This window comes from Amblyomma americanum, chromosome 5, assembly GCF_052857255.1.
Source record: "Amblyomma americanum isolate KBUSLIRL-KWMA chromosome 5, ASM5285725v1, whole genome shotgun sequence".
Lineage (NCBI taxonomy): Eukaryota > Metazoa > Arthropoda > Arachnida > Ixodida > Ixodidae > Amblyomma > Amblyomma americanum.
In genome coordinates, this window is record NC_135501.1 from 85,876,625 (window position 1) to 85,948,713 (window position 72,089).

Here is a 72,089-nt window from a genome sequence, read left to right on the forward strand (position 1 = left end):
CATGTTCCGAGGCAACAGGTGTGCTCGGCAATGAAATAGAGGATGTCATGGCCTCGCGGGCCAGCTTGTCGTCGTGGATGAGGTGTGTGCTGTGCTCGGGGGCCTCTGTGAGGACGGCGTTTCGCGCTTTCGTGCGCGCCAGGCGGGCCGCATGGTGCCGTGTAAACAACAAGGGCACCGGGATTTTTTCCTGGGTGCCCAACGCCCTCAACATTCCATCTTCCTTTCCGCCGCCGTGCCCCCTCGTTGCCCTCGTGACTGGGCATGGCCGGTTCCCGGCTTATTTACACAGCTTTGGGCTTGCGCCGTCGGCGGAGTGCCCGTGCGGGGCGCCAAATGGCGACGTTCGACATTACGGGCGCAGCGGTGGCCGGGCTGCCCACTCGCGGGGAAGCCGTTTCTTCGGTTGTCTGCCGGCGATAGCGAGATGATCGCGCGCTCTTGTGCGTTACTTTCTCAGGTGGTGGCGGTGGTCAGTGCTGCTCTTCCGAATTATGTTCGGGGGAGCACCTGACGGTCCGGCCACACATTTCCTTTGACCCACCCACCCGACGGGCGGGGGGCCCCTATGTCAGTCGTTGGCCCTCGTGATCGGAACCAGCGTTTCTTGTGTTCGGGGGCGCGTCCGAGAGGCGCCCCCTCATATTTGGCCCTCGCCTTCAGAGCCGGTTTGTCCTCCGTGTTCTTTGGCCTTGTGTTCAGGACCGGCGCGTCCTAGGGGCGCCCTTCTCTTTTTATTTATTTTACTTATTTTTATATCTCTTATTTATTTCATTGATTTTATTTTTAATATTACTTTATTTTGTTTCCTTTCTTCTTTTTCCCATGGCAATTTTTCCCGAGGTGGATATCTTCGACGTTCGCTCCTCTTCGAACCAAATGTCGCGGATTTAGTATGTGTGTATGTGTGAGTGCGTGTAAGTGTGTAGTTTTGTATTTGAAGGGGTGTGTTTGAACTCAGGGGCTATTTTATTTTGTATTATTTCGTTCTCTTCCTTAATTTCAGGACAGGATTTTTCGTGCACAATTCTTTCCTTCCGCGTCTTTTTCTGCTTGTCTTTTTTGATATCATTTCGACCATTCACCTCCTGCCCGTTTCATCCCTGCCTTCAGTTTACACCTTCACTCTCATTGTTTCCTTTCATTTCTGTCCGCGCATGTGTGTTTTTTCCCCTTTTGGGCACCTTCATACAAAATTAAAATCTCTTTCATCATCAATAAACCAGTTCACGCACGGCTTTTTCATTCCTCTGTGCTCGTTGCGCCCTTTGGACACCGTTTCAGTTACCATGGCCACCATTTTATTTTTTCCATTGCCTATGTCTACGAAATTCAATTGTTTCCGAATGGGCCCTGTTCATTTTTTCTTTGATTGGTTTAAGCCTGTTGATGCTTTGCAGGTGCCGGCTACTTCTCACTCCACTTTAATTTTTCCATTGCTTTTCTGATTTTATCCGGGAATGGCACTTCGGTTGGGGCCGTAAGGAGGCACAAGGACCTACGTGTCCTAAACGCCCGTGTTTAAAATAAAGACTTCACCACCACCAGGCCGCAACGCTCATAGGGTGACCAACCTCTCGCAATCAACCACAAATTTAACTGCCGCCTGCCAGGGTGGCAGGGTGGTCACGCTGCCTATCCAGTGTACGGCGCACACTCAACGTTACAGGGACCAAGCCGCGTTTAGTGCCACCAAATGTTCGCTCTGTAACCAGGTTCAGCCCTAGTTAAACCACAGGTAATTTTGATGACGAAGCTGCATACTTCTATAATAATAATTCCAAGATCAAAGCCGAGACAGTTGGCGTCACAGCCGCTGGTGTCGAGGCTGTAGCTGACGTCAGGTGTCGATCTTGACTGCTATAGGTTATACTCATGGTTTGACCTCTATACATTCAAGTTCAAACTTGCGGACCCACTAACGGCTCGAAAAGCTGGCGTATTGAAGCTTTTCGCTTCAAAAACTCAAAACAAGCATCAAATACACATGATGAATGATAAGGCACGTGTCCACAATAGGAACACTGTCCGACGCGTTCTGGTAAGTATTAAGTTTGCAGCTGCTTCGAAAGGGGTTGAAGTCATTCCAAGCGCTCGTGTGAAGTGCAAACCGCACAATGTAAGGTAACGACGCCTATAAACAATGCGAAGCACGTTCCTTCGCCCTCGTATGTTTCCCGGTAAAAATTACGGTTGTGTTTTCTTGTTGTCATAAGCGAAAAAGGCTCGGCTGAAAACTGAACGCAAAAAGCATATCAATTTTGATATCAGGCATACAGCATAGAGCTCAAGTACATTTCTCATATCTCCGGCTTCACTTTTTGTAGAGCCACGTGTGTGCATTTTGAAGTGACGTCGCAATAAGTAACTGGGTGTCGATTTACAGTTTCGCTGTCCAATGACCTTCACACGGTTGATTGGAACTAAAGATTTTTTTAGTATTACCCGTTCTTCTTGTCAATGTGATAAAAGGTAAATTATATCAATTATTAAAATCGAGCTTGTTCAGTGCATTATGCGGCGTTTCTACTCGTGATAAAGCAGTAGACATTTCACGTCATGTCAGCGACAGGAAATTAAAGCGCGTAGGCGTCCTCCTGCGTCCACACTCCACGCCCGGCCTGGCATGCGAGTTATTGTGTAAAGAGTTTATTTTATATTACTCCTCCCCCTAGACTCTCTTCCTGTCGCCTTACCTATTTCAATTCATTTCTTCATTGTGCGTGTTACCCTTTATATCCACTGCCCTAGATGAGGTGCTTCAATATCGATGGAAGATCCCGGGGATAGGAAAAATCTTACCCTTCCTTTTTATTATTACTTTAACAAAGCACTACAAGTACTACTACTACTACTGGCGTGAGAGAGCGCTTTTACCTCGTCTGGCCGAACGCCTAGAAGTGAGCGCCGTGGGATGCGACGCAAACGTGTTCCAGCGGGCACGCGTGATGTTCCTGTTGCAGCTGGCTTGACCAATTGTGCTGTGCCCCTGCGGAACAAAAGCTGAATTCAACGCAGTGAGCCGAGCATTAGGCATGCATTGAACCGGAGGGGAGGGGAGGATTGGTTTTTGGGGAACGAAATGGCGCAGTGTACGTCCCACATACCGGCCGACACCTGAACTGCGCCGCAAGAGAATGGAGGAAGGTGGGACTAAGAGAAGAAACGGAGAAATAGGTGTCGTAGTGGAAATTGGTGCCATAGAGGTCTCCGGAACAATTTCGACCACCTGGGGACCTTTACCGTCCACTGACACCGCACAGCACACGGGCGCCTTAGCGTTTCACCTCCGCCCAAACACTGCCGCCGCGGTCGAGTGTGGACCCGGGAGCTCCGCACCAGTAGCCGAGTGCTCTAACCACTGAGCCACCGCGGCGAGTATGGGAAGATTCCTGTTTGTATTTTGCGCCAATGTAGGCGTCGCCCCGGGAGAGCTCCCGCTGTGCTCGAGGGTATGGACACCGCTCGAGCCGGTAATGCTGGAGGATGTGGACCTATGACTGCCTTGGGGAGTGAGCAGTAAGAGCATTGGGCTCTCGGCGCTTAGGGCATTGAGAGCATCGGCATGAAGACGCGGTTTCAAACCTCGGCCTCCACTACGGAGCCTCTTTCGCTCTTCCTATTTTCACAATCTCCATTCACCGATTCCCTCGCAACGAAACTGAGGTGCGCACCGAGAATCGAGACGATTACTGCGTCCATTAGTTCTTACGGGCCATTTTTAGTTCTATGCAATAACCTGAAGAGCACGTTGAGATGTTTTCGCGGCGTTGTTCCGCTGTCACACTTGATGAGGGGTTTGGAGATTCTGGGGCTAAGATTGTGGGTCGGCTATTGATCGCACAGTGCAGTACACACAGAGTTCCAATCTGCCGCCGATCAAACACAGAGTTGGTAGTGGAGACTTGCGCCACCCATCGGTAAGAAGCGGAACCGTCAGCCAATACAAGCAAGAGTGCCTATGAGAAGGCGTCACACTATGGGTGCCTATAGCCTGGGTGTCTGTGGGGAGCGGTGTGCTACCGTGTTGTCGGACGTAAATAGTGACTAAGTGTCCCCCTTAAGCGTAATTTCTTTCTGCAACTTCCTCCACAAACCACATAAATATCGGGGTTAACGCAAGCGTGAAGCACCACAGTCACCGTACGCACTCGGCTATATCCCACAAACTTCAGCTGGTCGCTGAACGCAGAGTCTGCGGCGCAATACAATAATACGAAGCCGCCGCACGACAGAGCACTTTATTCATCGTGGCCGCCACTGCACCGGCTGCCAAATCAGTACTGCAGCGCCCGGCTCGATACGAACTGATACGCTCAGCTGCTAATGTTATTCTCGGTACATATTTAATGCACGACAAGCAAGAAACACCGCGGTGCAAAGCGAGTCAGGAGCACACCAGTCACCTGGTGAACGTTCGCAACACCGGAAGTTGAAAGCGTCGACATCGAAGCGCGGAGAGCCTCCGTACTTACGTTCAAAGAGGCTTCTAAACGACGAGCTCCGCCAACGCCACTGGGATCAAAAACACATGAGCATTTACTTGTGATCACGCGTCTGATGTCGCTGAGATGCACCGCGTCTCCGGTGGTGAGTACAGACTGCTTCGGGCAACCGCGTCTAGAGCGAGAGCCCAACTTGCAGATGATGGCCACAGCGGGCGGATACACTTCTCGCAATCAGAAATTGATTGACGGGCCGCTTGCTGCATCCTGACACCTGGAACGATGGCTCTGATCATTCCTCTCTGGATGCGCTTCTCGTGGGTAGCAATAAGGAGACAAAGTCATCCACGCTTGCTTTACTGTTAGATGCGGGACAAGAACGCAGTCGCTCTTTCTGGCAGACAATAAAAATGCTCGCTGATCCTCGTTTCATCGCGGCGCCCTGAACGGAATGTGCGGATACTGTAATGCCCCGTCACTGAAACGTTCAGTTGTGCCAGGGCGAATGAACCCACCCGTCCAAAGTCTGAGCTTTAATGCGTGAAGCATTAATGCATGGAGCACTGGTGTTTGTCGTTCCTGGCGCCTCGCTATGGCCCCGTATGCTACTTCCACACTCAAATTGAAGCATTTCGCTACACTGAGAGCGATACCTTTCCTCTCTTTGAGCGCGTCATGAAAGTTTCGGGCCGGCATGGCGCCTCTGGAGCGAAGGTTTGTTTCGGTATTTTTGGGAAATTCCTACGGTTTGATGCCACATCTGCGCCAGTGTTCGCGTCAACAGGTACAACACAGGGCGCTAGCATAGATAGTGACATCGCCGCCTGCTGGTATTCGCAGCATATAACCTATTGTCCCGTAGAGGTGATACTCGAATCAGTAGTGCCCTTTGGTGAACGCAACGCCGTCACTCCCCGTAAACGCACATGGAACAGACAAGCGAGATTAATGAAACGCGTTTTCCCTGTCATCGCCTTTTTATGCGGACTTCAATCAGAAAGGTTCAATTTTCCTTGCCCCTCTTTCGAGAAGTTGCAGTTGCGTCGCACATCACGCACACGCCTCGAAGAAAAGAACTAAAAGAAAAATGTGATGGAAACTCAGAGAGCGTGCTACTCAAAGCGAACTTGTCCGCTCAAAACCTGCCATCTTGCAGCTAGGCGCCAGCAGAAACAAATAGGTTTGTGAAAGCAGCGTTCCTAATGCTGCAGACTTGAGTTAACCATCACCGATTTCACACCTTGCCACGGGTGCTCTGCAAAGCATTCGCTACAAAAGTTTTCTTTTAAGCAGCCCCTATTCCCTGACTACACACAGTCAAATCATAGCGACCCTCGGGTTTCAGGCTGACTTCTGTCTCACTGTGAACAAGCCAAGTGTATGCGGACTTGTAAACTTTAAATCCCATCGGAGCGCTATTGCGCCGAGTACTTAGCACATAAATTGGAGGGTGAGGAGGAATAAACATTTTATTGAAATAGCAGACTGAAGTTCTTACGGTTGAAGCCCCTATTCCAGGGCCCCACTTGCTCTAGCGGATCGTTCGGCTTGGTCCAAGGTTGCGGCCTCCCAGGTCCTGCCGGGCGAGTCGCGCCTCCCATGACCTTTCAAGTTCGTTGCAGGTGAAGAGGGGTGAGTTTCCTTGTGCTGGTCTTTGTTTGCAATGCCAAGTGATGTGTTTGGGGGTTTGTGCGTCGCCGCATCAAGGACAGCAGTCATCATATAACTAGAATGTAAGCGCCGGCAACTCGGAGGAGTTCACCGTAGGCGAGTCACGTCACAATATCAGGCTTTCGCCAAGCTGCGTAAGCATTTGCCACGCAATAACCAGCGGGTCAGCCTGTAAACAAACATTAGCTGAAAGATATGAATAGAGGCAGAAAAGGAAGTAGGAAGAAACTTTGTAGCTGCCTCTGGGTATTATCAAAAGAACGTAACGTTTCTTTCTATTCAGGAAAAGATAGACTAGCAGGAATACTGTTCATATATCATCATTTTGACTACACGATTTGTGTGAGTAAAACGGAAACATAACACACGCAACAAAGCCAACGGTTCGCTCGTTCAGGAGATGAGTAGGCCTGCTCTACGGCTCCATTGTCAAGCGGTTGTCTTGAGGGAACATCAGGGAGCTGTACACAACTTGTAATAGCCAGCCTATATGCGCTTAAAAAAATGCTTCTCGATGTTTTTCGGCAACGTCTTGCAAAACCCTTAATGCTTAAGAATTGCAGAAAATAGAAAACGTAGTGTGAAACAGTCTCTAAAAGAACAGTGTAAATTTATGAAAACGATCACAGCTGGCAATACACATCCTAAAATATCTCTAACATCTTGCATGGAATAACCTTTGACACGCCTATTGGGAAAACGTTCCACAATGCTCACCGCATAAAAAGTTACTACGTTTAGATTTGACATTCTAATAAGCTTAAACTTTTATTTTAGTTTTTACTGATTCTCAAAACTCTTCGTCCATGTTCAATGTCGCAAGGAACTTTTGAAAACCACTCAAACCTAAAACCACAGAAAATAGCAAAAATAGTATGAAACAGTTTCTAATACTCCTGTCACACGGACACTTTCGATCCTCATTGAACTCGATCCACATTGAGATTTTCGAGCACGCTCGAAACATCCGGTGCTACACTGGCATTTTCAATGCTCATTGAGAAGTTTCCCTCATGTGTGTTAGGTGGCGCCAAATGTTCCGCCGACAGTCGTAACATGGCGATGTCCAGCGCACCTGCGCAGTCGGGGGCACGGCTGCCAAATCCTTAGCCAAATCAGTACATCTGCGTGTCTGCCTCAGGTTTCTAAACTTGTGGCGCACCTCTGCTGCTGTGCGATGAAACCTCAGGATCCGCAACGCCTCCGTGATTACGGCATAGACTGCGGCATTTCTCTTCTGGCGCCGCAAATCATTTAAGCGGTCCTGCCCGCAGTCGATGACAGCGGCTGTCTCGCGCTCGCTCCACAGTTTCAGCGCCGGCGAGAAGGAGGACGCCATCTTTGTTTACACTGACGGTGAAGCTTGGAGCGTCGTGTAGAGATTATTTTCAAATGTTTGCAGATATGCAGGTATTGTACCTGAAAATGTTGTTTTACATTTTAATCAGTTACAACAACTATGGTTTTCTTTTGTTAACTTGTGTTTACTTTTATAGCTTCATGACAGCGAGAGTGCTTTCGATTCGGCTCGGAACCTCAAGCACTCTTGAGGAATTGGCATCGAGCCAAGCAGGGTCGAGCTCGATTGCGGTTGAAAGTGGCCGTGTGACAACCGTCGATCTGCATTGAGTTTGATGAGCATTGACTCAATGAGTATCGAAAGTGCCCGTGGGGCAGGGGTATAATAACCACGATAACGTTATGAAAACGAACACTACGGGCATCACACATCCCAAAATATATTTTGCATTCTGCATGAAATCACCTTTTACACGCACAAGAGGAAAACCTTCACAATGCTCAGGGCATGAAAAGTTACTACGTTAAGATCTCACATTCTAATATATTTAAATTTCTATTTTAGTTAACAAAACACGCTGTGGGGCTAGTTGGCGAAACATTGTCTCTCGAAGTTCTTTATAGCGCTACAAAAAACAAGGACACAAGAAGAAGTACACAGGACGGGCGCTGACTCCTACTAACTTTAGTGAGGCTTCCACAACCTGCATTTATACACAACAAAAGACCAGAGCGCATGCGGATGAAAATATGTTGAGGATGTTGAGGATCTATTTTATTCAGTACTACATAATCACCTGTTTACTGGTGTTAGTGATTGCATTGAGAGAAACGGCCTAATTGTCTTTCTGAATGCAGCTGGCCTGAGTGTCGATATTTTTATGTCACCTTTAGAGATTTATATTAATGCCACTTTTATCCAGTTTGACAACCGACGGTTTTTACAACGTCAGGGCATCTGCATAGGATTATGTGTCGCTCCGGTTTTGTGAAATATTTTTCATTCATCAATTGACAACATTTTGGCTGCACATATTGTCGATGGAACGGCCCTAAATATTTTTAGATATGTTGAATAATTTTTATTGATTTTAAAGAGAAGTAATACAGGTGGTTACCAGGAAGTTGCAAATGAGATTTTAGATACGTTCCGACATCACGGCAAAGGGCTCTCTTCCCGATCAAAAAGCACGACAGAAATATCTGTCGTGCGACAGAGAGACCTGTCGTGTAGTCTGTCGCACGACAGTGACTTGTGTCGTAGAACTTTCGCAAGACAAAGGCGCCTGCTGTGGATTCTGTCTCGCGACAGAGGCACCTGTCGTGGGTTTTCTCTCACGACAGAGGCATCTGTCGTGGGTTCTGTCTAGCGACAGGGGCGCCTGTCGTGGGCTCTGTCGCCCGCCAGGTACCTATCATGGACTCTGTCGCACGACAGGTATCTGTCGTGGGTTCTGTCTCGCGGCAGAGGCACCTGTCGTGGGTTTTGTCTCACGACAGAGGTATCTGTCGTGGCTTCTGCCACGCGACAGAAGTACCTGTCGTGGCTATTACCATGCGACGAAGCTGTCTGTCGTGGCTTCTTTCTTGCGACAGACTCCTTGCACACCTTCTGTGAACCAGCAGAACACCGACGGCACGTCACCAGATTTGTGGCCTCGCCTTCGCTCCGGTCCGGTCTAAACATAATTCAGTAAAAAGGTGCACTGCAAAGTCAGCTGCTTAATGAAGGTTTCCACCCATTATTTCTTAAATTTATCCCTCATTCATGGTATAACTTTGGCTTAAAGCGCGATAACATACATCACAACAAAGAGCAGAGTTAGCGACACTAGCGCAACGGGACGACACAGAGCTCAGCAGACGAGGTTCCGTACGTACTGTGTGTCGCAACGTTATGTCGTCTGCTAGTGTCGTCCCATAGCGATGCAAAGGACCCTTATTTTTAAAACGTATTTCCCGAGGACTTTGCTGCTCTCCTCATGCATTTGGCGGCGCAACAGGTAGGCATTGTCATGAAATTAAAAAAGACGAGAATGTCGAAAAGACAAAATGCTAAGTGGAAAACGAGAACTGAAACTGAAAAACCATGCTGAGGCCCGATTTCGTGCACTGTCAAAGGCTGACTTCCGGGACATGCCGCACATCTTTTGGTGGCTTCCCTTTCGGGCATAGAGTTTCTTACTATGAATAGTAAGAAACTCTATGCTTTCTGGCGCCCGATGCGGCATCCTGCCCCATAGTGGAGATCAGTGGTAGTAGACGAAATGTAGCTAAAACCGAAACCGAAAAAATTGTACCAGCAAAAAGTATGCAGAATCTTTGTTTTTGTGAATTAGGTATTTGTTTGAAATGTAATAATTTTCGGAAGGGTGTACCTTCATACTAGCTTTTTTTTGCCGTCATGACCTCTTCAGATGCCACCACTGATGCCAGGCGCGGCATTTTTTTTTTTTTTGTTTTTAGCCTCAAGCCATGCACCGCGTGGGAGGGCAGCAAGGCAGGCAAGTAAGTAAAATCACGTTAAGGCAATTGCGGGGCTCATCACAAATGCACTGTTTTCTTTTTTTAAGCGAAAAAATCCAGAGAAAGAATAACAGAAATCGCACCGAACAATAAACTCGCTCCAGTTGCATGCATTCAGAAATTTTGCTGGACGCAGTAAAACAAGCGAAAAACTACAATAATGATTGTAGTCTTTCGCTTGCTTGAAATTTAAATTTCAAGAAAAATGTATATATAGTTCAGTAGATAGAAGAAAAAGGCTATGGAATGATCTTAGCCGATTTGGAAGTGGAAGTCAACAGTGATTGCATCCTTTCCGGCCACCAGGGCAGTTGGCTGGCGGCAATAAAAGTTGTAGTTCAGTGCTCTGTGTTGAGTATCTTCTTCTCTGTCCCGTTTCTCGTACTGTACATTGTTATGGGTCACTTGGCAGTGGAATTGTTCCAGTCATGTTGAAGCTCTGAAGATTAACCGGCTCAAAAATTTTCTTAACCGGCTTAAAACTGTTTCAAAAGCTTCCATTTCTGGCCAGACGAAACTTCACGTGGAGAAGCGCTAATAACACTCTCTGGTTAGACAATCTATTTCGCACGTCATTTATTATAGTGAAGAGACCTGGCTGAACACTCGTTCCATGGTAGCGTTTGATACGGGTAGCGATAAACAGCGCCAGTTCTGACATCAGTGGAAACGTCAGCTTACCGGCAACATTTTTTTCCAGTTCTCACGTTTACCCAGAATGCATTTATGAGCCAGGTTTCCTTTGCCAGATCGTCGGCTTTCGGTCGGAGCAGGCGACACGCAGATTCTAGAGCAGAAATTGATTAATTTGGTCGCTATATGAGCATGTACCGAAAGCGTGTAACTTTGTAATGAGCTATATATAAGCACAAAATCGAAGAAGTACGGATTTCATGTTTTTCGGTTCGAGAATCTGCCGGTCGCTCAGCATGCATGCTACAGATATGCAGGAATTAAGCCGCTTCAGCTCACTTTCGCTAGCGATAATGAACTTGCGATTCCTTTCCAACATACAACCTTAAGAGATTTGCTTATTGAAGTCTTCTCGAGGCAATCAGAGAAAGAACTCTCATGCCTCATATCCTGACATGTAATATGTTCTGCTCCCATTCCGCATTACAATATATGGCACCGCGTAGCCAGGCATTCCAATTAACTCTTGCAATACGTTTCCACAAAATATATGAACTCATAGATAGGCTTATAGCCTGAAAGGTTTTGGCCTAGCTCGGACTGAAAGGGCATGTTCAAGCTCGAAATCATCGAAGGCTGGGCTTCGAAATCTGACAAAAAGTAAATTTTGCTGCTATGGACACTTCGCCTAATACTCTTGAATCAGCAGTTCCTACCTTTCATTGCTTCAAAGTGGGTTCGAGCGCCGTCCATTAATTTGATTGATCCCAAGGCATGGCGCAATGCTGAGCCACCTTGTCGCACAGCTTATTCGGCCGGACATCGCCTCGGTCGCGCACGTTTCCCGCTACTTTTGCTGCGTTTTCTGGGGAATATATGTGAACCAAGTGCAATTTTCGCGAACAAAGTAGCCAGTGTGGGTGGGTAACAAATCGAACGCCTCGATTACAGGCTAACTGAATGAGATTACACTTTACAGACACAGATCGTGCTTTCTAGCTGTGCCTTAATTCATTTTTATCTGAATGCTGTTCTGCTGCCAACACATGACAATGTCCTCTCTCTCCCGGGGCCATAGAGCTTCCTACTATTAAGTATTAATACTAAGAAACTATATGGTCGGGGCCCACAGATATTTCACTTGAAGTTTGCTGTCCGCTAACACGATTGAGAAAATAGCTCTTCCGCATTTGTACCCAAGGCGGAGAAAGGCTGCAACAAAATCACACAAAATATTCTTTAGAGGGCAGATCGAAATCACTATTTCTATTTTTGTTTTATATGCCGGCAATAGAAGAACAGTTACCCGAAAATAGGCAAACAGCCAAAAGGAAAATTAGGAAGCGAACTCAGACAAAATATCCAACGCAGACCAGATCGTCATGAAATTACATTTTTTCTAACAGCACTGGTGCGCAATACATGCACTCAGACTATGGGTAAAAAATAAAAAAGCATTTGAAGCTACCTTATAAACGTTCTCAATAAATTATACTAATTTTTAAAGCAAGGTTTTCAGTGCACCAAACTGTATTGCAATACAAATGGTTTAAACGTGGTTACATCATTACATGCCGGAACAGAGTGGAAGAGTAAAGACGTAACACCAGTTATTTCTGCTCCAAAAGAAGGTATACATTCTCATTCGCGTGACTACAGTCAACTAGAATATTCGAATATTCTAATTTACTGTGGCGCGAACGTGACCTCTTTGGTCGCGCTCATGGTACAGGTATAGCAGAGAAGTGGCCCGGAGAACAGACTGCCCGTGAGGCATTTACAACAGAAATCCGCTTACTAAACGGCGGCGCTACAAACGCTCACTCCTGAACCCATTAGCAAAGTCAAACAACATAAAAATATTTGTTTTACGTTAGAAAGTTAATGAATAGACGTTCATCTGGGCCAGAAAATGCGTACGTACTCACAGAAAAATGTAAAAACTAAACTGTTCCTTGCGAGGCTAGATGTTTAGCGTTGGCGATTGCAGCGCCGCCGTTGCTGGTGTTTCGCGGAGACGTGCGCCTGCTGCACTATTCATTTCAGTGAATACTGAATAGCAATCTAGGCGACGCCAGCGACGCTGTCAGCACATTTTTTGCCTTCGTGCTTGGTCCAGCGTTTCTAGATTTGTTTCTCGAGCAATAAAACATGTATGTCCTTGTGCGCTACGCTGGAGAAGATAGGAGTTATATTCTTCAACACACGGACGTGCGGGATTTTGTTCCGCACGACATTGAAGACTATGACCCCAAGAAAGTCTACGATATTTTCTGGGGTGGAGACTCGAGTACATGCGGAGGGTACTATGACGGGAAAATCACCCATATGACAGGTAGCTGCTCTTTTTCTCTTTGGGAATTTTTTTGTACGCCCGTAAATTCATAATGTGCACTGGAAACCGCAGATACGGAAGAAGAAATAGAGCAGTGGAGGAAGCGCAAGGAAGCACGCAAATGCGCCCGCAAGACGGACATACCTCCGAGGATAAAGGTGCGAATAGCAATCGCTTTCGAGCGAATTTTCTTAGCCTGTGGTGCTTGGTCATCAGAAACCCCGCCACCAGCAACTTGCATGCATCCTCGCCGCGCCGGCCGCGTTTCAGTGGAAGTGAAATGCATGGAACCCGTCGCGCTGGCTCGGTGCGTAGGGCGCTCGGCTGCTAATCCTGAGTACCCGAGTTCGAACCCGACCCCGGCGGCCGCGTTTCGTTAAAGGTGAAATGCAGAATACTGCCGTGGGCTGTGCGGTGTCAGTGCACGTTAAAGATCCCCAGGTGGTCGAAATATTCCGAGCCCTCCACTACGGCACCTCTTTCTTCCTTTCTTCTCTTAGTCTCTCCTTTATCCTTTCCCCTACGGCGCGGTTCAGATGTCGGCCATATGTGAGACAAATACTGCACCATTTCATTTCCCCCAAAACGAATTTTCAATGCACGACTCCTTTGTACTGTGCAATGTCAGTGCAAGTTAAAGAACTCCATGAGCTCGTAATCAGTCGGGAGCCCTCAATCCTCGTTGCATATGTGAACATGATGTTAGCAAATTTTACGCTAAACAAATAATGTCCAGAAAGTGCGAGTTCCTATGTATCGCATGCAGAGTGGAATGTGAACGTCTGCATGAGTTGAGAGAAGTTCGCGCGTGGTAAAAATAGGAACAGGCTGTGCGTTCACATGTGTTTGCATTGCATTGCAGTAGTTCACCACTCCAGTCATAGTGGCTTAGCAAAATTGTTTTTAAAGTGCTGCTTTCAAGATAGCGTGTGCTGCTAATTGTGGGATAATTTGTTTCATGCCAGTAGTGATTACCTATGACCGGTGCAAGTAACTAGCGATTTTTGTATTATTTCTCGCCTACGTCAACACAGTTTCAGACAAGGATGAATTGTTTTCAGTAAGGCTGGCTGTGTGGGCATGCGAAATGATTATTTGCAAAAGAAATGCACGGCTGACAATAAATACTGTCATTGTTCTTATACTGATTTGTTAATGGGTTATGCCACGAAAAACTTCATGTCTTGAATATCTACAGTGACTGTAGCACTGTCTTCAGTGCTATCAAGTTGAGCACATAAGGGGATGGCGATTTGAGTGTTGCTTCTAGGTGTGAAGCGAGTGGGCCGTTCATTGGAGTGTTTCTTTTTTTCTTTTAAATTAAAATCGAATATTACATTTTCAACAACGTCACGAGATGTCAGAAAAAGTTTGCAGTCGAAGTTATTACACAGAAGTGAAACAAAATTGGCGGTGGTTTAGATTTGGTTAAACCAGGAGTGACGCGATAGCTACAGCTGGCTCAGTAGAACTTGGTCATGTGACCAACCACGTGATCAGCCACGGCGCTGCCACGCTGAAGGCTTGAAATGCTACCGTAATGTAGCTGTCGCTACAAAACTTGTCATATTTGGTAACATCTATATTCCATTACTCACAATTCCAACTGTATTTAATACCTCGTATAAATTCAGGTGACTTCTCCGGCATTGTTGAAACTGGTGTAGCAGAGGAGAAAAAGGGAACAACTTATTTTGGGCTCGAAAATTTTGGTTACGGATGGATGGAGCCCTTTCTTCAGGGCACCGGTGGCTGCTGCAGCGATCCTGGCATGGTCGTTCAGTTTTCGCTGCTCTTTCAGGCTCTTGATGGACAGCACTTCCTCCCATTGCTCTATTATATAATTCTGTATTTTGTTAGTGCCACTTAAATTTTGGGAGCCTAGCCTAGTATGATATAAGGCCTCACGGGCGTAGCTATAGATCCTGTTGCATAGTCCTCCTGGACATTTCGAAATGTCTAGAATGGTTATTATGGCCTGCCTATTGGGGATTGGCCCGTTGACATTAGGTGCAGCTGTGTCAACAACTCTCAGGAGTAAAATTTGAAATGTATCCGGTTTGGTAAGCCGACCTTTACTTGCACTGAGTGTAGTGGCATTTTAAGTTTTTTCAGTTTGTTGAAGTGGCAGTCATGCGAGTGGTGTCTTGCTATAACTCTGTCATTGTTTCCTGCTGAAATGCTGTAAATAAATTTGCCAGTGACATAGGTGAGCTTGCATTTGTTATTGTGTATTTTGATTTGCATTCTGATTTTCTTGTTGTAGGCAAGACTAGAGGAGCAGGCGAAAGGAGCGGCTAAGATAAAAGCTGAGAGGGAATTGCTCAGTAGTCGAGTAGGAAACTCTCCTGAGGAGTCCAATGTGGCCCACCTTGAGTCACTAGTGCGGGACCTAAAGGCAGAGCTGGAGAGATCCAAGGAAGTGATTGGGGATAAGGAGAAAGAAATGAAAATCTTAGAAGCCTCAATGAAAGCCTCCAGAAGGCACTGTGCGCAAACATTCTGCAGAATGGTATGTAAACAACCATACTGTACAGCTTCTTCCATGCGCAGGCCGTTGTCGAAGCTAATCTACTTCGGTGAAGTCGAGTTAGACTTGCTGCTAGCCTTGTTGGTGCATTTTTGGGATAAAGTTAGCACTGTTTAAGAAGGGCGTTAGAAAGAAGTACAGGATATGGTTTTACTAACAGGTGATTTGTGGGCAAAAAAAATAACGCTACAGTATGAAGTCTTACAGACACATCTAACTGGGAAGATGAAAAGAAGCATATGGAAACATTCCATTTGCTTCAGTAGAAGTCTTGAAATACTAAACAGATTTCTGTACAATACTGACACAGCATTGTGTTGCCAAAAGTGCATTTTTGTCACATAGTTCATTTCCTTTAGTTCTCGGGTTACATGGTTACGGTCTCCTTCGGCCATTTGTTCAGACTTTACCTTGGGATGGCAGTCATGACTCAGTACTATTCTTGATAATTCATGATCATGTAACCATTCGTTTACGCACAGCCCTGGATGACCAGCATAATAATACCATAATGTACTGCTGGGCTAGTTTCTGTCATGAGATCCTATGTAAACATTTTATGAATGAAGGCAAGACAAAAGCCAGGGGAACTCTAGTGCATAGACTAGCATCTAGTACAAGGGGGATCAGAAAGTCCTTTCCCCTATTTTGTATCAAGCAAAGTACGGGACATACAGGTAATTACAAATATATGTACTATTTTACCTACCTTGCACTATTCCTCCTCCCGGGCCCCACACAGCTCCAGACATTTGTCCAACCGAAGCACTGAATTTAAGATGCCCTTGTGGTAGCATTTGTCCAGCTGACTGTCGAACCACTGTCGGACTCCTGCCTTGACTTCATCGTTGCATGTGAATCACTTTCCTGCCAGGAACTTCTTCGGCAGTACGAAAATGTGAAAATCACTAGGGCCCAGACTTTATGGTGGATGGTCCAGACATTCCAAGTGAAATGACCGGAGCTTGCCGGCGGTTCTGATCGTCACATGTGGCCTTGCATTGTTATGGAGGATAACCGCATTCTTCACATCAAGAATTCTTGAGCGTTTCCGTCCGATAACAGCCAGCAGATGGCGGGCTTTTCCAAGAAAAGTTCACCGATGAGAATGAATATGTTGACTCCGCATTTACAGCAGTCATTTGGATAAACAAATAGGGGCAAAGACCTTCTGATTCTCCCTCATACTTTATTTTCATGCTTGCATACGCTCTTATAATTATCATTCTGCAAGCAACATAATAATAAAATGTTAGCAGTACTGCGTAGGCACGGTGAGGTGAAAAACCACATTTGGAATTCATCAGTGTCACGTCAGTACCCCAGTAGCACAAACGGGGCTCTGAATTGCGGGCCCTTGTGGGCCCGGCACGGGCTGCCCACAGGGGCCCGACGTGGGATATGTGCGGGATTTGCAACTCGGCATCGGGGGGGACCCACAAGGGCAGCCCAGTGGGCTTACTGCATAGCCCCACGCAGCTCCGCGCTGGATCCCCTTGGGCTAGCCCGTCCCGGGCCCACGCGGGCTAGCCCGTTCCGGGCCCACGCGGGCTAGCCCACTCCGGCCCACGCGGGCTAGCCTACTCCGGGCCCACGCGGGCTAGCCCGTAACGGGCCCACGTGGGCTAGCCCGTCCCGGGCCCACGTGGGCTAGCCCGTCCCAATCCCCCTAGAGCTAGTCTGTTCTGGTCACAGTAGGCTTCTTGGGAGACACTTGCGGGAAGTCAACAAAGGTAACCCATTAGAACCCATAGCCTTTAAGCCCACCGACCCAATTAGACTTAAGGCCCACCTGCCAACCCAGAGAGGCTTTCTTCACTTCAGTATTTCTTGTGTACATATTACTACTGAAATTACATTCCACATATCTGACAATACAATGCAAGTAAGAATTCTTATTTATTTGTTTTTGCGATGCATATGGTGGGCATTAAAAGAATGCCTCAATTACTGGGGTGAAGGGTCCACCCCCTTCATCCGAACCCTCCGACCGCCATCCCGGTCTCTCGCCCCACGCAGAAATGCTGCCACTCTGTTATTGATGCCTTCATTGGTGGCTGTAGGTATTCTGCGCTGCACAGCAGCTGTAAAAGTGAACAAATAAACACACATATCAAACTGATATTCGGTATGGTGGATAAAAATCACTTTGCACAGTATAACAGTCACATCTTCCAGGAAATGCTTCATAACCGTATGCAATGCTACAATGTGCAATGCTTGAAATATCAGCAAATTTCTTTTGCTATTAATATCTGTAACCATAATAAGCATAAATATCCATAGTAAGAATAACCGATAGGTGCATGAGTCATTAAAGGACAATAGACACCTAAATTTATTGCGTGTTTTCTTCTGTCAAACGATGCTTTAGATAAAAAATACATGTATTACCGGGTAGTATTTGCCTACAGCCCCGCTAAATAATTTATAATTGAATTTCTTCTCTTATGCGGTTTTGGCTTCATCGACCGAATGACGACTGTCGTCAAGTTGATGTTTTGGTCACATGATGCAACTAGAAAAACTAATACAATCGCTGATATGTAATTTTAATTCCCCACGACATTTAATCCAGCCTGTTCCGAGACCTGGAAGGACAAAAATTATCTGTCAGCAATAATATAACCGATTTCTTATGCCTCATGTGAATTAAGCACCAACTACACGTCGCAGTCATCGTTCGACTGATGAAACCAAAACAATGTCAAGAAGAAATTCAATTATAAATTATTTAGTGGTCGTACATGTATACGAATGTCTAATGCATCATTTGAAAGAAGAAAACACACAAGCAAAAATTCAGTACCTATAGTCCTTTATATTTGGATGCCTACTCAGTAATCGATAACGGAAGTGTTGAAAGCCACACCAGGTGGATTGAATGTAGCTTTTTCCTGCAATTAGATGGTGTGTTCACAAAATGTCTATAATCTTCAGAAGATTCCCATGTACTCACCAACAATTGCACTGTACAGCCGAAGATTCTTAAAACTTTGTTTTTCACCCCGCCCCTCCAATGTGTACCTGAGGGCCACAGGAGTTTTTACTAAAGTCTTCATGATAAGTTTTGTTGTCTCATCAGTCGTCTCACCCCCGATAAGTGCCAGCTTTCTGATATGAAATAGATTATACACATTATACAAAGCAAACTATATGCCATTAAAACCCTACAATGAATCTTTAATAAAGCTCCCTCTTAGAGAAACCATGTGGAAGTCAACAAAAAATCAGAATCATGTAGAACAGGGTCATACAGAGGACTCAAACAGACTTATGATCACAGTGGTGTGATCTATCAGCCTAACGATAACATAATTCTCTGTTGTCTTCTATACGCCCATCTTTGCATCATCATATGAACTTCCTTTTATTCATGACTCAATGGCATATGCTTCCCAAACAATAAGATAAGGGGGAAAAAGTGAAGCCATTACTTTAAGGCCACCTTGAACCACGACAACATTGTAGCCTGGAGCAACATGAGTGATGTAAGCACATAACAGTCAGCTGCAACTATGCACAGCAAGGCTAACACTTGTGCTAATTTCTTGTAGTAGGCTAGGTATTATCTACAGCAAATCCTCACTCAGCTACATTTGTACAAAATGAAGCTTTCAGGTCTACAAATCCAAATGCAACATGAGGAAATTTATTTCGAAGTCCCAACTTAATCTGAAGTGGGCTCACCATATGTAGAAGGCTCAAATTAAACTACACCTGAACAAAACACTATGCATCAAAATAATATTAAAAGGAATCAATATGTTGCCAGTAGTTCATAGGCACAATTGAAAGAAATGCAATACTAAGGCAAATATTAATTCAGACTACTATTCTATGCTCACGATGCAAATAACTGAATAGTATTGCCCTCTCCGGAAAAAGAACTCGCATATTTGTGCACTTCTATACGACGACCACGGCTCGATTGGCATGCATATAAGTGTGAAGCGTTCGCAATAAAGAATTGTTAGAAGTTCAAAGCTCGTCCTTGTCTGTCTACTCTGCCGTCTTTTGTGCGCTGCTATGCCTGTAATTCACGCTAACCTGCTGCAACAACAGCAGTGATCCACACGTTAGTAAATCAGCAAAGCGCAGCTGCACACTGCTGTGCTGCACATTTTTTCAACACTCAATGGCAAGTCACTCGTTTACTTTTTTTAAGGCACTTAACTATCCGCACCTGCAGGTTACCCTTGCTTCCACATGCATGGTTCAGTCGTTCTCCTACTGTTCCATATCTGTGCATGCACCACATGCCACTCTTCATAGCTTGTGCAATGCACTCTCCTCTCATGCAAAGCTGCCACCAGTATCGTGCCACACTGAGAAAAAGACCATAGAGGCCCTTCCTATTCTGGAATAATTCTGTTTGGAAGCTTTCAAATTTTTGCACATAATGAAGCACTTCACAGAGCTCTGGAAAATCATTGCCGTGTACTTTTCATGTCAAAAGCAGGCAACAATGTTTCAGCTCCTTGCAGAACTTTACAAATTGTTTTCTTAGCTTTTCTCTTTTCTTTCTGGTGTTTCGCACACCGAAATAATGAGCTTTCACTGCATATTTTTTTGCACAGCACCAAGTTTCTCCTAAACCGCATTTCGGCTTATGCTACAAAGATATGATCTGCAGAACAAATCTGCAGAACAACACTGCAAAAGCTCATTAAATCTTTTGATTTTTTTGTTTTATTATAGATACCTCAAGGGCCTTTGGGTGAGGGCTTTACATGAGGGGACTGTAAAGGGACTGTAAAAAAACTCAAATTGTCATATGACCCCCAACAAAACTGCCAAGAACTACTTGCACCAGAGTAAATTTATACATTGGAAGACTGAGCAATGGTTGCCCTCATTTGGGATGAGAACAACATAAAAATGGCTATTTTTCGCATTTCCATCAATATTCTGTGCGCACTGTTACGAGTAAAAGCCGAACTTCTAACTTGTAACGACCTCCCCAGAATCTTTCACGGTGCAATGCTGTAGTGGCGTTGCGTCACGGCTGCGTCTCGTGCGAACAGGCTTCACCACACAACGCACAAAATGACACTTGACGAGTGCACAGTTTGGAATGATGAAGGAACCACACAGATGGAAGCGAGGAAAATGCACAGTGCCGGCAATCAGCGTTTGAAACAGCATTCAGCTGAGCCTGGATAGCTCACTGATGGACGTCTGATAGCTTCTGTTGCCACGGGCTAGCATGAAGCTCATAAATGCAAAACCAAAACTATGAGGGCACCCTATTCTCGGAGATGAGGCCATTCATTTTTTTCATCATGCGTGCTGTTGTGTGCATGTCACAGATGCGTACTGAACTCTGCAGCATGCATTTCAGGTTTAGGGAGGGCCACCTTGATGATTGCTTACCGTGCCGATTATACCTGGATGGAGCTAACCTTTAAGAGCTCGTTCAAATTAACCGTTGCGAGACCCATAGCGTCCAAATTGGCAGGCTTTCAAAGATATGGCCGTTAGCCAGGACCATGCTGGCAGTTCAAATTTTTCGGGTTTATGAATTAATGGGAGTCGAATTAACCAGTAAAAGTTGAAAGTCTCAGATGTTACACGGAAGCAGGCAACTGCTGCCACGGTCGCTGCCCCCTCTGTCCCTGCCCTCTGGCACTTATGGCTGCCGTGCCGGTCATGGCACTCGTTTTTGTCAAACAGTTTTATGGTTCTACCTTCTCTTTGCATTTTAGAAGAAATGTACCCTTGCGATATGACTGACTAGGCCGCTATATCACGGGGACACTTCTCCGGCCCTGTGCCAGGCGCCAGGCTATTCAGGGTGTGGCAGGGAAGAGTTAGAACTAACCATGGCAGAATTTATTCGCGTTCGAATTAAGAGGCTTTATTATTACATATATGCTGCTACGGAGCTTTGCTGCACCAAGTAGTACAGTTCAAATTATCCAAAAATCTGTTTTAATGACCTATGAACTAACGAGCTTTTACTGGAACTACTTCAACACATGCCCCCTATATTTCTAACATCACTTGAAAAGACAAAGGACAGCAAATGTTTTCTTACCAGAAGAGCCCTCTGGTCTTTATCTGCCAAAACCTCTTCAATGTCTGCCAGTTTTTCCAGTGACGTCGCTACCATCACTGTATCGCTTCCAGTTTCCATGTCTAGAGTGGCAGAATAGTTCCCCTTTAACTCCTTGATATCGCTACGAATCTCCAGCAGCAGCTTCACGATGTGATGATTAAAGCCTAGAAAAAAAACACTTGCCTAAATAAGAGTGCATGAATTTAACTGAAAGAATACCTGGACTGAGCAAATACATCAAAAGTGTACATACAGATGACTCAATAATTTTAACTGATCTTATTGAACCTTTCTTGGTACAAACTTCTGGTTTACTCAAGTAGAACCTTTGTTCCCATCGACAAGTGCAATGGTCTTATTAAAACAAAATTTAAAGCAAGAGTTCGGTTGCCTTCAAGTTCAAATTATTAAAGGGACCAACAACGGACCAAAATATGTCATGAGATTATGGTGGAAATGAAATATAATCAACTGCAGAGGGCCCCTACTGAAGGTGTGCAACACGGGCTGCACTGTCATGAAACATCCTGCTCAGCAGGGTCTGAACTAAGCGCTTGGCTATTGGCGCAGAATATTTTTCAGGTGGCGACCACTACCGCTTGCTCATTCTTTTTGGCGCCATCATTGTCATGGCTAAACTGTCAATAAAATCCCGTTGTTTTCTCTTGAACAGCTATTTACTTAGCTCCCACATGTGAAGCATTCTGTATGACCAAATAGCTATAGACACATGCCTTGCAGGCTTTCTTGGCATACAAATGTCTGCTTAGACGACAAGCCTGCAAAAGATTATGAAGTTCCATTTAAATAATTATTAGTAAAGTTACCGGAATCAAGCACATTGGAATCAAGTACCGGAATCAAGCACAGTAAACACCCGCATACAATACGAGGCTTCTTTCCAGAATGTACCATGTCAAACTCTCAGCTCACATCAAATGCAGATCCAAGCAATTTTCAGTTCAAGTTTGTAGATCCAGTTTCATAATATTCACTGCTAACATCATAAGGCTTCCAATGAACGGAGCCCTTATCTAGTAGTATTTTCGGTACCTGGTTTCTACCAATTTAGACGCTTTGATTTTAATGACTTTTAATCACGTTATCGCAAGCATGACGATCGCATCTCTCATGATGTCTGGATCACGAAAGCAGTACATGACTGCTTTTAAAAGAAAAATTTCAGCTGGCGCAAGCAAAGGTAACCCGTCATGCACTACTACATGGTATGAATGAGATAGATTCCATTTCATCAAGCTGACCTCGCGATGCCCATGCTATCAAAATAAACTACCGTATCTCGCACAGTGTCGGGATTGCAAAAGCAGTACTAGGCTCCTTTTAAATGGAGAGAAATTTTAGCTGCTGAAAGTATAGGTGCCGCATGAAGCGCTGCTACATGGACTGGATGAGGTAGGGAAAGCCTGTATAGTTGCTGTCACTGAACAGGAGACACTTGAGTCAGCATTCTCAAGGAGTCTATCAGTTGTGCTTGTGACAAATGTGGGATGTCAAATGTGCTCAATAATGCCAGAGATGAGTTTCTAGCAAAAGATATAATTGATAAGGGACTCTCTGAAGACTACACCTGACGGCCACCACCGCTGAGACACCGAATGCAGAGCAAATAACAAATGCTTTCAGTGAGCTCTTCTTATTCTCATTTTACATGTAAAATTCATTAAAATATAAATTGGTCTACTCACGTTGCTGCTCAGGCGAAATGCCTTCCTGGCCTGCACCTGAAATGTTGACAATTATTGAACCCTTCAGTTTACTCACAAGGACGACAGCGGTGGCTCAGTGGTTACGACACTCTGCTGTTGACCCGAAAAACACGGGTTCGATCCCGGCCGCAGCAGTAGAATTTCGATGGAGGCGATATTCTAGAGGCCTGTATACTGTGTGATGTCAGTGACTCAGTGCATTTTAACCCTAGGTAGCCGAAATCTCCTGAGCCCTTCACTACAGCGTCCCTCATGGCCTGAGTTGCTTTGGGATGTTAATCCCTCAAAAACCACTGTTCATTCACAGCAGGGAAATCAACTTGCCTCGGAATTTGGCCAGCAGCTCAAAATTTCTGGTTGGTTTGTTAGTTTGTGGGATTTGATGTCGCAAAGCGACTCCGGCCATGAGGGACGCTGTAGAGGAGGGCTCTGGATAATTCGACTGCATGGGGTTATTTAGTGTGCACTGACATTGCACAGTACACGGACCTCTAGCATTTCACCTACATCAAAATTCTACTCCCGCGGCCGGGATCAAACCCGTGTTTTTCGGGCCAGCAGCAGAGCACCATAACCACTGAGCCACCGGGCAGCGAATCAAAATCTCTAAATAAGCAAAAAGCAGAAATAACACTCTCACATCAGTTACTGCACAAAAGGTAGCCTGGGCAAGTGTACACAAATAGTAATAAAACTATGTTCAACACAGCTGAAACACCAGAATTTGACACTTGGTTGACAGTATGACAGGATGTCTCAGCATCATAACAAATACTGCAATGGCATCATGCTGTTAGGGTGCCGACGCAAGCAGGTTTATCATGCATACGTTTATCATGCATGGTTCCCTGTGTGTGCAATTCTGCATCAGTATCGTCATCATCAATATGACTGCAACCTCTGCACGGCAAAGGCCTGCCCATGTCTCTCCAATCAACCCTGTCCTTTGCCAGCTGTGCCCAACGTATCCCGCAAACTTCCTAATCTCATCTGGCCACCTCACTTTCTGCCGCCCCCTGCTATGTTTGTCTTCCATAGGAATCCACTCAGTTACCCTTAAAGACCAGCCGTTAGCTTTCCTTCATATTGTGTGCCCTGCCCAAGCCCGTTTCTTCCTCTTGATTTTGACTATTGGCAATTTCATAAATCAGGTGCAATGCTGTCAAAGCTAGCGTTCTTCTTAGCACTGCCTGCAGCCGCAACTAAAAAGTAGTGCGTTCCTTGTTGTGAGCGAAACATATATAGTGAATGCTTTGCCTGCAGGCTTACTACATTACACATTTGTCATGAGCTTAAATGCCCTCTTATTGCTGACGACACGCTGTCACTTTCTCCTGACTCAGACCACTCGGCCACAGAAGTGTGGAGTAACACGTCTCCCTTTATTTTCCTATGCGGACTACTTCCGTACCTTTCACAGCGTTGCACCTGATGTATGAAACGGAGTATAGGATGTCACTAATGTTTGTTCCCTCACCCACTCTTCCCGCTTCCGGTCTCTTAACGTTACACCTATCATTTTTCTTTCCATAGCTCACTGCGCTGTCCTTAAACTGCACTAACATTAAACAAGATAAAGCATAAAAAACAAATCATGGAAAATATGCTAGTGCAATGAATATGGCAGAACTTATGAAGGGTCATTCCTCAATGTAGTGTCCATCCTGGCCTACAAATGGGCATTATGGCAACACTGCAATTGTCAACCCTTTTGTTGCTGCGGGTTTAGTCAGTAACACAGCTGTGATGCAGTCAAAGCACTGTTTGCTAGTTGCTGGTGATGAGTACACTGATGAGAACTTCTTTCTTTAAAGTGTGCATTTCACAGACTACATTGCCAGGTGTGGGTATAGCTGCTACCAGCACATTAACAGAAAATGATACTATTCAACTGTGCTCCCTGTGCCTTGGACAACAGCACCGTACATGAGCAGCAGCCAAAAGTGCCGCATTTCAAAGTGAAAGAAATAAGCAACACAGACTCTGACCATATTGAAGAATTTTGCTTGGAAGTTCCTGGCACTGTGCACAATGAAGCATGACATCTGTAGAAAATAGTGGCAACTGCAGTTTTGATATCAACAGCAGTGACCATTTCTCAGTTTTCCACCAATTAAATTTACTGTAATGCAAATGTGCTTTTCCAGTTTTTTTTTCTTCACTCATTACTAAACCATCTTTTTCTAAACCTTGGAAGTACGAATGAACAAGCTCGCAATAAAGGCTTGTTGATCATTCAATCTACTTACTTCGCTAAACATGCTCCAGAATATTAAATAGTATAGCCGTCTACGTGTTTTATTCTTTGAAATGATGCATAAGGCATTAGCATACATGGATTACCAGGAAGTATTCACCTACAACCGCTAAATATTTTATAATCAAATTTCTCTCTCATGATGATTCAGTTTCAACAGACAAATGATAGCTGTGATGCCAAAGGTGTGTACAGGTCACACGAGGCATGAAGAAAACTGCGACATAATCATTGCTTAATCATTCTGATTCACTGCCAACAAATGCCAGCCTGTCTCAACAGGCAAAATGTCCACGAATGAAAAAGCGGCAATTACATTGCAGTTTTTAGATTGAAAGCTCTATTTCACAACCAAACTTGCAAAAGCCGTTTGATCACTGAAGCCTGACCTTGAATAAATAAGTAAGATAATATTGCCACAACTGGGTTTCGAACCCGTGGCAGCGCGACCAGGTCAGTTTTGCTGGCCTGTGCATAAGAGTGCTATGCCATTACTGCAGCCGATCAGGCCTCGTGTTAAAATGCAACACACTCTTGCGCTATGCACTGCATGTCGTCATCATCACCTAATATTACTGTCGAAATAATATTGTGGTCCCATGCATTTGACTGTAACAGTGCCCAGTTGGCAATAACGAGCCCAGGTGTGGCTACTTTGGGTTCCACTCATGTGGTAGGGCATGATGAGAACACATTCTAGTGCATACTGATTAGAACCATTTTCCGCTCCTTTGAGTTCACATCACCGAGCTTTTTCTTGTTTTTTAAGCATAGCGAGTGCAAGGCTGCCTTCAATGGCCATTATCTTGGTGTATTCCCATTGAGTGTATGTCAGCAGACACTGGTAGTTGCTATGTGGCACTGGCTGATTCCCATTGAGTGCAATATGTTTCGTGTGATGGTAGTATCAGAAGATGCCATGAGAAGAGAATTCACTTCATTAGCTTATCCCAAATTACACAAGAATGTCAACAGCAAACCAAGATTATTTTCTGATCATCTGTAGCATTCATCAAGACATATGCGATCATCAGGCCCACTGGGCAGACAATCATGCTCTGGTAGGTACGTTTAAGAAATGCTGCAAGCCAGAAAAAAAAACCTTACGCAGTTCACTCTTGATATTGAAGCACATTTTGCCAGTTCTGCACAGTTCTAAATAATCAAGAACTTTTAAACACTTGCTGTTGACAGGTATAAAGCATCAGTTTGAATTAAACAAGTTTACATTAACGAGAGTCCACTGTAACAATGACTAATAATCACAAATAATCCTACAAAAAAAATAAAACAACATTATTCCATCCACTGCACTGACCTCCAACTCCAAGTGCATGCTGCGAAGAGAGAAAGCCAGAGGCTCCCATCGGAGTGCGAGTCCTGATAATGGGAATGCCATCTAGAGCATGTTCATCTGCGTGGTGGTGAGGAGCTGCAGGGATGTGTGAAAATATGAGACACAGTAGCATGCGTGTTGAGAAGCAGCACATTTAATGCTGTGCACGTGGCACCTTGAAGCCTACCAAGGATACATGGGGTGACCACAATATCATAACATTACTGCAGTGCCAGCTGCCACATTACACCTGCAGTATTTTTCTAAAACATCAAATAAGGTGGTTTGTCACAAAACCAATTTTCAGGGCTCTATCTCCTACTTCAGGCAGCAGATGCATCTGCCATATACTACTGTACTGCTCCCTTTTGCACACAACCTCCCCAGCAGCTTGCAATAGCTTCCTTACAATGCTGTGCAATTTTAGAAGGCCATCCAACAAGGACTGGCAACTAGGTCCATGACACACACACTATTGTACTCAATGTGCTCAGTATTTTTTACCGTAATACCTCAATTTAATATTATTTCTCTATTCACATGTAACCCAACTATGGAAAGGCAGTGACTAACAAGGTTTCCTTTCTAATTCTTGCACACTTCAGTGTGCTTTCATGACTTTGAAAATACAAAGGGGTTTTAATTATTTTTCTAATTAGTGTACACATCGTTTTGCATTCATGGTTTCATTCTAGTTTCAGCCTGGCCCACTCGGGCACACAGTGCAAAGCCTTCGGAAATAAGCTTAATATTTTTTTCATTATGTACAAAACCAGAATGTTTTCTCATTCATCACTAGCCCCGCATGATATTGAAAAACTCTTGCAACATAAATGCAGATCCTATGCAACTGATATTTATATAGGAAACGGTTCTCGAGACTCTGAGTAAACATATTTTCTTTGCATAGAATCAGTATTTCAAGAAATGCTGCAAGTCAGCACAGAAGCCCAAAAACAGTCCATACTCCCACAGTGTTCTAAGGCATACATTAAAAATTCCATTCAGCTGTCAGCTTACCTGAATCCAGATTCCAAGAGCTGGAGCCGGCACAGTCAAGGGCAGCATTGTGGCTCACAGTGTCTTGTGGGGTAGATTCTACATCACTGTTGCAAGCTGTTAATGCAATATGCAATCACATGACACATGAGTGTCACATGAGTGTCATAGTGACAAACAGTTAAAATGATACTGAAAACTAAACATTTCAACAGAATTGCCTGTCTGGTTGGGTCTGACAACTTATAATAAGCTGACACATCTTCAACCAAAAACTTAATTTAAAACCGAAAGTTTCAAAGCAACCTCTGCTCCTTCAGGGGTGACGGGGGTGGTGGCTAGCATCTTTTGAGTATGCCTGGAGTGGAGCAGAAGGCAGAAAGAAGGAAAGCGGTGATGCGAAAAGTGCTGCCGGAGGGGGCCTGAGGGAGGATGTTTGCACTAATTGTTAAGGCTATTAGTCACATTGCCGGGCTGTGCAGTGAGGGTCAATGGCGACTTTTCTTCTTAGAGCTACAGAGCAATGTCCCTGTGCATATAGTGGGGCGAGGTTTCCCTTTGTGCGGTTGATGTTGTTCGGGGTTCTTTGAATCTGCCAAGATTCGAGCAAGAGCCTGTTTTGACAATTTGTTTCGGTTCCGAGGATGCTGGTTTTGTTGAAGTTGATTCTGTGGTCTGAGCCATTGACTGTCACAGCTTAGCCTAGCAATGCGACTGTAGCAACCTTTACCCTTAGTGCCAATGTCCTCCCATCTACTGCTCCTAACCACCCCCCCACCCCCAACACCATTCGCATCACTGCTTTCTTTCTTATTATTTATTTTATTATTTTATTTATTGATACTGCAATCACGTAGTTGGGATTTTAGCAGGGTGGGGTTTGGCCTTCTGCTAGCCTGAATTATGCAGGCAAGGTATGAGTTCGTGCTAGGGACCTTTATTTTTTTTAGAAATCAGGACTGATTGGTCACAGCATGAAATGAACATGTAAAGTGCACAGACAATGGCCCTTAAGTCAAATGACTGCACAGGGACCCCTCACATGTTTATTTCCATTGCTGCTATTAAGAAATACAATCTGATCAAAGAAAGCATAAAATCAAGCTCTCAACAACTTTCGTTTAGCCCGTTCTTCAATCGAGGAATAATTACTCATTACCATCCACCTCAACACAGCCACTTGGATACCTGCAGAAAAATAAATTAAAATCTATTCCATTCTGTTTGTTTATTTTGAGGGCTTCAACGTCCCAAAGTGACTCGAGTTGTAAGGAACAATGTAGTGGAGGGCTCCAGGTAATTTCGACCACCTGGGGTTCTTTAGTGCACAGACATCGCACAGTACATGAGCATTTTGCATTTGGCCTCCATCGAAACATGACCGCTGCGTACTGCCAGGGGGAAATGGGGGGGGGGTCCCTATATGCACTGGACAAACAGCCTTCTGTGATGAAGGTGAACTTTTCTCATGGGTCACCTCTCAAAGTAGAATGCAAGGCGAGGAACGAGAAAGAAAACTGGAACGCAGAAATAGTAGTACATGGCAAATTCCTGCACTTTGACCTTCATCAATCCATCCCAGAAAACAGCAAGGGTTAATGACAAATTAGAAAGTAATGCGAGAAATACCCACAAGAATTACAAACTTTTGCACGTGAAATGTGACCGAAATAGGAAACCTGGGGCCCAAGTAAAGGAATGTTCAGTTGGAAAATAGAACATCCTTCAGCCACTTCGCATGCAACGTAACTGTTCTGGGGAGCAAAAACTGCAGAAAAAATGTTACAACACGACCTTTCTGGCAGCTACAGGGAACACGTTGGCAGCTCTGTCTAAACGTTGTTCTTACTTTTTGCAGGTCAGTGTCATTTTTCGTTTGCCATTTTGGCAAGTTTTACTTCGTGTGTTCCCTGTTGATGCCGGAAACTGTGTTGTAGGCATGGGTGATGAAATGATATGCTTGATATGTACAACAGAAGTAGACATGGATGATTCTTACTTGATGTGTAGTGACTGCAATTATGCGTATCACTTAGGGAAAGGCTCTCGTGTTCGTGAAAGCCAGTTCAATTCCATGGGGGAAACAACAAAAAAGTCATGGTGATACCAGACATGCTGAGCAGGACGATCACGAAGTGGACCGAAGAAACTTAGTGCTTCGGAGGTTGCTGTGCTAGAGAAATCGGCAGATGAAATGCCTCAGATTGGCCTTGTTCTTGTAGATATACATGAAAACTTGCAACGCTTCTCAGCCTGAAGGACACCATTGAAAACATTGAGCAAGCTGTGCAGCTGATGTCTGATAAATAGAACAAGATTCTTGCTGACATTGCACATCATGAGACAGAAATCAAGGAAATTAAGACCAAGGTACAAAGGCTTGAGCAACGGGAAGTAACTGAAGTTCAAACTATGCAGGAACAATTAAATGACCTTGAATGGAGGAACCGTAAACTGAACTTGGAGACTTGGAGTTTCACGGAATTGCACAAACTGAAAAGGAAGATTTGCTTGGTAAAGTCAATGCTCTCGCTAAGACGATAGCTGTTCCAGTATTAGCCCAACATGAAGTTGTCGCCATTCATCGCCTTCCTTCCAAGCCCGGCAAAATCCCTGGCATTATCCTTCGCTTTGCCCGACAAGATACGTGTGAAGAATGGTTGGAGAAGAGGCATGGCCTAAGTACCCTTCCATCGCAAGTGTACATTCAAGAAAATTTAACAAAGCACTCTAGGGACTTAGTTTTTGAAGTAAAGAAATTGGCTAAAGAACATGACTTTCAATATGTGTGGCACAGGAATGCTAGGATTTTTGTTCGGTGCAGGGACAGAGAGCGTGCATGGCGAATCCAAGCAATGAACGAACTGGATAGGATTGCGACCAGCAGTCCTAATTAGCTTATTTGATTGTTTTTCATTGTTTTCCCCAAACAATGTCATGGACAGACAACACTATGTATCTCCAAATGATTTTGACAACTATGTTGGCGGCTACTTTCAGTCTTCCTTCAATGCATTTCACGTTAATATGCAATCTGCTCGGAATAAAAGCACCTCGCTAGAGGTTCTGTTAAATAAGATTAAGAATGATGTTCTGATAGGTGCAAAAGACACACACACAGGAAAAAAAGGAGATGACACAAAGAGCGCCTACTACCAACTGAGTAGGCGCTCTTTGTGTCATCCCCCTTTTTTCCTGTGTGTGTGTCTTTTGCGCCTTTCAGAACTTCAATCATGAACCAACTAGCCCCAAAGCAAGTTCTTCTGCAACATTAAGACTTCTGCAACATTAAGACCCAGTTCAGTGTACTCATGTTGAGTGAAACATGGTATCACGATGATAATGATGCACTTAGTATGCTGGGATATCAGACACGTAATCTTAGTCGAAGCAACGGTAGACGAGGTGGTGTTGCTATGCTGATAAAGAAAGATGTAAAATATGAATTCCTCCCAGCTTTCAGGAAATCAGCAACAGATTTCTAGGTGTTATCTTTACGTTTGAACAAGTTGGTGCTTGTAGTGCTGTGCAGACCCCCTGAAGGAAACTTATCAATTTTCTTTAATTTTCTTGAGTCTCTTTTCACATACTTTTATGAGTGCTGTCTTGAGCTTATTTGCGGAGGCGATTTTAATGTAAATACGCTTTGTACAACCCCAGGTCCTGTTAATGAATTTAAGCTGTTGCTTAAATCACAAAACATTACCAATACCATATATCTTCCAACACGTGTTACGTCCAGTTCGTCAATATTGCTTGACCAATTTCTAACCAAATATGCAGCCCATAAACTTAAATCGGGAGTCCTTGCATGCGATCTTAGTGATCACCTTCCAATTTTTGTCTGTGTGAAACCTTTAGATAAAGAAAAACCAGTAAATCGCAGTTACCTACCAGCCAATTTTGCCATCCCAGTTAGACCAATTTCGTGATGATATAAAGAAAACAGACTGGTCAGATGAACAAGAATCAGAAGACCCTAATATCTAATTCTGCTTATTCCCTGATAAATTTACTAATCTTTACAGAAAACATTTTTCTTTCCGAACTATTAGCGTGTCTAGAAAAATCTGGAAACCTTGGATAAATGATTATCTACTGGCCACAATTATAGTCAAGAACGACATGTTTCACAAGTTTATTAAGACTCGAGGAATGACTAAGCTGAAGGAATTTAAGAAATATAGAAGCAGCCTTAATAAGGAAATCAGGAAAGCTAAAAGTGACTATCTTGAAAATTCTTTCAGCACGGTCAAGCATGATTGCAAGTCTACTTGGCGGAAACTAAATGAGGTTTTGAGCCGTTTATCTATGTCTGACCCAATAAGTGAGCTGAAAATAAATGATCAGCTAGTATCTCGTTCCGCTCTGGCGGATGCTTTTGATGAACACTCCGCAAATTTCTCGGTACCAACATTATCTAATCATGCAAACCCGCTCAGTAATGAAAACCCCTATAGTGTTTTCATCAGTGCTGTTACCGACAGTGAAGTGTATTTAACAATTATGCAGTTAAAAAATTCCGCCAGCTGTGATGTCAACGACGTGTAAATTCAGCCGGTAAATATGTTCCCGATGTTTCAGCAGCTGTCCCAACACACATATTTAATTTGTGCATAACCCATCTGGAGTCTTTCCCAAGAGCATGCAAACAGCAAAAGTAAGGGCTATCTATAAGAAAGGTGACCATAATAATCTTAATAACGATCGCCCAGTATCGATTCTTCCTGTTTTTTCAAAAGGTTATAACAAACTTATGCTTGTGCGCTTTGAATCATTTTTTTGGAAAAGCGAACAGTATAACCGATGCCCAGTATTGTTTTAGAAAATTCAGATCTACACAACTTGCTTTGCTGTTCCAAAAGAATACATTTTAACAAATATAGATAGTAAGAAATATGTACTACGTATATTTCTAGATTTTACAACGGCTTTCGGTTATCTGAACCGCAATCTCCTTCTTGTAAAATTAAAAAAACTATGGTGTTCGTGGATTACCGTTAGAGCAAATTAAATCATACCTTTCACATCGCGTCCAATATGTTCAGATTAACAAGTACTCTTCAGATTTAACTTGTACACACTCGGGGGTTCCGCAGGGAAGTATTTTAGGGCCATTTTTATTCAATATCTACTTAAACAACATTGTCAATGTGGACTCGCAAGCTAAGTTTGTTATCTACGCCGATGACACCAGCATTTTTTGTGTTTCGCAAAATTGTACAGAACTCTTTAGCATTGGAAACTCTGTATTATCAAAGTAGGTGAATGGACAAAGCAGAATGGTTTAATAATAAACGATTCCAAAACAAAAGCAATTGTTTTTCGCGAAAACAAGGATGGTTTCGTCAGAGTTAAAACTTAAGATTATGGTTCGGAGGTTGCAATTGTGTGTGAATTTAAAATGCTACGTGTCTTTTTTACGGAAACAATGTCCTGGGACCGGCACACTGACTACATATCATCAAAACTTTCATCAGTAGTTGGCATTCTGTACCGAAACAAGTATTTCCTACCCAAGAATATTATGACACTCTTATGTAACTCACTTTTTCTGTCTTAATTAAGTTATTGCATACTCGTGTGGGGTACAAACACAGTGACCAATATGGAGAAACTCAGTAGATTACAGAGAAAGGCGGTTAGAATTATTACATGTATTCAATATGACTCCAATGTACAGCCATTGTTTCAAAACCTTGGGCTATTACATGTGAAAGTTATGTACAATTACAATCTATGTCTGGCACTAATCAGAGAAAGGAAGCAAAACTTTAACATCCTCACAAATTTAGGGAAATTAACTGCTAAAATTTCGTCAGGTCATTTCACACGTAAACCCGAAATCTGGAAAGTTGATTTCTGCAGAACAAACTACGCGACACAAACACTAAACCACTGCATTCCCACCCTTTTAAGTTCCTATTTACCTAATAATACCGACATTTTACAGTTGAATACTAGGCAGCTTAAGAAATTTTTTCTTCAATATTACCCGTATCATACGCTACTGGATATAGCACTCTACAATTCATGAAATGACATCTCGTTTTGGCATTGTTCTTTTCTTTTTGTTCTTGGGACGGGGGAGGGTGAGTGCTGTATGTGCTTAGAATGTATTAACACACTCCTCATTTGCACACTGTGTTTGAATGCGACTGCACGGTAATTTTAAATGCGCAAGAGATGTATGCTGTTTCACCACTTTCCATGGTTTTGAAAATTTTGATACCTTAATCCCCACTACTGACTGATTTTTTTTTCATACTATATCTCCCTCTCTCCATTGTACGTACATTACCATGTAAACAATTTTGAGTTTTTCATGTTTAATGAGCTTCACATTTTGTTCGTACTTATAAGCCACTATTCAAACTGCACGTTCCCATGTTAAATGCTGTGTCTATGATGCTCTCTCTTGTATGTTATTGCTCTCTAGTGTCACATATTGATTTTATCTAGGTGGGCGAGGACCAGTAAAGCCGCGGTTGCAGCTTTTAGCCACTTCTTCCCCCATCGTTGATGGAAAATAAAACTTATCTATCTTTCTATCTAACCTGTACTGTCTTGAGCTGCTGCAAAAATTTTGTTGGAGCTCATTCGGTGCCTTATGACACCCAGAGTGTGTCTAACGACTCCATATTGCAGTTGTTATGACTTCACACTTAAAGTGGATGTCTCCGAAAATTTGAAAAAGGTACTTTGTTCTTGCTTTGAATATTTACAACAATGCGTTTTGGGCAAGATATGAGTCTGTCACATTCACCTGAGTTGAGATGGTGGTAGTCCACATGTTTACCTGAATGAAGTGTAGGCATTGCAAGTACCCCATCTGCAACAGAAGATAGGCGGAAGGGTATTGCGTTGCTCAGATAACAGCACTTGCAGTTGCACTTAAAATCTCAGCTGTTCAGTGACTAAGGGCTTTTGACTCCACAGCACACAAATCTTAATTGCAAAAACCCTCTGACAAACCTATTACCAATCTGCCATGTGGGCCAAAAGTTAAATTCTAACATCTGCAAAATGAGTTCGTTTGATTACTGAGTAATTGTCTTACTATGCCACACATGTAACATACAACAGTTCAGGACCTTTCCGTTTTGAACTTTCGCCCTTCATGTTTGTAATGAAATTTTTGCACGCACAGATTATAACACAGGTTAATGCTCACAAGCATTTTTAGCTTTTCAAGGACCAGACACAAAGTGCCTGTTCTATCTGACTGCTTGGTTCTTCCCTGTGCAGATTACCAGATTTATGTTCCCTTTTGCAAAATATCCAGGTAAAGTGATAGAACCTGTCCATATTTTAGCTGCCTGACTTCCCTTCTTCCTGATAACAGAAATAGTAAACTAACCTACAGCACCAGCATGGCTCACTTTCCTCCCACAAATCAAGGATTAAGCACTTGAGTTTGAGATCATTTTGGCATGATTGGACATAAACTGTCTTTTCAATAAGGATAGCTCTTTCGCCCGGAAAAGTTCTGTAGTTGCTGAGACACTGACGACAACCCCATTCAAATTTTGTGCTAAATAAACATTGATTACGTGGCTCATTCATGTTATGCTGATGTTTACCTAGTCAAAAAGAATGCATTTATAGCAGAGTAGTTTTATAAGTTTTTAAGCTTATCAATTCCGACTCATAACATCAATAACAAAACTTGGTGATCATCATCTGGGAGTGAACAGTGGTTTATTCCAGCCACAGTGGTCAGTGCATGATTAACTGTTTTGACACAGCAGTTTCACAAAAGTGACCAGCTGTGGTACCACCTGTATTTGATTCATTTCTTTTCCACTTTTTCATTTATAAAGGCTTCATTTCATAAAAAAATTTGTTTCTTCATTAGAACACAGTAATCTATCAATGCAGGCAAACTTCAAATTGTCCTTATAATGTCCAGTTAGAAGCTATTGCACTCAAAGGTCACTACTCACCTGGAATGCATAGCCCAAAATTTAGTTTCTCCTACAATTGAAGAGTTCTGGAATACTGAAGCAATGAAAGGTGCACACTCAGTTTCAGAAATGCCAAAACTTCACTATTTTGATGAGATGGAAGGAATTTAGCAAACAGCTACAAAATTAAAAATTCAGTTTCTATTAAGATATCACATCAAGGAATTGCGCATGAGCGTGCAATTCCTTGAACATGCCCAGTTTAGCAACATCTTGTGTGCTGAAAAAATGTTTCATTATGTGCATTTGCTTTCGAGTGAGATATAACGTATCGTAAACATGGATCACCAAGTTGAATTCCTCTGTGCTCAGCAAAAAATTATGGTTCAGTTTGTTCCATATTTTAGGCTGTGGCCCTAGTAGCCAAACAGTGGTTGCCCCATAATGAGTAGTTGTTGCACAAGGCACACAAAAACAACAATATAATCGCTGTTTCATTATTTCAGTTTGCACCACATCTTTGCTAACACCAGAAGCTAGAATGACCGCAAGTGAACAAAGAGCTATGATATTGCAGTCTTTGTTTGCACCACATAATCTCATACTTGTTTGACTTCGCAACTGCCATTAAACTTCTGAAATTGAAACGCGAACTATATGAAAAAAAATTTGGTTATAAATTATTTGTCAAGCACAGGCAAATTTTAGGTAGTGACTTGTTTACTGATGTCTTTTGTATCATTTCAAAGCGGTGCCTGTTAACCATTGCATGGTCCTGAAATATGACCAAAATGTCCTCTCTGGCTTGCATAGAAAGGGCTGTATTAAAACAAAACCGTTCTCTCACCATGCCCTTTTACTGCCTCATCTTCACTTCCTTCCGATGAATCAAGATGAGACGTTTGCTCTGCAATTGCAGGTTTTTGGCGGGCTTCCCCATATGTATCTAATAAGGAGGATTGAAATGAAAGAGTTAGGCAAACAAACAAAGAGGCTCAATACATTGTAAGTGTAATTAATATGATATCTTCACTTAATTCAAAGTTCATGTTGCTTCTTTGCTCTAAACAACTCAAAGTATCAGACCTTATCAGATGGCAAAACCTGTCAACGAAGTTTTATTACACATTGTGCAAATCAACATGCCTTATTATGCATTCATGCCATGCTTCCAATTTTAATCTCAAGTAGGCAGAGTTAAATTATAACTGGTCAGCACCTATTTTGAAATTGATTGCAAAGTATACAGCCATCACATAAATTAGAAAACAATAACACGTAATGAGTATCAGTGATGTCCTTGCCTGCATACACCAATACCCTGCACGGGCAGACCCTCCACTCGTCGGTTGGTTTGGCAAGTCTCCGCACTAGTTGTTTTACATAGTAGGAGCCGAAGCCCTTCGGTGCACACTCTAGTCATTTTATATCAGCAAAATGTTACATACCATCTGTATGGTAGTCATTTTACTGGTTGAAATTGAAGTATCTTTGAATCGGCAAAATTCTTAACTCCTGTTTTCTCCGGTGTGCCACTGACTCGTATATTTGCGTATTTATTCTAGAGTTCCTTTTTCTGCTCCTTTTCTAATCCAGTAATTATTAAACACTATTACAGATAGTGTTTATTAATTACATATTTCATGGTCTGCATGCTTCTTAAATTGTCTGCATTTTTCATTTCAGAAAAAGGAGCCGAAAGGAAAGATCACCTTTCTGTGTAGTGGCTTTTGTTGATGAAGACGACTCGGTGGCTGCAGTGCCCACTAAATGGCTGCGGAGGTCGAAAGATACCTGCATGTGGCCACCGAAGGGCTTCGGCTCCTACTATGTAAAACAACTAGTGCGGAGACTTGCCAAACCAACCGACGAGTGGAGGGTCTGCCCGTGCAGGGTATTGGTGTATGCAGGCAAGGACATCACTGATACTCATTACGTGTTATTGTTTTCTAATTTATGTGATGACAAGAGTGTGCAAGATAAATAGGGGCAAGGTACACAGGCAGGATGCTGACAAGCCCTTCCAGGAAGCAAAGGGTGTGGTTATGATACACCACAGCACTTCAAGTCTTGAGTTCCAAAGATGCGACAGAAATAGCAGAACTGCCAAATTAATAAGCATGACATATGAAACATACAGAGCACATGAGGAATACACTAGCAATAAAGTGCATAGGCAGCAAAAAAGAAGTCAGGCATAGTCAGAAATCAAAAGTACGTTATACAGGTAAAAAATATCAATGTCATTAGCAATTTAATATGGCATCAGTTACAAAGGAATTCCGAACTAATTCATACAGTGCGTAAAGCATTGATCACTGCAATGATAGAGGAAGTCTAAGCATAAGGTGTTGGAAGTGACCAGAAAGTACCATCAGGGGCAAAAGTAACAGACCCCCCCCCTCCTCCAAGTTCTGCCCCGTGCCACTCTGCATAGGGGCACCAGCTGACAGAGACCTTTCACATTTTCTCTATTTTTCACCCTCTTCTTCGCTTCTTTCACCCTCGCCTGGAGTAGCATGCTAGGCTATCAACCAAGCAGACCTCTTCTGTATTCAATAAAGTCTCTCCTTCTCCTCCCGACCAAGCACTTCTGGTGCAGGAGCACAAAAACTTGCACAGAATTATTGCCGCTCATTCAGCAGGCACACTTAACTTTAGGCCAGCAGCTTATCGATATACCCAATATGAAAATATTACCACTAACAACTGGGTAAGCATTGTGACCTATAAGGCCAAAATAGACTGAGGAATAAATTGACGAGAGCACAGAATGCTATCTAGGAAGAACAAAGGAAGAAATCATATGAATAAATGGAGAGAGGTGGAATGTGTAATCCAGGAGAACAAAGTTTATTTTCTCATGGGTAACAAAATGAATTCAATGCAAAGGAAAAATACTGGGGAAGAATGACAGCTATGTAGAGAGTACAAAAGTGATGGGCTATTTGCTGCTCCATTGTGGCAACACAATGCAAAGAACAAAGGTAGTAGAGATGGAGAGCACAGGCATCCGCAATGTGTTTTCTGCATTCACAGAGAAAAAAATCCCTTAAGTCGGGTGGATTAGGCAGGCATAGAACAAGTAACAGCAGCATTAGAGGAGGTGTTTAGCCTCCAGTGAATGTATTACGGACGAGGATTCGATACCCCAATTTTGACAGTGCATATCCTACAAATCTCAGCAAGGTGATTAAACTTCGAAAAATGATTTTGCACGAAACAACACAACTTAGCAATACATTGCTTTAAACTGTATAACATTCAAAAGATGGAAACAAGACAAAAGATCTAATGAGCACTGACAATCATTTGGGTTTTGAACAAGTCTTTCGTGGTGCTATGTTTGTGTGGTTTAAACCGAGAATAATGGTCAAAACTAGCCTCCAAAGCATACTGTTCGGCAGTGAATGGCATGGCACCACAGCCAAATATACAGGTTTGCAGGTAACAGTTTGTAACATAGCTGCAATATAAGATATTGCCTAGCTTAAAAAACTATATTGGTTCTAAGTGGAATCTAACTGAATCTGTTGGAACCAGTTATGTTGCTGACTTTTCCAGCTGGTTCCAATTCGATTTAATGATTTGTCTGGTTGGTTACGTGCACGCGGAGGCTCTTCAAGGACAAGCAAAAATGAGAAAACAGTTGGAGGAACTGAGAGAACAAAAGAAGAAAGAGGTGCCGTAGTGGAGGTCTGCGGGTATATTTCGGCCACCTTGGAATCTTAAAACGTGCACCGACGTCGCACAGCACACGGGCGCCTTTTGCGTTTCGCCTCCATCGAAACGCTGCCGCTGCGGTCGGGCTCGAACCTGGGCACTCCGGCTTAGTAGACGAGAGCCTTAACCGCTGATCCACAGCGGCGGGAGCGAAAGGCATCGCCCAACGGAATTCGGTAACAGTGCCAGATTTCGGCTGCTGACCCGAAAGACACGAGTTCGATTCCGGCCGCGGCGGTCGAATTTCGATGGAGGCGATATGCTAGAGGCCTGTGCACCGCGCGATGTCAGTGGCACGTGGTTTCGAAATTTTCGCTACGGCATCCCTCATAGCCGGAGTCGCTTTGGAATGTTAAACCGCCATAAACCATAAAGAGAATTTATTCTCCGTAGTACACGTGCTATATACTACTTTCAGGTAATAACCATTCACACGCTGAAATAGTGCACAAGGAGTGGCGAACAACATGTATATAATAGCCTGCTCTTAATAACACTTACCCATTTCTTCCACGGCGCTCCATCGTCGGGCAGAGATGAGCGTGCGGTGGCCAACAGGCGACTGAAATAGCCGAAATCAAGCGACCGCGTGCTGTCTCGTGCACCGCACTTACGCACAGAGAGCTAACACAGCGCACGGCCGGCTGGTGTCGAGGGAAGCAAGGGAAGCGCGCGCTTTTCTTCTTAAGCGCCCGCGTTAGTTAACAGGTGGCGCCACGGTGCTTCTCCCCACCGCCCCCCCTATTTTTTTACACCTGGCTTTTTTTTCAGACAGGAGTAACAGTACGCACAAACAGGCGTATGAGTGTAATCTGTATAAAATTATACTTAACTGCTCTGAAGACACTCGAAGGCATTCTTTTTTCTTCACCTAAAAGCAATACAAGAATCAGGCCAGGCAACAATACAAAAAATGTAAACAAATATGGCGGAAAATGAAAATGGTTTTGGGGGAAGAAAATGGCGCAGTGTCTGTGTAACATCTCGGCGTACATCTGGACCCATAAAGTCAGAACCGCGCCATAAGGGAATGAATAAAGGAGGGACTGAGGGAAGGAAGAGGTGTCGTATTGGAGGGATCCTAAATAATTTCTACCTCCTGTGAATATTTAACGTGCACTGACATGGCACAGCACACGGGCGCCTTTGCGTTTCGCCATCGAAACGCTACCGCCGCAGTGGGGTTCGAACACGGGTACTCCGGATGTGTAGCCGCGCGCCCTAACCACTGAGCCATCGCGATGGGTCAGAGCAAAATCAACGCGTTCTTCGCCGTTCAAAAAATCGCGTTCTTCACCGCTCGTTGTGTGTGTGTGTGTGTGTGTGTGTGTGTGTGTGTGTGTGTGTGTGTGTGTGTGTGTGTGTGTGTGTGTGTGTGTGTGTGTGTGTGTGTGTGTGTGTGTGTGTGTGTGTGTGTGCGTGCGTGCGTGCGTGCGTGCGTGCGTGCGTGCGTGCGTGCGTGCGTGCGTGCGTGCGTGCGTGCGTGCGTGCGTGCGTGCGTGCGTGCGTGCGTGCGTGCGTGCGTGCGTGCGTGCGTGCGTGCGTGTGTGTGTGTGTGTGTGTGTGTGTGTGTGTGTGTGTGTGTGTGTGTGTGTGTGTGTGTGTGTGTGTGTGTGTGTGTGTGTGTGTGTGTGTGTGTGTGTGTGTGTGTGTGTGTGTGTGTGTGTGTGTGTGTGTGTGTGTGTGTGTGTGTGTGTGTGTGTGTGTGTGTGTGTGTGTGTGTGTGTGTGTGTGTGTGTGTGTGTGTGTGTGTGTGTGTGTGTGTGTGTGTGTGTGTGTGTGTGTGTGTGTGTGTGTGTGTGTGTGTGTGTGTGTGTGTGTGTGTGTGTGTGTGTGTGTGTGTGTGTGTGTGTGTGTGTGTGTGTGTGTGTGTGTGTGTGTGTGTGTGTGTGTGTGTGTGTGTGTGTGTGTGTGTGTGTGTGTGTGTGTGTGTGTGTGTGTGAAGGAAACCAACAGTCACCGAAACCAAGGTGATTATATATATAGTTTCAGAGGATCTGCGCCATGCAATAAACCTATAGGTGCAAACTCTGTTCGATGATGACAACTGCTAGTGCTAAAAGCACAGCGTCATCCTCCTCATTTCAAATTAAATGTAACTTCTCATACGACAGCGCTAATGTTGTCTGCCTCCTGGAATGTGGCACCTGTAAAGCTTAGTGCATGGAAAACAGTCACACTGTTCAGAATTAACATCATCAACAACAGATCACACAGCCAAATCTCCCACTTTAAAAACACATCAACAACCTTGGACACCTATTCGATAACTTTCCAACTATTGCACTCCAATCGGGGTTCAAAACACATTATGACCGCGAGAGCTGTGAATCGTGCCTCATTCACAAATGTAACACAGTCTCGAGCGGCATCAACGAAACAGTAGGCCGCCTATCATGCTTACACATTTAATAGATGTAACGAATCATTATACCAGACTTGCTGGGAGTAGAGACTGATATAACGGGCGGCAGAACGCGTGGCAAGCATAAAATGATGATGATGATGATGGTGATGGTGGTGATGATGATGATGATGTCCTCAGACTGAATGGGGATTGAACGGCGGGGGATTGCCCAGGGTGCATTGCTGATGCAAAACGCACACATGGGTAAGGAGTGGGGAAATCGGATAATTTTGTGATAATTTTGAGGCATTGGGAAATTTTGTTGTGCACTAACAGCGGCATTTCCAGATGCTGAATGAAAACGATCGCAAGGTTTTGCATTTAAAAACGAATTTTCAGTGCTAAAACCTAGTTCAAGCGTTTCGTGGTTCAAGCTTGCCGCCTCGGGCTTGCTCGCCCGTGGCGCCTCCGCTACCTCCGCTGCTTCCCGCCGCCTCAACTACCGTTACATTTTTTTTTTCATTCAAACGTTCTTCCTTTTCACTCCATGCTCCACTTGCATTAGAACCGACGTACCGGTGTTCCACCCCCGCGTGCGTGTCGTCAAGGTGAATAAAAATGCCATCTTTTGTAAGGTCTAAGGTCAACAACTACTTTCGCCGGCTTTCGCGCAACTACAGCAGCAGTCGCTACCTGTGGTCTCTACATTGTTACGCAACATTGCAAAAGCCTAGCCGCCAAGATGCATGCAAGCTTCCATCATTGTGCTGGACGGTTTTTAGATCCTGAAGACCATTATCGCGGCGTCTAATTCAGCATCCAATATTAATGTGCTTCGATGTCAAGGCTCATACCCGCTGATCTCCTCTCTTATGCGCAACCAACTTTAACTTCGGCTCCAAAGCTTCCCCTGGCGTCGACTGTGCAAACAGCTCCGAGGCTGTTGAGAGAAAGATTGGTGCTTCAGAGGCTTACTACCACAATTTTGCCACAGCACCTGCCATCGCTTCAGAACTCGGCTACCGCTTATGTGGGCGGTTACATTGCACGAGTTGTCGGCGAGCATATAGAATGCGAGAACTGCCTTACTTTGTGTACGAAGCAGGTTAGCAACCAGCCACTCTTTCAGTTCACCCGCAGCCAAGACCGAGATGGGCTGCTCTACACGTCAGATCAACTTCTCTTCGTTCTCGACACAATAAGAGCTTTTGCTGACCGCACCCCGCAAGAAGATGAGACCTTGCAAAAGCCTCTCGCTACATTAGTAGAGCACGCTGTCCCAGCTCTTTGTGCTTCACAGTTAATTGCTAAGTGCAAGAGCGATGGCAGCAACGAGCACAGGCTTAAGCTCATGAATAGGTTCTTTTCCTGAGGCCACTTCTTTGCAACTACGCATTCATTGTTACTGACAAGGACGTAGCTAAACATTTTGCAAAAAATCCCCTTTCGCGAAAGTATGCGAAAATCAAACCACTACCACCGTTCGCTTTACTGCCATGAGGAAGTGGGACTCCGCAATAAATGCTTTCCTTTTCGAGTTGGAGTAAGTTTTGGGTCACAACGCACCGTTATTGAATACATGAACTCCTATATCTTCTTTTTTTAGTCGAAAAGTGTGCCATGAGGTATAAGTTGAAAAAAAGGGAAGGAATGCGGGAGATAGAAAGTTAAAAGAACGATTGAAGACCCGTTGCGCTGAGGTACTCCGCGCAGTGCTATCTTCAGGCAGATGGTGCAGCGCCTCACGTTACTTAACTGATGGCACTGACAGCAGGGCGCATTTTTCGCGCGTACCGCTCAAGTTGAGCGTCAACACTGCGACTCGCGAAACGGTGCTGCAGGAAAATGCGCGGCCGATCAAATGATGAAACCACATGGCACAGCTCCACATTTTCAGGCGCCAACTGTGGCTTCGGTGGCGACAATGGTAACTCTCAAAAACTTTACGAAGAAAACGTGGGATCAGGTATCGCTTTGGAAGCAGTCTAACGGCTTTACGTGCTACTTAGCGCATGCCCTTCCTGCTTGCGTCGTCTGTTACATGAGCAAACAGCACGCAACAGAGCTTTTTCAGCGCCCAAGCTTTCAGTATTAGCTGCAGCCAAACACTGTTTTCAAATAACGACCCTCAGACAAACGAACTTAAAGGTGACAGAACAATTTTTCACGAATTGAATTCAAGCAGGCGCGCGCTGTCATATAAGCGCAGCAGACGACGCGCGAGCGCATTGCATAGCAATAGCCGAAAACGACACGACTGAAATGGGCCGGTTACCCTTAGCGACAAGAGCTTCCGAGCTCCCTTTAAAAAAAAAAGTTTTGATTGTACTTGAAACAGCACGAACGCAGTCAACGACAGAACAGCTGCGAACGGCTGGGCGTGGCGGCGAAAGGCTGGTTGGACCAAAGCCTCCTCTATTTTTTTCCATTCCTGGTCGAAGGCTGCTGAAGCGCCCTCTGACTCCGCCGTGTTTATCCGCGGGCGGCGCTGCCTTTGATGGATGGGCGTGCGCGTAGTTGCGGCCGCCTGCAGGGGCTTCGGCGGCCGCGGAATAAACGAGGGTTTTGCCTACTTCGCAAATGACAAACTCGTCCTAAGCCATTGCCAATCCATGGCTAAAACAAAGAGGAGCGCTCTTTTATATCATCCGGAAAATAAACGCTAGTTAATTGTGAGTCAGCATGCGCCGAGCGCCTCGACATCAATTTTTTTTCTTGTGTGTCTTAATTCTTCTTTCAAATTTTTGCAGTTCTTCTCTCGAAACCAACCTTGTTCATATGCCTCGCAGTATTCTGCCCTGTTCATTAACAGGGAAAGGAGCGCGATGGCAGAACACTCCCTGGCTGTCTCTGAGGGATCATGCATTGTGCTCACTGCCGAGAAATCTACGCATAACTGTCAACGCCACCACAAAAAAAAAAAAATACGTCACTCTGCCTTATGCCTAAGTGCCAGCAAAACCATCGCCCGAATCCTGAGCAAAGGGTGGTCTCCAGGTTGCGCCCAAGCCTACAAGCACTGCTGTGCTTGCTTACTAGGTGTTCCAAAATCGGCCACGGAGAAAAAGAGCTCAAGGCATTATCTACAAAATTCATTGCGCCGACTGCGACGCAAGCTACATCGGTGAAACCAACAATATATAAAAGAAAGAATTCGGCAACAAAAAAACGGCGTCCGCAACTATGCAAGGGAGCGCAGTCCTGTAATTGAACATTCATAAGACACACAAAAAACTTCGACGAAACCAGCATACTCGGTGACGGAACAAGTTAGCAAAAACGCGCTTCCTCGAATCCTCGCACATTAAAACAACCCCGAACAACATCAACAGCACAAAGGGAAACCTCCCCAAGACAGACAATCAACTTGCAGCAGCTGCACTGCTCTTCTTACTCGATCAGCCTCATCTGCGCCCAGTGACAGTTTGATCCGTCATCAGGACAGAGGAGGCCTCCTTTATCCTTCAATGCAGTTTGTGTACGTTCTGTACGCCCTGAAGAACTACGTCGAGGTGTTGCTCAACAAAAGAAGATTTTTAGCAAAACCCCTGCAAGCTGCAGTCAACAATGCAGTTGATGCTCTTGCAGAACATGGAGCACTCAAATGTGAGCTTGCTTGCAGTGATCACCACGGCCAGCTTCTGAAGCTCATCTGCACAAAGTTTTTTCGGCCTGTTTTTGTGAACTATGCGTTATCAGTGACTGACAGGAACTACGTAGTGAAACCGCTCACTTCAAAGCCTCTATCTAGAAAGCTGTTAAAGTTGTGAAAACTTTTTTGCGCATGTATGTTTTATTCTCACTACGACAGTAAATTTTTTCCATTCACTTATCGCTCACAAAAATGCTTCCTTAATGTTTCTGCTTATATATTGGTTCAGATACGACTTGTGCTGAGAATGCGTGTTCTGTACAAAGAAGCACACTGATAATTACCGTCGACAAAGCTGAAAACTGAGAAGTTCATTTCGGTACTGCAGCAACGTTCGATCTGTGTGCCTGTCCGCCGCTTCCATAATTTCCTTGATGAGCAGCTTTTATTAAAGTACATGTGCACATGGCTTAACAATAACAACTTAGCACTACTTTAACGATCGTGCCCGCATATCACTCTTACCAAAATAAGAGGAGTATACACAGTAGCAGAATAGCGCGCCGCGTTTTACGCTGCGTGCAACTCCTGCCGCGTCGTCTGCTTCATCTAGGGTTGCGCGCGCCACTCGTCGGCAGCTTCGCGTACTAGCGCGAACGGCGCCTAAAAACGGCGTTCCCCGCGGTTGAGTGGGCATGAAAAAAATAGAGGAGGCTATGGTTGGAGCGGTCGAGCAATCGTACGTGCATTGAAATATCTGACAACCTGCAGCGCTAGCTCTCTTCTTAACAAATAAGGGAATTTATATGCGCGCTTAAATTGGCTGCAATGGCAAGTAAATGGCAGAAATACCAACGGCTCAACCGTGAAGTTGACAAATTTTTCCAGGCTGTTTCTTTCCCCGTTGAAGACGAACGTCACGGGTCTCCTACGACGACACGCGAAGGCCGCGATACGAGTGCCGGAAGTGCAGAGAGAGGCAAAAGGCCTCAGGAATGCTTTGAAGCTTCGAGAGGACGGCTCAGCCCTCTATATGTGCCACCCAGTCTTAATGTGGACTCAGAATCCACCACTTCTGCGGAATGCCTGGACGCTTCTGAGGGTTCGTGGTTATCCGAGGAGCATTCAGATGACCGCGACCACCGAGCATTTGAGGAGCATTCCATGACCACCGATGGAGAAGCCACCCCTTCGGTGATAGATGCGGCTCGAGAGCTAGCAAACATAGCACTCAAGCACTGTCTTTCACATGTGGCCATTAATGACCTGTGCCTTCTTTTGCGCCGACTAGGGCATTCAGTGCCTCGTGACGCTCGCACTTTACTCAAGACCGAGCGGAAAGTGAATGTGCAGAACAACAGTGTGCATTTTGGCCTTGGAGGTCAAGTGGCTGAAAGAGTTGAAAAAGGCCTTCGGGATCCTGCAGGTGCCAAGGTAGACCTCTACATCAACATCGATGGACTGCCCATATTCAAAAGTTCCTCGGTGAGCTTCTGGGTCCTGCTCTGTGCTGTGGCTAATGCGATTGACAGTAGGCCCTTTGTTGTCACCATTCACTGTGGGAAAAAGAAGCCATCAAATATTGAACAGTTTTTGAGGCCATTTCTGGATGAAATGAAAAGCCTGGAGGCCTTCGGCATGGTCATCAAGGGCGTGCGCCACAGTGTTTCTCTTGCGGCTGTAATATGCGATGCTCCGGCACGCTCATATGTCAAGTGCGCAAAGGGACATACTGGCTATTACGGATGCGATCGCTGCACTCAGAAAGGTGAAAGGATTGAACGGAGACAAACATTTCCATTGTGTGCTGCTTTTGTAAGCCGCACAGATGAGTCTTTTCGCGCAATGGCTGAGGCAGGCCATCACCACGCCACAAGTCCTCTGCTTGAGCTAGGCGTCAACATGATCAAACACTTTCCCTTTGACTACATGCATACAGTGTGTTTGGGAGTCGTCCGGAAGCTGCTGCAGACTTGGGTGTCTGGTCCATTACCTTATCGCCTCAGTGCACAGCAGCGTAGCATTCTGAGTGCAAGACTTGAGGAAACTAGCCTGCCATCAGAATTTGCTCGCCAGCCTAGAACCCTGGAGGAACTGGATCGATGGAAGGCAGTAGAATTCAGGTCTTTTCTTCTTTACACCGGTCCTGTGCTGTTAAGGGATTTGTTAAAAAGTGACCGCTACAAGCACTTTCTATGTCTTCATGTGGCTGTTCGAATTCTCCTCAGTGACAATCTTTGCATAGAAATGAACAGGTTTGCTTCAGACTTGCTGCAATATTTTGCACAGCATTCTGGAAAGCTGTATGGACCAGAGTTTCTGGTGTACAATGTACACATGATGTGCCACATTGCTGATGATTGTCTGATTTATGGGCCGCTGGACAATGTCAGCGCCTTTCCGTTTCAGAACTGCTTGGGGCAAATTAAGAGGTTGTTGCGCAGCAACAAAAATCCTCTTGAACATGTGAGCCGGAGGCTATCAGAATTGGGTAATTCACCCAGAGAATTGCCATTGAGAGCGCCTCCAACAGACGTATCTTCTTTGAAAGCTGGTGCGGAGAACGACTCATGCTGTTTGTTAAGCAATGGCCGCATCATCAGTGTGACAAAGCTGACCCCACAATTTATTTTTGGCCATGAGCATCTTCGCTCCCGGAGCTTCTTCTCTCTTCCACTTTCGTCAGAAATGTTACAGATTTTCCGCACAGACAGTGCTTCACCTCACATTAGGATGTGGTCTGTGGACTGTTTTCAGTCCAAATGTGTGAAAATTGTGTGGAAGTCAGGGTTTGTTGTATTGCCGCTCCTTCATCACAATCAGTAAAAGTCAATCATTGTTATCTGTCTTGAGTTAGTGTGCCATATTTAGTAAAAGCTTATTTTTCAGCACTGCATTCCCTCTCAATGATAGCTACAAGTGTATCATATTGTAGAAGTGTGTGAATATTCTCTCCTTCATAGCGAGTAGAAATGTAATTAGTAGAAATGTATTTTGAGCACTGTTTTTCCTCTCCATCATAGCTGTAAGTGTGTCACAGTAGCAGTGCATTTTAAGGTATATTTTCTCTCCTTAATAGTGATTAGAAACGTGGTTAGGAGAAGTATATTTTGAGTCTTACTCCTGCAATATATTTAGTAAAAATATATTTTTGAGTATTGTGTTTCCTCACCATCATGGTTTGCATTTTTTAATCTTGTATTTCCTCTCCATCATAAATATACTGTTATATGGGGATGACTCCTGAGTTTCAGGTGGCTCTTGATGAAGTTATGGTCAGCTGTGCATAGTTTGTTCCCACATGTATTGGATGTGTACAATGTTTGATATTGTGTATTTTCCTACAATTGACTTGTTAGTTACATCTGTTTTGTACTGCTTGTAAATTAGGTAGAAGTTTTAATCTAGCATAAATTCATTCTGCCTCATGTACATACTCTTTATCCAGTGTGCAAGTTTTTGGTTTTTTCTTTAGATCATTCATAGAATGAAAATGTGAGTGCCGCGATTGACAAGGTTTTCTGGGAAAGAGACAGTGCCACTCAGGCTGTCAACTCTGCAAGTAAGCATACATGCATGTTACCTCAGGCAAGCTTTAGCCTTCAATTCCTCTTGTAGTTCATTTGCAGATTGCAAATCATGATTCCTTGGAATTTGTATCCTGCGTTTGATTCTATACCGCGAAGTTAATTTTGTGACCACATTTTTTGGAACAAGCATCCAGTAGGTGATTCTTCATTTGGTGGTCAGAGTGAAAATGGACATTTTTCAAAACAATGATTTTTTATGGTTATGTCGGATATACCCAATGTAGGGCTGCACTGCTGAGCATTGAAGTGCTGCTTGTAACGGCTTGTTCCTAGTCAATCTGGCACTGTGCTTGCATATATGTAGGAGATTTAATGTATGTTTAAATACCACTCACTAATCATCTAGCCCTGTTTTTGATACCACAGGAAACAATGTCTTCATCCCTGTACCCTCTTCTTCTAGTGCACAGTCATTCCCTCGGCATAATAGCTCCAGTATTGCCGCTTGATATGGCCTCACCACTTGCCGCACCGCCTTTTATGTCAGCCCTGCTGTGCCACCAGCTCGGCCAATGTCAAAAGGTTTTTATTTTGGCTGCTCTAGTGTACAGCGAGCTTGCGTGCTTGGTGACTCTTCAGTGTTCTCCCAACAAAAACAGCCATTCCACGTCCCTTCAGCACAGGCAGGCCTTGAGAGGACGCAGAGGGTTTGGTTTCCATGAGGCCGACTTCTTTTGTTTGTTTTTGTGCAGCTCCTCGCAAGGTAGCCCAAGACCTTGACCTGACTGTTGGCACCACAAATGAGACTGGGGAGGTGAGCAGTACCGTGACGCTTGAACATTAATGATGGGCATATTCTGCTGATGATAGCATATCTTCTGCACTGATTGAGAATCTGCAATCTGTACATGACCGGTAATGTGATGTAACTAATGACGGGAGTTTTTGCTCTTTTTTCTTTGCTTTGTAACTTGGCTTTTGTTTTTTAAAGTTATGTGCTGTACCGATTGAATATTGATAGCACATGAACATCAAAAAGTGCAGCTGCATACACAAAGTCGAATTGTGGTTCTCTATTTTGAAAAAAAAAAATATTTTAGAATATCAGGCATGCCTTTTGAGCCACAGACAACTGTATGTCAGCTTCCCTGACTAAACCAGGCACCAAGCACTTTGAACCAAGGCTAGCGTTTGCATTAGCATCTGCCATCTGGAGAGCACGAATGTTGGCACAAAAACATGCAGTTAAGAGGGTTCACCAGTGGCTGTGTTCACAGGAAATACATGGGAACTTTCAGAAGCTGTAGCGCATGTAAAAATGGTTCGATTTTCATGAGGTCTGTGGCAGCGTTTTCTTCTTTAGTGAATAGAGGAAATGTGGACAGATATTTTTTAAGTTCCTTTTTTTACAAATAAGAGGTAAATATTAAAAAAATTGCGATTTTGATACGTCGGTTTTCATGTCATCTCGTGAAAAAACAGCCAAGATCAGAATTTCATCCGCAATATTTCCTCCCTTTTCTTTATTTATTGTCAAGCTGCAATTTTAATCCATATCGAGCTTAGTCTTTGCGCTTTACGGGCTCTGTATGTTGTGTATGCATTTTCTGCGGGGATTTGAAATTCGTGCCAAACTTAACTAGCGGGACGTGGCTCCATCTGGCGTCGGAATATTTTGCCGCTACTACTTTCTACCACAGTTGGGAATAAGAATAAATGGAGAATACCTAAATAATCTTCGATTTGCTGATGACATTGCCTTGCTGAGTCACTCAGGAGGTGAACTGCAAATCATGATCAATGAGTTAGAGAGGCGGAGCAGATCGATGGGTCTAAACATTGACATGCAGAAAACCAAGGTAACGTTCAACAGTCCAGCAAGGGAACAACAGTTCACAACTGGCAGCGAGAGCCTAGAAATTGTGACGGAATACGTCTACTTAGGGCAGGTAGTGATAGCTGATCCGGATCATGAGAGGGAGATGACTAGAAGGATAAGAATGGGGTGGATCGCATATGGCGAACTCTCGCAGATCATGAGTGGCAGTTTACCAATTTCCCTCAAGAGGAAACTGTACAACACCATAATCTTACCGGTACTCACCTACGGGGCAGAAACGCGGAGGCTAAGGAAAAGAGTTCAGCTTAAGTTAAGGACAACGCAGCGAGTCATGGAAAGGAAAGTGATAGGTGTAACGTTAAGAGATCGGAAGCGGGCAGAGTTGGTGAGGGAACAAACACGGATTAATGACATCCTAGTAGAAATCAAGAGAAAGAAATGGGCTTGGGCAGGGCATGTAATGCGAAGGCATGATAACTGCTGGTCCTTCAGGGTAACGGAGTGGATTCCAACAGAAAGTAAGTGGAGCAGGGAGCGGCAGAAGGTTAGGTGGGCGGATGAGATTAAGAAGTTTGCAGGCAAAGGGTGGATGCAGCTGGCAAAGGATAGGGTTAATTGGGGAGACACGGGAGAGTGCAGTGGGTGTAGTAAGTCTGATGATGCTGATGATGATGATGATGATGATGATGACATTCTACCACCAACCTCTCTATTGTCTGTGTTCGTGCGCGCAGGCTTTTACTCAGAACTTCGACGGACTTGAGCTCTCATTCCTTTTTTCTTGCTTGGGCTGTATTCGGAAGGGATTTCTGCTTTTCTTTTTTGCTCGAGCTTGTGGTGCAAGGTGCCAAAACACAGGAAGGGGGCTCCCTATTCAGGACATATGTAAGAACAGCTTTGTTCCTTGCCCAGCGCAGGGCGCAGTAACCCAGGGGGCAATACAAGTCAAGAGTGCAGCTGCAAATATTCCTCATAGGTGGCCCTTGAGCCCATTGCGGCACTTATGTGAACCCAACAGGGCCTGGTTGTCGAGTTGTCGGGCCGAAAACTGGTACTGGGTTCATGTAAACGCGTGCTGTGAAATATGAGCCTTATAAAATTGTTATCATGAGTTCGTGCTGTGAAGAAGACGCACTGATAATTTGTTGCGATGGAGTAATGGCAACGTAACGTGCCATACTTTTTTTGGTAATGGTAACGCGTTACCTTTTTGTAGCTAATGTAGGGCGGTAATTCGTTCCTTTTTTTATCGTAACAAGTGACATATTTGGTTACTTTGTTTCGGTAACGCCTACAACGCCTTCGTAACGCCTTTGGTTGCTGTAAAGCAGCTTTGCTCTCACTTGAATCGGCCACTTTGTGCAGGCTGCGGTTGTTCTGGAATTGCAGAGTGCATTTCTCTTTTATTTAGTACGTGCTCATGCAGCCACGTGCCTATGAGTTTGCATAATCAGCGTGCAAAGTGTGATGCAAGAGCATGGCCTCTCATTTTTTCTGCTCAGTAACAAGCAGATATGGTTTGAGGTACGCTGAAAATTAGCGGAGTAACTCCACATGCAATCACCATCATATCTCATTTGGCTCATTCAAGAAAGCAATTAAGCCCCCTTTCTGCTCAGGAAAAAATTTTAATAGTGTTCCCAAGGGTTAGTCTGTCTTGCTCGGTTTGAAATTTTGCCTCAGTGCCCCTTAATCATCGCAACCATAGCTGCAAAGAAAATGCAAGATTTCACTGAAGTTAGCATTGCTACACATATATTCTGTGAAGAAATAGGGACACAAAATTTTTAACTTCATATTTGTTTTTTTAGATGGTGTGTAGGACGTCTGTAAAAATGGTGATCATGTGGAGCTTGCCCACATGCATTAAATTATTATTTGTTTTATTTTTCTCCCACTCCTCCCTTTAGAGGAGTTTCTTGCTTCATTCTTGAGCTCATCTCAATTATAGTGCCGTGCTGAAGTGAATTCAGAGAAGCTTGGAAAGCTTCCTCTAATATAGAAATCCCTATGAACGATTTTGGTTCCTGTACGACCATCACACGGACAATTGCAATCTTGATGACTTGATCGGGATCAAATTGAGTGCTAATCCGGTGCTGCTACATGCATGAGGATTCATAGCGCACAGAATACACAGGACACAACACAAGCGCTTACTTCCACTGAATGGTCTTTATTTGGCGCTGACAGCCTTATAAAGGTCAGGTATTGCGCACGTACAAACCGCAATGATTATCTTGTCAAGGTCATGATGTGTCAAGGAAAGAAGAAACAATAAAAACCTACCAAACAGTGCACAAGTTTCACACTTTCGCCCTCTGCCTTGCACCTAAGAAAGCTAAGTCTTTCATTGATAAAAACACCGAAGGATCACTGATACAATTTCCCAATCCCTCTTTTTCCATCTCTGCCGCTTCAATTATTTCCCTCGTTTTTTGATTGCTATTTTTTCCTAATACTGAACACTCCTTGAAGTTAGGCGTGCACTTGTGACTACGGCAGTGACGAGCCAGATTACCTGGTCCCTGATCTCTAACACTTCTGTGGTGCTCTCTGAGTCGCTTGTTCAGGCACCGGCCTGTCTGTCCGATATACAACTTGCCACATGAAAGTGGCAACCTGTATATAACGTTATCGGCACAAGTTACAAATGGGTTCTGACGCCTTACAGAGCAGGCCTTCTTATCCTGCTTGTCTGGACATATAATGACCTTGGCAGATATAATGACCTTGGCAGTAGATCAACAAGCAGCAGCAGTTTGAGAATTTTGAAAGCCACGCTGGCCACATAGTATGCATCGCCTGCGCAGTCGGCTCCATCTTTTTGTGCTGCTACCACATGCAGGCAGCGTAATACAGCGGACAGTGCAGCTGATGCACTCTGCCATGAGCACTGTGCTACTATTTTCCTGGGCATGAGCCGAGGAACAACAGATGATGTTCGAAACACTATATTTTGTAATGCAAAGCTGCCAGATGTTTCCTCGGATGACGATGTTCCTACGCACCACAAAATCGCAGAGGCGCATGCTGTGACTAAGACATTGAACACCAAGTGCGAGCACTCGCCTACTGCCAGGAATTTATTTATGTGGCTGACCTGCCACCAGCTGCCATGGACACTTCAACCTTCAGTTAAATCCCAGCTGTAACTTTGATAGTTGGCAGCAAGGGTCTTGTCAAGGATTTAGTGACACCTTAGAAACCTGGAAGGAGCCATGACACAAGTAGGCAAGCATAAAGCAGAATAATGAGAAATAAATGCCACTTTGGTTTCCTTAGTATTTTTGGCTGTTATACGGAGAGTCCACTTACTACGAGCGTCGGATGTAACGAACGGAATTTGTGTGATGTCCGGTTCGTTATAAGGGGGCTCTACTACAACTGCTTTATACTTTTCTCTTAAGGGATATTGGTAAACTGCCATTCCATTCATGATCTGCGAGAACCTTCCAAATGCGCTCCACCCCATTCTTAATATATTTATTTCGCTCTTGTGAATCAGATCTGCGGTCACTACCTGTGCTAAGTACTCCTTTACGACTTCCAGCACCTCGCTGCTAATTGTAAAGTTCTTTTCCGTTCCGAGACTGTTGAGCATTACTTAGTCTAGTTTTCTGCATATTAATTTTTAGACCCACTGTTCGAATCTGGTTGTCTAACTCATTGATCATGCTTTGCAGTTCGTCTCCTGAGTGACTGATCTGAGGGCTCAGCTCTCTTTTGTTAATCTTAAGCCCTGAACGCAATCTTTCACTGCAGGAGGCCAGACTTACAGGGTAACACAGTGCGCCATTGTGATGCATATCATTTTGCTTCGAAAAGTGCAGTTTTCTTCTGCATCTGGTTTTGAGGTGGTCCATTTATTGTGCCTTTTGCATCCAGTTCTAGAATGTGTGAAAAATATGGTGTTCAATCAATCATGTTTGTTTATTATCATGACGATGTTGGGTGCGCCGACAAAAAGCCATTGGGAAGGCTTGACGAGGCCGACGCACCCCACAAGGGCATTACAGTGGTACACGACATGGTAGCACTTCCAGGGATAAAAAAAGAGAAAATGAACAAAAGTAACACATTTGGCATTAGCTGTACATCAATTCGGACTCCTTATTTAGTTGATGGGGGAGAGCGTAGCTCAACATATGATAACCATAATTTGTTCGCATCCTAGGCACATACCATTTGGGTGTCGCACGTGTAGTGTACTTTCGCTCATTGCATTGTAATCCTGACAGATTTAGCATATTGCAATTATTGTGATTAACACCGGTTTTATACCATTGTAGAAGTGAAACTTCGTACAGCTGTGGCAAACGAATGATTCGAAGTTCATTGAAAAACTGTTCGGTGTGTTCTAGTCGAGGAGCATTCATAATATTTCGAACAGTTTTCTTTTGAAGAAGATACAAGCGGTTAATATTTGTAAAAGGCGTGGTACCCCACACCAAAAAACAATAATTTACAACAGAGGAAAAAAGTGCACTATACAACATTTTCTTTATACTCTTCGGCATGGAATATCTCACTCGACACAAAATACTGATACCTTTGACAGCTTGTTCATCACCATGTCAACATGATCATTAAAAATAACACCTAAACTTTTGACCGCAGGGACCGTTTCGATGAGTGACTTACCGATCCTTAAACAGAGTGGTGGCATATTTGTCAAGTTGTTACGAGGCCGGAAAAGCACGGCCTTCGTTTTTGCAGCGTTTATTTTTAATAAATTATTTTGAGACCATTCATGGAGTGACTGTAAACATTTTGTGGCTTGTTTCTCAAGATCTGGCAGCTGTGCAGCTCTAAAGAATAAAGTGGGGTCGTCAGCGTAAATCACAAAGGTTGGAAGATTACTAATACAGACGATGTCATTAACAGAAAGAAGAAACAGCAATGGTCCAAAGATGCTACCTTGCGGGACACCAGAAACGATGTCTAATATCAGATAAATCATTGTTTATTTTTACTTGTTGCGATCGAGCACTTAAGTAAGACTGAATTATGTCAAGAAACTGTCCGCGGAAACCGTAATGCTCGAGCTTAGTTAACATTTTTTTGTGGTTAATGTGGTCAAACGCTTTTGAAAAATCGATGAATATGCCAAGAGTGAGAAGTTTCTGCTCGAAGGAGTCTAAAATTAGCTCTTTTTGTGTCAGCAGCGCGGTTTCCGTCGAAAGGTTCTTCCTAAACCCATGCTGACTTGGCGTTATTATGTTATTTTTGTCACAAAAACTAGATATCTGGTTGAACAAGATCTTTTCAAAGCAGGTTGAAAAAACAGGTAGAATAGATATTGGACGATAATTTGACAGACTGTTTTTGTCTCCACCTTTGTGAATAACTCTGACCTTGGCAAACTGCATTTTTCAGGGAACACTGCGTGTTCAATACAGCGATTGAAAATACATTCTAACACAGGACTAATTACATCAGCGACATATTTTACTGGTGAAATTTTCAGGTCATCAATATCACACGATTTGCTGTTACGCAAAGCTAGAAGACAATTTTTGATTTCGTTCGCATCAGTTAGCGACAAGAAAGTGCTGCAAACAACCCGCGAGTCAAGACACTTCATGCTCATAAAATTGTAGCTCACGTCTGCCTGAGACACAAAATAGTTATTGAAATCATCTGCTAGTCGTTTCCCACTCACTTTTTCATTGTTGACTAAAATTTTAAGTGCACTAGGAACAGTTCTACCTCGATTTAATTTTTTTTAATTTTTTCCACACAAGATCGCTCCTTTTTAATAAGTCTTGGTTGAACAGATTTTCCATGTACTCTTTTTTCGCCTGTCGAAGAACATACGTATTTTTGTTCTGGTATGTTTTAAATTGTTGAAGATCATCTAGTGACCTGGTTTGGATAAAACGGTTGCAAAGGTCTGTTTTTGTTTTTATCATTTTTATCATTTTGAGGCATTCGGCGGTTATCCATGGTTTGCGAGCTTTGCGGGGTTTCTTTGAGGTTATGAGAGGAAAGCTTTGTTCATATATGGATTTAAACATGGTGATAAAGACATTGTAAACATCTTCTGGGTCCTTGTTTTGCACAACACTCCAGTCAAAATTTGATAGGGCTGCCCTAAAGTGATTTAGTGTGTCATGATTAATGCGTCGGTGTGTAATACTTGGAGGCATATGATTTTTAGTAGAGGGGGACTCTCGACGACCAGGTATATTGGAAGATGGTCACTTATGTGGCCATTAATTACTCCAGAGTTCAGGCGATTCGGTGGGGAGTTAGTAAAAAAGACGTCGATTGCTGTCGCTGCTTGTAATCGTGTGGGGAAATTTATAACATTAATGGAGCCATTGCATTCCAATATCGACTCAACCTTTACTTATTAACTGATTGTGATAGAAAATCTATGTTAATGTCACCCCCTAAAACATGGTTAAGGTTGTTCTCTCTGACCCATTGGAGGTATTCATCAAGGAAGCAGGCAAAATTCGAGAAGTTGCTTTTTGGAGGTCGGTAAAATACAGAAAAGACGTTTCTACCACTTTTTAATGAGAGTATTTCATAGTCACCATGAGTTAACGTGAAATCGACAAGAAGGCGGCATTTAAATTTGTTTTCTATCGCTATCATCACGCCCTCACCTCGTTTATCAATACGATTTTGCACATATGTAGTGTAGTTTGGCAAAGGTAAGGCTTCACCGCTATCTTGGTACCAAGTTTCAGTAACCATTATTATGTTGAAGTGGAAGTTAAGTGCAGAAAGGAAAGATTCCAACTCGTCACCTTTGTTGCGCAGGGACTGTGCGTTGACGTGAAAAAAAAAGACATGCGGCTCTTTTTCTGAGCAGACGCAGTGTTTACAGCAGACGGCAAGAAGAACTGAGACTTTGGCTTAAAAGGGGGGGGGCGGGAGGTCCATCAGGGGTGCTAAAAGTGCATTTCTGTGCAAGGGCCTAGCCCCTAAAGCAGTGTGTCAAGTGTACTTTCCTTTGAAATGACTATCGCTGATGCGCCATTAGATTTCCTTACTCGTATTTTTCCATTTGTGTGCCAAACATATTTGATGTCCTGTTGTTTTGCCATTCCTTCGCTTTTTTCAGCAGTTCGCGGCTCCTTTTGGCCAGGTTCTCAAGCACATGCACTTTGCTACCTTGATTTGCTATCTTATTCCTGTTTGCCCGCCACAGGTCCCGGGTTTTTTGTCTTGTGAACCAGCAAATATTAGTTGGAATATCTGATTTCGAGGGCAGCCGATGTATAGTGTCCACGTCATCACTTGTTAGTTCTGGGAGCTCAATCATAGCAGCGATGGCATTAATTTTTTCCAATAAGTCTTCTTTTTCAGATTGAGGTATTCCATGAAACTGTAGGTTTGCTCGCCTATTCCGCCATTCCAACTCGTCAAGCTGAGTTACCAGGGATTCAGTAGGTTCATTCCTTCTAGTTTTTCAACTTTCTCTCTGATTTCCGTGATATCTTGCTCGTTTTTTTGTACACGGTTAACTAAAACCAGTCAGTTGATCAGACATAAATTGCACAGCTGTTTCCATATCGTCAACGGTACGTTTCAGCGGCAATAACACTAAGTTTTTTGTCAATGGCTTGCTGCATAAGCCACATGTTCTGTATGTTTGGCTCTTCTGCAGCTTTCTCAGGCGCATACGCGCTGGATTTCAGTCCTCTGCATTTAGGACACCTCAAGGTTTTCCGATAGTCTCTTTTAGATTTCAGTGTCGCTTCAGACACACCTGCACATTTGCCTACATGAAACACAGTGTGGCATATGCTGCAAGACACGCCATTTTGATCATCTACCACCCCCCCCCCCACCCTGACTGACACTCCGGACATTCTTTATCATCACCAGCCATTGTAACACACTTGGCAGCAGCAGCGGTCAGACAGCTTACTAACAATAGGCATGCAAGGAAAAAATAAAAGGGGCGCACCAACCTGCGATAGTACAGGAAGAAATATTAAATCGATGTCGCCGTGACCACTGCCGCTGCCAATGTGCCCCGAGATGCCACAGCGCCGCTTTTTATCCACGGTCTGGCGGTGGTAGCGCCGCCAAACAGGTCTATCTCTTCTTCGTCGCTCACGGTGATGCAGCTTGCGTCGGCTGAAATCTCGGCGGAATTTTGAGTTTCGGCGCATCCAGCGACGCTTCTTCCAAATGGGTTAATCCGTAATCCCGAGGCACCGACGCGAGCACCACACACGCGCACCACTTCTGTCAACACAAGCCCTTCGGGGGCCACGGCGCACCATTCAGCGAACAAAGGCCGTCACTCACACTTTTTCCCACATGCCGCCATTACCTTTTGGCATGAATACGAGCTTTCTTGCTTATTTTTTTTCTCAGGACTGCCTGGAGGGAGGCGATTGTCAGGTGAACCACATCGTGCACCTTAGGACAGCATCGAGAAAGGCATTTTTTGGCCAATAAATATGATTGTGCTCAAGTAAGGTGTTTTCTTATCTGTTCTGGAGTGCACATACAGAGCCGACCAGTCAGCTGCTCAATAACTGGGCAATGACTGCAGTACAGTAAAAGCTCGTTAATTCGAAGTCGTTGGGACCACGCATATTATTTCAATTAACTGACCGCCGCAAAAATATGGAGACGGGCGAAAAATTCTGTTGCGGGAATGCGCTACCGCAATACTGGGCGAACTTTGTGTTTACCACTGCTGCATTTTGTTTTGTAGCTCCCCGCCGGATGGCATGGCACGCACGTGCAACTCAAAGCAACAAATATGTAACGATGCCATCACAAAGACAGCAACCTGAAGCCAATTTAAATAAAAAAGTGAAAAAATGAATGTGGATTGACTCAATTAATCCAAGGTATACAAAGTGAAAGCTGTCAGCTTTCACTGTGTACATTGGCTTTGGCATTGACAGTGTTCTAGACGCTGATGACTGAGAAAAGGATGGGCACATAACTGGCTCTCTGGGTCAGTGGACACCCAGTCGTGCTTTGAGGTTCATGGCGGTGGTGATAGATGTGGGCTGCATGCATTAGCGCTGACAACCTTGTGGCACACACGCAGCACTGCAGCAATAGGCAGCAGCGTTCATTGGACGACCAACCGCTCACGATCAACTATAAAATGCTACCTGCAGGGTGGGCGCGTTGCCTATCCAGTGTATGGAACGCACTCGTTACAGATTCCAAGCTGTGTCTGCTTGGCTAGATCACGTGGTCAGGCAACAGCCGCTCCGCAGCTGTGGAGCCCCGGCACAGCGACGGAATACTGCTTGGCTGCGCGGCGAAGTCGCGTGGTGCGTTGCTGTGGTAGCGGCACAGCAAGGCCGTTCAAGGTCAAACTGCAGCCCATGACAAATTCGGCGGCGTGAGGCCAGTAAAGCTTTCGCTATAAAGCGGCATTCAACCCTGCCTAAACACACACGTATTGCCCGAACAGCAAACTGAACTGTAAACGCTCGAAGTTTCGGCTTCTGGTGCGACGTACGCCTTGGACACCTAGATAGTATAGGAATCAAGTTTGCCCTCGCACTACCTCCCGCTTGTCCGACGAAGTGACCGCCAGCACGAAAGAGCAGGATAAACTGAGCAATTCGAATTTTCTTCAGCGGAAGCGATTAGTGTGCGAATTGACAAAGTTTGACTCATTTGGAGCAAGCCCATGTTTCCTGCCGGGAACAGGTACCGGCATGGGGTGCATATACTACCTGGCTATTGTCCAAAACTACCTAAGGCGCCAAGAGGTCGGCGCTACTGTTTGGTCGACCTATCGCTCTACGGAACACTACTCACAAAAGCGGCGCTGCCAGCATTGTGCGCAGTTAACCATCGCTAGACATGCACTGACACTGCTAGGGCCGGATGCTTCAATGCCAGCGCCTCCTTTAGATGCTGCCTTGATCGCGACCAGTTTGGAGAGGAGCACATGCACCGCTGCTATCAGTCTGACCATGCCTTGCAGAATTAATAGCCGATAGCATGTAACTTTGAAACTACTATTCATGCCTGTTTTGCAATGAAGCACGCTTCTCTGCAGGCGTGCGCTCCGGCGGTCTACAAGCTGTATGAGATCGGTTTTTGTGCTGAGATGTACTGGGACTTGGGTGCCTTGCATATCGAGCATCGACATTACTAATAGGCATCGCACTACATTGCCGCCTCGTGGCTCCGAGGGGCCATCGCTTCTTTGGTTTGCAGCGAAATCGGAATCAGACATCCTCGCATGGCATTTCAGGTCTTCGATTTAACTGAGCTGCTGCACGCTGCAGCTTTGAATTATCTGGTAATATTTGTATTAGAAATTGCGGGACTGCAGAAATCCTAATTATCCAGGATTTCGAATTATCAGAGTTCGAATTATCAGGGTTTTACTGTATATTCAGTCATTGAGCCACGACAAGAATGCTACACCACAGAAGACAGGACAACACAATTACGACCGGGTACAGACAACATGACTACGACACAGCACAAGACAGGACAACACAATTACAACACAAGACAGACAACAGGAATACGACACAACAGAAGACAGGCCAACACAATTAAGACAAGACAGACAACACAATTACGACACAAGACAGACAATAGACATACGACATGCCAAAAATACAAGACAATTTTCTTGTGTTTGTGTTGTATTTTTCGACTGGGTTTCACGGATGAGGTGCCTGAACAAAGTAACCTTCAATTTTTAGACCTCAATATCAAGCTCGGAGATAGATGTGTTTGCTGGTGTTACCGTCCTAGAGCCAGAAAAGATTTCCTACCTTTTGATTCGGCACAGTCTAAAACGGTCAAGAGGGCGATTGCGACCCTTTCCCTGGAATCCGCTCTCCTCAAGTCGATCCCTCACATGATGCAGCAGAGCTTTCAGGGCGAGGTAGCTAGCCTGCGTAAAGCAGGCTTCCCTGAACACGTATTGAAAGCGGTCACGGAGACACTGTTGCAGGTCAAAGGGAGACCAAAGAAAGCAAGGAGACCACAAAGTAGCAGCACCAAGCCAGTGGTTATCCCCTATATACATAGGGTGTCCCACAACCTGAACAGGGTTGGCAAAAAGTACGGCGTGCCGCTGGTCTTCTCTGCGCCAAATAAATTGGCCAGATGTGTCCCAAAATCAGCAACAACAGCCCTGACAGTTCCAGCTGTGGCATGAAGCGCGCAAAGCCGTACGTGCAGTGTTCCAGGGGTGTGGTATATGAAATCCCCTTAACTCTCGCAAAGTTCATCTCGAGCAGACCGGCCGCTGTGTGAACGAACGTGCCAGGGAACATGAACGTTCACTTAGGAACGTTTCCGAATCGTTTGAAAATCTAACCGCCCAGTGCCGCTCGTGCAAAGTTGAGAACGACCAAAACTGTGAGCCACGACTTGAACGTATCAAAATTATAAGCAGAAGTAAACATAGATTAGAACGAGAATTGGCCGAAGCATTTTTTATCATAGGGGCGACACCTGCGTCACCACCACATCAGTTACCCTGCGAGACAGCGAATACAGATTATTAAATGGAAGATAGCATGCAGTCTGCGCTCCCTCATCTAGAAGAAATATTTCACCCGCATGCTCTGGTCCTTCGTTGTGTATAAATACAGGTTGCGCAAGCCTCACTAAAGTTAGTTGGAGTCACAGCCCGTCTTGTGTACTTCTTCCTATGTCCTTGTTTCTTGTAGCACTATAAAGAACTTCGAGGAACTATGTTTCACCAACTAGCCCCAGAGCTTGTTTTGTTAAGTGAACTTTCATCTTCTGTGGGCCCTTTCTTTTATGTTTCACCCATCAAGCCTGACACTTCGAAGATCGTGAGCGCAAAAACAGTCACCACCTGCAGAACGAGATTCATCGCCTTCTGCCTCAGGAAAGGACTTGTGTCTGCAGAAGTGAGTGCCTTTCTTTGAAATGTTAGACCAACTTTAGGACATGCCAGACGTGTTAGCAAAGTTTTAAGAGCAGAACTATGGAGGCAAGTGAAATTGCTGCAGGACTGGTTAAGCGTGGCGTGCTGAAGTGAAGGTGCAGAATGTTTGGATAAGGTCAGATTTGAGACCCTTCGCCGGCAAGTGGCCCAAACGACTGAGACATTATAAAGGTGCATGATTAATAAATCCCTGCACAGTGGTACGAAGCCGCATAAAAAAGAGGAAGCGAGAAGGGAACCAGTGGCTCTTGGGACCGTCACCCTTCCAAAAGACATCAAGACATCAATCTACCCGCCCAAGGTCAGCAGCAACAGCCCGGACAGTTCCGGCTGCGGCATGAAGCACGCAAAGCCGCACGTGCAGTGTTCCACTGGTGTGGTATATGAAATCTCCTTAAATGCGGCAAAGTTTATATCGGGCAGACCGGTTTGTGGTGGAAAGGAAATGGTGCAGTATCTGTCTCATATATCGTTGGACACCTGAACCGCGCCGTAAAGGAAGGGATAAAGGAGGGAGCGAAAGAATAAAGGAAGAATAGGTGCCGTAGTGGAGGGCTACGGAATAATTTAGACCAACTGGGGATCTTTATCGTACAGTGACATCGCACAGCACACGGGCGCCTTAGCTGTGCGATGTCAGTGCACGTTAAAGATGCCCAGGTGGTCTAAATTAATCCGGAGCCCTCCACTACGGCACCTATTCTTCCTTTATTCTTTCACTCCCTCCTTTATCCCTTCCCTTACGGCGTGGTTCAGGTGTCCAACGATATATGAGAGAGATGCTGCGCCATTTCCTTTCCACCAAAAATCAATTATTATTATTATTATTATTATTATTATTATTATTATTATTATTATTATTATTATTATTAATATTATTATTATTATTAATATTATTATTAGCTGTGCACAATCTTTATAAAAAGAAAAAAGGAGCAAGCTGTTTTGCGATGCGCGATAAAAGAAAATTATAAAAACTGTATAAAAATGGCATCTACAGGTTTGTTCAGGCGAGTGGAGTACGGGTCAGAGTTCGTGAAGGCCGTCGGGTGGGAGAAATGAGCTCGGGTGGTCGAGCCCGGCTGCTTCGCAAAGGGCGAGAGGAGCCAAAAGATGATTAGGGTGATGTGAAAAACAGACTCGAAAAGTCATCGAGGAACGCGCGGCATGCTAAGCGTGCTTCTGTCGTAAGGCCTACTGGTGGGGCCTTTCCTGGCTCGGTACAGTCACTTGTGAAGGCGCCAGGCTGGCAGGGATCCGGGCCAGGCGGTACCGGTGTCGTGTGATGAGCGACAAAGTTCTGATGGGGCTTGCATGCGCGTCCAGAGTTAAGAAGAGTTGTGCTCACTCTGGTTAGGCTAGAGGTAGCAAGCGAACATGCGACTAGAAACGAGTTAGGGCCCGGGTCTAGAGAGGGTTCTTCTGGTAATGGTCCAAGCGGAACAGTTGCAAGCAAGGAAGGGAACGAGGCGCCCTGGGACGGGAACTCGCAGGTGGATGGCCCTCCGTAAACGCAGCTGGAACGAAATTAGGAGAGACCGCGGTGTAGTATGAGGCAGCTGGTTGAGAAGGTTGGCAAGAGACTAACGCGTGCGTGCGTGGCACTTGCCGAACCTTGGGTGAGGGCGCATTCGGTAGCGGTCATAGTGAACTGGTGTGGGGAGCGGCTCCGTCGTTGTAGTTGTAGCTGGCAGAGGGAAATCCGAATCAGCCTTGTGAGGGAATCTGGCCAGGGGTGGTGGGTCGAGTGGCGCGACAGCTTCTGAGTCGGGAACCGGAGCGCAGGAAGGTGGCGGGATCCCCAAGCCAAAGTACGCCGTCAGGCCCTTCTTGAAATCAACGTAAATGTCTGGCCCAAGAGGCAGCAACAGCAGCTTTGCCAGGAGACTGGGTAGGAGCTCGCGGCCGGCGTCCTGATAGCTCAGCAGCTGGCTGCACACATGGTGGATGTGAAAGAGCGAGACCAGCAGCGCCAGCCACAAGAGCATTAGAGGCGCCGGGCTGCTTCTAGCGATCCCTACGTCACAGAGCGTCAAGAAGCCGCGTTGGCTAGAGATAACTCACGAAAGGATGCTCGTGGAGTTGGTGAAACCGATGAAGAACTGAAGGCACGCAAGTCGCGTAGTATGACATCACAGCCACACCTACCAATCTCGGAGAGGAGCAGACACACTTCAAGAACACGGACGATGGTGGGTTCGGGGAAGGGTGAAGCTCCGTGTAAGGACACAATGCCAGCTCGAAGCAACTAGTTGAATGAGAGAGAGTATCTTTCATGACAAATGATGCGCCAACCGTTCAGTTTTTACGCGGCTGTTATAATGATCCGGAGAAACTCACTTGCCGGTACTATCAAAACGAGAAAAGAAGCCGAATATTGAATGGCGACATAGGTATCTATTGCGATCTGACTGCGGATGGAGCTGAAGTCTCTGCACTTCGCTACAGCATGTCTTCGTAGCCAGCGCGTAAGTCTGCAGCGATTCAACTAGAAAGGCGTGCTAGGCTAGCTCCAAAATATAATCGATGTTTAGTCCACCTCCAGTCATAACACAGCACTAAAAGAGTGGCAACTGTTTGTAAACTAGGAATTGCGTAGTCATCTCGAGACTGTGGATTAGCTCAGTTATTCCAGAATATAAAAACCGAAAACTGTCGGCGTTCTGTTTGTTCATAGGCTTTGGCGTTGACAACGCTCTCGACTCTAATGATTTTGTGGAAAGGAGGAACGCGTAACTCGCTTCCTGGGTCAGTGGACGCCTCAATCGTGCTTTGAGGTACGCGGCAGTAGTGAGAGAAGGGTATGGTGGTGGTATTAATATTAACAGTAATTGGTTCTGGAGGAAAGGAAATGACGCAATATCTGTGTCATATATCATTGGACACCAGAACAGCGCCGAAAGGGAAGGGATAAAGAAGGAAGAGAAAGAAGGAAGAGGTGCCGTAGTGGAGGCCTCCAGGATAATTTCGACCACCTGGGGTCTTTAATACCCGCCGCGGTGGCTCAGTGGTTAGGGAGCTCGACTGATCCGGAGTTCCCGGGTTCGAACCCGACCGCGGCGGCTGCGTTTTTATGGAGGAAAAACGCTAAGGCGCCCGTGTGCTGTGCGATGTCAGCGCACGTTAAAGATCCCCAGGTGGTCGAAATTATTCCGGAGCCCTCCACTACGGCACCTCTCTCTTCCTTTCTTCTTTCAGTCCCTCCTTTACCCTTCCCTTACGGCGCGGTTCAGGTGTCCAACGATATATGAGACAGATACTGCGCCATTTCCTTTCCCTCCAAAAGCAATTATTATTATTATTATTAACTCAACCGGCGTTCCCGCGATTGAACTCGACTGCGGCTGCTGCGTTTTTATGGAGGAAAAACGCTAAGGCGCCTCTGTGCTGTGCGATGTCATTTTAAGTTAGAAATCCCCTGGTAGTCGAAATTTTTCCGGCGCTATCCACTAGGGCACCTCTCTTCCTTTCTTCATTCACTCTTTCCTTTGTCCTTTCCTTTAGGGCCCGGTTCAGGTGTCCAACTATGTATGAGACAGATATTACCCCACTTCCACGATGAAGGAAATGACTGTTTTGCTAGCTGAAGTGCTAGAACGTCTAATTGCGTGGAGCTGAACGGAGCGTGACGCCGAAACGAGGAAAAAGCTCAATCCCACCGCACTTCGGCGTCACCATCTTCGACGGCTGGCGCTGCTCATGCTGCGTAAGGGCGCTGCTGCTGCTACAAACGCAGCCACGTGGTCTTTCATTTTCATTTTTTGTCATATTTCCAACGTTTACTTTAAACGCTGGAAAAAAAGACCACGCAAGGAGTACGTTGCCCAAGAGAAGAAGTTAGTTTGTTTCATGAACCCTCTACAGCTTCAACAAGATTCCTGATCATCCTGTTGTTGATTCTCTCCTTCCCGGCAGGCGTTTTGGTTCTTAGGCTGTTGAGTTCAGCCCTCACTTCCCCGACAGTGATGGGACTGTCAAAATCCCGGTTTACCGATCCCGCGTACTCATAGACTCCAGAACAGCTGAGGTCGCGATCCCTAACCTTTCCAATAGGTTCCTTTGTCGGACCTTCATTTTTATACACCAGCCATTGAAGCTACTGTCGAGCCTCCGATTTTGTTTTATTGGGAGCTAATAGATGTCGGAGCAGTTGCCACGTCCCGGCGCTGTCAATATTTCCATCCATGTGTTACACAAATATTACCCCAATTTTTCTTCGTGAGTTCCAATGAATACTCTTCAATGTCTTTGTTGAATGCTGCAAATTGTTTTCTGATATTCCTGTCACCTTTTCTCTGGCTGATTTTCTGTAGCGGCGCTGACGAAGATGCTGATGGGAGCGCGGCCTCGCTCGCGCAAAAGAGAACGCATTCGGACACCAGCCTGGCCAGCAACATTGACAGCCCACTCCACCAAGTCCCCAGCCGTGTCTATCGGGACTTCTATTGAATATGCATCACATTCTTCGTCTGGTGACTCCGGACGACAGCATCGACGCACGCAACGCCGCTCCAACCGGTTCTGCCCTCCCCCCGTCCTGTCGCTCCACTACGCCTTGCCGCTGCACGCCCGCGGTTCACACCCCGCTTTCGGCAGCTTCTCTGCGACATGTATGCGCCTTCCATCGCATCCGAATGTGAGTTCTTCCAGCAGTATCAGCACTCCTTCATTCCTCGGCTGCCCGGTCTACCCGCGCTTTATGGCAGGGACCCCGTATTGTGGCTGGCGCTGCTGGTCTCGCTCTTTCACATCCACCATGTGTGCAGCCAGCTGCTGAGCTATCAGGACGCCGGCCGCGAGCTCCTACCCAGTCTCCTGGCAAAGCTGCTGTTGCTGCCTCTTGGGCCAGACATTTACGTTGATTTCAAGAAGGGCCTGACGGCGTACTTTGGCTTGGGGATCCCGCCACCTTCCTGCGCTCCGGTTCCCGACTCAGAAGCTGTCGCGCCACTCGACCCACCACCCCTGGCCAGATTCCCTCACAAGGCTGATTCGGATTTCCCTCTGCCAGCTACAACTACAACGACGGAGCCGCTCCCCACACCAGTTCACTATGACCGCTACCGAATGCGCCCTCACCCAAGGTTCGGCAAGTGCCACGCACGCACGCGTTAGTCTCTTGCCAACCTTCTCAACCAGCTGCCTCATACTACACCGCGGTCTCTCCTAATTTCGTTCCAGCTGCGTTTACGGAGGGCCATCCACCTGCGAGTTCCCGTCCCAGGGCGCCTCGTTCCCTTCCTTGCTTGCAACTGTTCCGCTTGGACCATTACCAGAAGAACCCTCTCTAGACCCGGGCCCTAACTCGTTTCTAGTCGCATGTTCGCTTGCTACCTCTAGCCTAACCAGAGTGAGCACAACTCTTCTTAACTCTGGACGCGCATGCAAGCCCCATCAGAACTTTGTCGCTCATCACACGACACCGGTACCGCCTGGCCCGGATCCCTGCCAGCCTGGCGCCTTCACAAGTGACTGTACCGAGCCAGGAAAGGCCCCACCAGTAGGCCTTACGACAGAAGCACGCTTAGCATGCCGCGCGTTCCTCGATGACTTTTCGAGTCTGTTTTTCACATCACCCTAATCATCTTTTGGCTCCTCTCGCCCTTTGCGAAGCAGCCGGGCTCGACCACCCGAGCTCATTTCTCCCACCCGACGGCCTTCACGAACTCTGACCCGTACTCCACTCGCCTGAACAAACCTGTAGATGCCATTTTTATACAGTTTTTATAATTTTCTTTTATCGCGCATCGCGCTACGGAAGGTGGGGAGGGCACCTATAGCGGCGCCGGCATCGCCAGCGGCTCTAATGATCAGAGCGAGACCTCGCTCAAGCTACACAGAGCGCATTCGGCAACCGGCCTGGACAGCAACATCAACAGTCCGCTCCGCCTGCTATCCTGCCGCGGCTATCGTGACTACCAATAAATGTGGGTCACCAGCCACGCTCTTGCTATATTTATTTTTATTCCATAAACTCACGAGATGTCAATCGACGACTTCCGGATCACCTTCAAATTAAATCTCTTCGGTAGCGTCCAGAACGGAGTGAATATCTCTTACTCCAATCGTTAATATCACTTATTGGGTCCGGTCGCGAATTAATACTTCTAACGGTCTCCCAATGTACAGCCTCAACTCTCCTCTTCCTGAAGGCTGGTGGGCCATTCTCAACGATGATCTTTAGTATCCTATGATCGCTACCTAGGTCTTTCCTGGTGTTGCACCATGTAGCAGAGATTCATGCCACTACCGATCAAGGTTAAATCTGGTGTCGTGTCCTCGGATACGCTATTTCTCTTCCTAGTGGGCCTCAGCGTGTCCGTAACGAGAATGAGCCCATGTTAAATTTTATCCCAGGGACTTCAGCATTTTACCTGCGTTAATTCACATCCCCCTGCCGGATGGTGCGCATTAAAATCGCCCCGTATCAAGAGTGAAACCCTTTTTTAGATAACCTTAGTCTTCGTAAAAATGTCGCCCAAGTCACATTTGTGTTGCCTGGGTGAGCTTTACACGTTCAGGAAGAAAATAATTTTGTTGCGATTACGAGGGACGAGTTTGACCAAAACATGATCGATATGCGCATTCCCCGTCTCCTGCTGCAGTGTTGAAATGTTTCTTTTTTAGAAAGGTAGTCGCTTGGGTAGCGTTGCCCAACACCAGAAAAGATTTGTAACCCGTTAATTTAGAATTTTGCCCGCACTTCTTGAAAGCAATAACCTCCGGTAGATCCCCATTGGCGACAAAGCACTGCAGAACCGCACGTTTACGAGAGAAAACTCTACAGTTCCACTGCCAATATTGGTTATTACAGTGACGTGCAGATCCATTGTGTTTGAGTATTTGAGCCTCTTGGCAGAGCCGTTGCAACTGCCTCTCCCTATAGTCAACCCCCATTAGCTCGACAGCAGTGGCCATCTGTTTCAGCTGCTCAAGTACCGTTTGAAGCCTTCCATGCAAATGCTTTGTTTCAACCTCAAGAGCTACAATTCTCACTCCATGATGATCCTCGACCTCTGTTTCCTTAGCCCGCTTCCTCATTAAGGAAGGAGGGTTAGGTGTCCGGGATGTTTCCGGTTCCGGTTCTGGTTTATTTGCTAGCTGTCTCCTATTATTATCAAGTTGTTTTCCTAATTCTGCAATTTGCTCCCGTATAATCTCTTTTCGGTCTTTAAGAGCAGTAATAATTTCTGCATCACCATCCTGGGAGACCTATTAACCATTCCCACGTTTGGTAAAGTAGATGTTTTCTTTGTCTGCGTGCCGCCACTAATTTTCTGGGGTTCCTTTAGTGTAGGTTTCTCTTTTCCCAGTGATCGAACTCAAGAGAGAGATTTCGAGCGCCGTCTCGACTTGCTGCGATGCCCCGATTCACACCTCGAACGGTCTCTACACCAGCTTTTCCAGCTGCGTTGTTGCTTTTCTGCGTCAGCCTTGCGTCGCTCTTCATTCTCTCGCTTCGTTTTACAGCTTCATTTCCCTTCGTCGCTTCTTCATTATATAAGGTGTTCGGAAGAGTGCCTTGTACCTTTTATCTCTGGTGATGTGATCCTTGCCATACAGTTGGGACCTCGGCAGTGTCGGCACATACTCGTGGGCCTTCGTCGGGGAGGTTAATCCACACTCTCTGCACTTTGCTTGCGCACTGCCGCACACGTCACCACACCTTAACACACGTGCAGCATACTTTATATCTCTTCTTGTATAGAAAGCACTTAATTGGCGCCCCGAAACAGATCATCAATTTTAACACATAGTCATGACCAATAATGATGATCACCGAGTTAGAGGCGCCCATTCTCCGCCGACCAAGAATGGAAGGATTCTCCGGAGGCAAGAAAGCCTCTTCCAATTCTTTCTCAGACAGCTTCAGATCGAGACCGCGTGCCACTTCCTTGCCACAGCTTTCAGGTGCCGCAATGTAAGTCAGCACCTCGTACTTCTTCTTGTCGAGCTTTATGGACATCAGTCCCACCATTTCTTGGCATCGTCCTTGTTGGGAGTGCTTTATATCAGTGTTTCTTGCTTGTAATTCACGACTGTCCTGTTTTCCTCTTGACATTTCTGCCATTGGCGGAATTAGCGACAGCAAATCGGCAGTAAGAATTTTCTGCAAAGGAAAATATCACACTACTCGTTCAGGATATTACCGAAAGGCAACATAGACAGAGGGATCACCCTAACCTGGGCCCCCGCTCAATCCAACATACCAGGAAACGAAGCCGCCAACGCCCTTGCCCGAGCGCTCATTATCTGGAGGGGGACGGCGGCCTCAACCTAGCTTTAAGGTCGAGACGCTCACGATCTACCACGAGGTCATACAGCACCACAGGTTAGGATGGCGGAAATATCCACTCCCGGATAGATCCCTCACGTCCGCAGAGGCAGTCACCAGGCGCTGCCTGCAAAAGAAAGCCACATTTCTACAAAATGGAGGTAAATCACGCAAACGGGAAATCCGGAGGACCAACTCTGCAGATTATGTAATAACTTAGGAACTCTAAAACATATCCTATGGGAGCGCAGGGACTCCCCGGGATATAATCTATTGAAGGACAAAGAAGCATGGGAGACCGGGTGTTCATAGCGAAGACCCGACGACGCAGGCCAACTTTGTCCGTCTGGCAGCCGAAGCGGTAAACCGCTTCGTCTACTAACCCCTGCCCGTTAGGGCGGCATCGCGCTCCCTGGACGCCTGCGAGCGGCACCAGAGCTCCGATGTCACCCTCTTACGGACACTAACATTTTTAACCACCATCCGCCACAGAATGCAAGCCGCCATCCTTATTACTGCGCCAATCACTGGCACCGAGAGCTTGGTTAGTGTCAGTCCTTCTTGGGGCCTGATAATAGTCTTGTGATCCGCGTTCAGGGGACGCGGCTGGTGCGACGCCATAGACGGCTCCGCGCGCTTCCTTCCCGCCGCTTTATACGAGCGTCTCCCGCAGGCGCCGTACTTGTTGCCAATGTATCCGACGGGTGTCTCACTATCGGCTCCTGCTACTCGCTTTTTTAGCGGCACCATCTGGGCGTTCTTGTTGTTGGCGCTCCTGAAGCTCCGCGACAATTTCTGATACTTTAGTCACCAAGTGCGAGCTTTGAAGTTCTGCCGGATCGACATCCGTACCCTCACCACTCACTTCTAGAATACACCAGACGCGATAAAATCCTACAAGCTTCGCTTACAGCCTTGGTAATAGTATTCACAGCATCCTCACCACGTCCACAACACACACACACACAACACTTTTTCAGAAGTCCATTGTCGTTTTCCGTCCTAAAGGATTGTCATTCCACGGAGCCGACGTGCCATATATCGCGCCCCTGGTGGTCCGTTTGAAAGCTCTGCGAGACCCACAGGGCTCTGGTGGAACGGGCGAGAGACGGGGCCTCATCATGCGGTGTCCCGGAATAGGGACGCCGACCATTTAGTGGAGACAC

The 72,089-nt window shown here is 45.3% G+C and overlaps 1 protein-coding gene across 1 annotated transcript; it reads right to left on the bottom strand.

Annotated features, from left to right (window-relative positions):
• Positions 1-21,188: 21,188 nt before the first annotated feature.
• LOC144134029 (uncharacterized) lies at positions 21,189-39,954 on the bottom strand. Its single transcript, XM_077667037.1, has 7 exons — positions 39,951-39,954; positions 34,586-34,651; positions 27,841-27,936; positions 26,803-26,916; positions 23,207-23,242; positions 21,480-21,664; positions 21,189-21,227 (listed from the first exon to the last, which is right to left on the bottom strand). Exons 1-7 carry the CDS (start codon positions 39,952-39,954, stop codon positions 21,189-21,191), a joined length of 540 nt encoding a protein of 179 aa, XP_077523163.1.
• Between the last annotated feature and the right edge of the window lie 32,135 nt (positions 39,955-72,089).

Excerpts from the sequence above, each read along its gene's own strand:
- LOC144134029 (XM_077667037.1), bottom strand. Across the intron at positions 26,917-27,840 it reads CTCTTGGAATCTGGATTCAG|CTCCTCACCACCACGCAGAT; the intron begins GTAAGCTGACAG and ends ACATCCCTGCAG. Across the intron at positions 23,243-26,802 it reads GCATGCACTTGGAGTTGGAG|GTGCAGGCCAGGAAGGCATT; the intron begins GTCAGTGCAGTG and ends TCAACATTTCAG.